The sequence below is a fragment of the Lissotriton vulgaris genome, chromosome 1_1 (genome assembly GCF_964263255.1).
Source record: "Lissotriton vulgaris chromosome 1_1, aLisVul1.2, whole genome shotgun sequence".
Lineage (NCBI taxonomy): Eukaryota > Metazoa > Chordata > Amphibia > Caudata > Salamandridae > Lissotriton > Lissotriton vulgaris.
The window spans coordinates 2,048,024,606-2,048,096,694 of NC_141685.1; positions in this window are offsets into that span (position 1 = coordinate 2,048,024,606).

Genomic DNA, 72,089 nt, shown 5'->3' on the forward strand with positions numbered 1-72,089 from the left:
AGGCTGACAGAGCATAGCTGGCGGGTGGGGGTGTAGAACGTGAGGCGGTTGTTGAGGTATTCGGGGCCATTGTCGTGGAGTGCTTTGTGTGCGTGGGTGAGGAGCCTGAACGTGATCCTCTTGTTGACGGGGAGCCAGTGAAGGTTTCTCAGGTGACCGGATATGTGGCTGTGGCGGGGGATGTTGAGGATGAGTCATGCAGAGGCATTCTGTATGCGCTGGAGTCGTTTCTGAAGTTTGGCTGTGGTTCCTGCTTATAGGGCGTTTCCGTAGTCCAGTCGGCTGGTGACGAGGGCATGGGTGACGGTTTTCCTGGTTTCGGTGGGGATCCACCGAAAGATCTTACGGAGCATGCGCGGGGTGTTGAAGCAAGATGTCGAGACGGCGTTGTCTTGCTTGGGCATCATGAGGGAGGAGTCCAGGATTAATCCCAGGTTGCGTGCGTGGTACGTGGGTTTTTGGTGCGGAGCCCCGCGCAGTGGGCCACCAGGAGTCGTCCCAGGCAGAAGGGGATTGTCCATGGATGAGGACCTCCGTCTTGTCTGAATTCAACTTCAGGTGACTGAGTTTCATCCATTCTGAGACATCTTTCATTCCTTCCTGGAGGTTGGTTTTGGCAGTGGCTGGGTCTTTGGTGAGGGAGAGTATCAGTTGGGTGTCGTCAGCGTAGGAGATGATGTTGATGTTGTGTTTGCGTGCGATGGCGGCGAGGGGGCTCATGTAGATATTGAAGAGGGTTGGGCTGAGCGAGGAGCCTTGGGGTACGCCGCAGATGATCTCAGTGGCCGCTGAGAGGAAAGGAGGTAGGCGGACTCTCTGGTTTCTGTCGGACAGGAACAAGGTGATCCAGTCCAGGGCCTTTCCTTGGATCCCTGTGTTGAAGATGCCGGATATCAGGGTTCGGTGGCATACAGTGTTGTAGGCGGCCGAGAGGTCTAGGAGGATGAGAGCGGTTGTTTCTCCGTTGTCCATCAGGGTTCTGATGTCGTCGGTGACTGTGATGAGGGCGGTCTCGGTGCTGTGGTTGGCTCGAAATCCAGACTGGGACTGGTCGAGTGAGTTGTTTGCTTCGAGAAAAGCAGTCAGCTGTTTATTGATGGTCTTCTCAATGACTTTAGCTGGGAAGGGAAGAAGAGAGATGGGGCGGAAGTTCTTGAGGTCTTCGGGGTCCGCTGTGGGTTTCTTCAGAAGGGCGTTGATTTCTGCGTGCTTCCAGCTCTCAGGGAAGGTGGCTGACTTGAAAGAGTTGTTGAAGATGTGGTGGGGGCAGGGGTCAGAGGGGGAGACCGAGTGGATGGTGTTCATGACATGGGTGGTGTCTTCAATGCTGATGGGGGTCCAGGCGCTGAGGATGGTGGTGGGGGTCAGTGGTTCAGTGTCTGGCGGCAGAGTCTGGGGTCCGAAGCTGTCGTGTTGTCTGTGATTTTGCGGTGGAAGAACGTGGCAAAGGAGTTGCAGAGGTCTTGTGATGATGTGATGTTGTTGTTGCTGGCACTGGGTTTGGAGAGTTCTTTGACGATGCTGAAGAGTTCCTTGCTGTTGTGGGTGTTGCTGTCTAGCAGCTCTTTGAACGATGCCCTTTTGGTGGTACGGATCAGCTGGTGGTGTTCGCGAGTGGCGTTCTTGAGGGCAGTCATGTTTTCGGTGGTCTTATCGTGGCGCCAGGTTTTTTCGAGGGTTTGGCAGGATTTCTTTGAGTTTTTGTGGGCGTCGGTGAACCATGAGGTTTTCCTGTTGCGGGACTCGCCTGGGGTTTCTTCAGTGGAGCGAGGTTGTCAGTGCAGTTGGTGATCCACTGAGTGAGGTTGCGGGCCGCGTTGTTGGTGTCTGCAGTGTCGACTGGCGGGTTCTGGCTCAGTGATGACAGGAGCTGGTCTGTGGTGATTTTGCTCCAGCATCTGCATGGAATTTGTTGCGTTCGGAGGTGGGATGTAGTCTTTTTGAAGGTGAAGTGGATGCATCTGTGGTCGGTCCAGTGTAGCCCAGTGGAGTGGCTGAAGGAGACGTGGTTGCTGGCGGAGAAGATGGGGTCGAGCGTGTGGCCAGCTAGGTGGGTGCGGGTGTTCACCAGTTGCTTGAGTCTGAGGTTGGCGAGGTTGTCGAGCAGGGTGGTTGTGTTGCTGTCGTTGTTTTTTCTCCAGGTGGAAGTTCAGGTCTCCTAGGAAGATGTATTCTGGTGAGGCTAGGGCGTGCGGGCTGAAGAAGTCGGCGATGGTTTTGCTGAATTGTGTGTGCGGGCACCATCGTCTAAACTGGGGTTGTGTGGAGTGCAAAAAAACAATGGATTTAGGCCCAGATCTCTGTACTGGGGTGAATGTACGACATTGTTGTGCATTCTGTCCATCAACTGTTGTTTTTGCATTCGTCACCCCGAGTGGGACAGGTATGCTCAGACATGAGTCCTTTGCTCTCCACGCCATTGGAGTCAAGCTATCCTGGCTGAAGACGGCTGATACCCAGAAACCGGTCCTAGGATGCTTGATTCCGGTCCAGGGAAGACATGGCTTGGCAGTTTAAGCTGGACTGTTCCCATGAGGCACAGGGTCATGGCTGATTTGCATATGGCCATGTCTGAACTGGGGTGGTGTGGAGTGCAAGAAAATGATGGATTTAGGCCCAGATCTCTGTACTGGGGTGAATGTATGACATTGTTCTGCATTCTGTCCATCAACTATTGTTTTTGCATTTGTCACCCCGAGTGGGACGGGTATGTTCAAACGTGAGTCCTGTGCTCTCCACGCCACTGGAGTCAAGCTATCCTGGCTGAAGACGGCTGATAGCCAGAAACCAGTCCTAGGATGCTGGATTCTGGTCCAGGGAAGACATGGCTTGGCAGTTTGGGCTGGACTGTTCCCATGAGGCACAGGGTCAAGGCTGATTTGCATATGGCCATGTCTTAATTGGGGTGGTGTGGAGTGCAAAGAAACGATGGATTTAGGCCCAGATCTCTGTACTGGGGTGAATGTATGACCTTGTTTTGCATTCTGTCCATCAACTGTTGTTTTTGCATTTGTCACCCAGAGTGGGACGGGTATGCTCAGACGTGAGTCCCGTGCTCTCCACTCCACTGGAGTCAAGCTATCCTGGCTGATAGCCAGAAACCGGTCCTAGGAAGCATGATTCCGGTCGAGGGTAGACATTGTTTGTCAGTTCAGGTTGGACTGTTCCCATGAGGCACAGGGTAAAGGCTGATTTGCATATGGCCATGTCTGAACTGGGGTGGTGTGTAGTGCAAAAAACGATGGATTTAGGCCCAGATCTCTGTACTGGGGTGAATGTATGACATTGTTCTGCATTCTGTCCATCAACTGTTGTTTTTGCATTTGTCACCCCGAGTGGGACGGGTATGCTCAGACGTGAGTCCCGTGCTCTCCACGCCACTGGAGTCAAGCTATCCTGGCTGAAGAATGCTGATAGCCAGAAATCGGTCCTAGGATGCTTGATTCCGGTCCAGGGAAGACATGGCTTGGCACTTCGGGCTGGACTGTTCCCATGAAGCACAGGGTCAAGGCTGATTTGCATATGGCCTTGTCTGAACTGGGGTGGTGGGACTGCAAAAAATGATGGATTTCAGCCCAGATCTCTGTACTGGGGTGAATGTATGACATTGTTCTGCATTCTGTCCCTCAACTGTTGTTTTTGCATTTGTCACCCCAAGTGGGACGGGTATGCTCAGACGTGAGTCCCGTGCTCGCCACGCCACTGGAGTCAAGCTATCCTGGCTGAAGACGGCTGATAGCCAGAAACCGGTCCTAGGATGCTTGATTCCAGTCGAGAGAAGACATGGCTTGGCAGTTCGGGCAGGACTGTTCCCATGAGGCACAGGGTCAAGGCTGATTTGCATATGGCCATGTCTGAACTGGGGTGGTGTGGAGTGCAAAACAACGATGGATTTAGGCCCAGATCTCTGTACTGGGGTGAATTTATGACATTGTTCTGCATTCTGTCCATCAACTGTTGTTTTTGCATTTGTCACCCCGAGTGGGACGGGTATGCTCAGACGTGAGTCCCGTGCTCTCCACGCCACTGGAGTCAAGCTATCCTGGCTGAAAACGGCTGATAGCCAGAAACTGGTCCTAGGATGCTTGATTCCGTCCAGGGAAGACATGGCTTGGCAGTTTGGGCTGGACTGTTCCCATGAGGCACAGGGTCAAGGCTGATTTGCATATGGCCATGTCTGAACTGGGGTGGTGTGGAGTGCAAAAAAACGATGGATTTAGGATCAGATCTCTGTACTGGGGTGAATTTATGACATTGTTCTGCATTCTGTCCCTCAACTGTTGTTTTTGCATTTGTCACCCCAAGTGGGACGGGTATGCTCAGACGTGAGTCCCGTGCTCTCCACGCCACTGGAGTCAAGCTATCCTGGCTGAAAATGGCTAATAGCCAGAAACCGTTGCTAGGATGCTTGATTCCAGTCCAGGGAAGACATGGCTTGGCAGTTCGGGCTGGACTGTCCCCATGAGGCACAGGGTCAAGGCTGATTTGCATATGGCCATGTCTGAACTGGGGTGATGTGGAGTGCAAAACAATGATGGATTTAGGCCCAGACCTTTGTACTGGGGTGAATTTATGACATTGTTCTGCATTCTGTCTATCAACTGTTGTTTTTGCATTTGTCACCCCGAGTGGGACAGGTATGCTCAGATGTGAGTCCCGTGCTCTCCAAGCCACTGGAGTCAAGCTATCCTGGCTGAAGATGGCTGATAGCCAGAAACCAGTCCTAGGATGCTTGATTCTGATCCAGGGAAGACATGGTTTGGCAGTCCAGGCAGGACTGTTCCCATGAGGCACAGGGTCAAGGCTGATTTTCATATGGCCATGTCTGAACTGGGGTGGTGGGAGTGCAAAACAACTATGGATTTAGGCCAGGATCTCTGTACTGGAGTGAATGTATGACATTGTTTTGCATTCTGTTCATCAACTGTTGTTTTTGCATTTGTCACCCCAAGTGGGACGGGTATGCTCAGACGAGAGTCCCGTGCTCTCCACGCCACTGGAGTCAAGCTATCCTGGCTGAAGACGGCTGATAGCCAGAAACCGGTGCTAGGATGCTTGATTCCGGTCCAGGGAAGACATGGCTTGGCAGTTCGGGCTCGACTGTTCATATGAGGCACAGGGTCAAGGCTAATTTGCATATGGCCATGTCTGAACTGGGGTGGTGTGGAGTGCAAAACAATGATGGATTTAGGCCCAGATCTCTGTACTGGGGTGAATGTATGACATTGTTCTGCATTCTGTCCATCAACTGTTGTTTTTGCATTTGTCACCCCGAGTGGTACGGGTATGCTCAGACGTGAGTTCTGTGCTCTCCACGCCACTGGAATCAAGCTATCCTGGCTGAAGATGGCTGATAGCCAGAAACCGGTCCTAGGATGCTTGATTCCGGTTCAGGGAAGACATGGCTTGGCAGTTTGGGCTGGACTGTTCCCATGAGGCACAGGGACAAGGCTGATTTGCATATGGCCATGTCTGAACTGGGGTGGTGTGAAGTGCAAAAAAACTATGGATTTAGGCCCAGATCTCTGTACTGGGGTGAATGTATGACATTGTTCTGCATTATGTCCATCAACTGTTGTTTTTGCATTTGTCACCCAGAGTGGGATGGGTATGCTCAGACGTGAGTCCCGTACTCTCCACGCCACAGGAGTCAAGCTGTCCTGGCTGAAGACGGCTGATAGCCAGAAACCTATCCTAGGATGCTTGATTCCGGTCCAGGGAAGACGTGGCTTGGCAGTTCGGCGGAATGTTCCCATGAGGCACAGGGTCAAGACTGATTTGCATATGGCCATGTCTGAACTGGGGTGGTGTGGAGTGCAAAAAAACGATGGATTGAGGCCCAGATCTTTGTACTGGGGTGAATGGATGACATTGTTCTGCATTCTGTCCATCAACTGTTGTTTTTGCATTTGTCACCCAGAGTGGGACGGGTATGCTCAGACGTGAGTCCCGTACTCTCCACGCCACAGGAGTCAAGCTGTCCTGGCTGAAGACGGCTGATAGCCAGAAACCTATCCTAGGATGCTTGATTCCGGTCCAGGGAAGACGTGGCTTGGCAGTTCGGCGGAATGTTCCCATGAGGCACAGGGTCAAGACTGATTTGCATATGGCCATGTCTGAACTGGGGTGGTGTGGAGTGCAAAAAAACGATGGATTGAGGCCCAGATCTTTGTACTGGGGTGAATGGATGACATTGTTCTGCATTCTGTCCATCAACTGTTGTTTTTGGAATATATTCTGTCCCTGAAGTTCTGATCAGGAAGTCATCAAACTAGCCCTTGGAGTCTTGTTCAAGCAGAGAAGCAGGTCTCTAGCAACAGGGTAGTTCTATGAGGGCCCAGGGCAGACTCCAGCCAGCAGTACAGTACTCTTGGTGCAGCAGGGCAGTTCCGTAAAGTGAAAAGCAGGACACTGGCAGGCCCATTCTCCAAGAGTCCTCCACAGGTTCAGAAGTGATCTGAAGAGTTGGCCTGAGGGTCCTAATAATATACCTGGTACCAGCTTGGAGGTGGAATAAATGTCTGGGGTTTCTCTTCCTCCACCCTTAGAAGTGACTTGAATCTCCTCTCTCCCTACTCTGGTCCCAGGCTATCTTCAGGCACAATAGGCAGTGTGAAGTTAACATGTGTGAGCTGAGGGAGTACATTTCAAGTGCAAGTGGGTTGCAGTGGTGAAAAAGGAATGTGAGAGTTTTTCACTCCCAGGACATGTAAAACCTAAAAGGACATGTCCCACTTTTTAGGTACACAGTACCCACCCTATGTGCTGTTTTGGTCATACCTTTGAGGTGACCCATATGCATTAAAAGGGGGGGTTTAGGCCTGGCAAGGAGTTTATTTTGCCAGTTCCAATTGCCAGTTTAAAACTGCAGATAGTCTGCAATTGCAAGCCTGGGCCCTGTTATAAGGAGCTACCTAAGTGGGTGTTGCAATAAGTGCTGCAGTCCCACTAGCAGCAATTATTGTACCAGCCCTGGCTATATTGTATACCACCTTACAAAGAACTTGCTAGTACATTAAATATGGCAAGACGTAAAAGCCAATTTTACCATGTTTTCGGAGCTTAGCAGAAGTACTTTAGTACTAGTTAGCAGTGTTAAAGGGCACAGAGTCCTAAGGCCAACAAACACGTGTTCAGAAAACATGAGGGAAAAATGCATACATTTTGGGGGTGATGCTCCAGAGGGGGACCAGTCCAACAGCAACCATTTGCCACACAATCATGAAAGTACAAATGTAAACACAGTTACAGTTGGCAGAGCATAATAATATCTTTTCTAAGAGAACCTAATAAGGATAATTTTTTTTTCTTTGTCCTTAATCACCTTAGAAGGTTCCTATGTCCAGTTTTATCAGCCCTTTAACTGCGAGAGATACTGACTACTGTTGGGCTTACTACGATGGGCATATTCCTTCAAGCGGCTATATCTCTCACTCGGCGTAAGGGCATACACCGGCGCTCCTTTAGGATTCGGTATATCGAGGAAGTAGATCTTTAGCAGACCAGAGTAGAAATGCCGGTGTAATCATTGGACATAACTATGTTCTTGATCCACCATACCCTTCAAATTCTATACCGTCCTATCTGGGGACTCCATCCATGCCAACAACAATTCTTAGTTTTGTTTCGTAATAGATCCATTCTGGGCACAAGGGATTCCAACCATTCAGAGTCCTGCGGGGATATATTGCTTACGCATTTACGACAGATCTATCTTCTTGCAAGTAGCATAGCATAAAACAGCAGATTTCTTGAGTTGCCCGTAAAAGCATCCCCTACTCCAAATATAGCCAAGGACAGGCTTACCTTTCTTTGCTGGTTCAAAATACCTGACGATGATGACTCCACTTTGTCCCAAAAACCTCTGATCTCAGGACATTGATAGAACATGTGCACGTCCGTTGCTTTTTCCAAACCACATTTACCAGAACATGTTCGACTCCCGTTCCCCATCTTTGATAGTTTTTCAGGTGATATATAAGCCCTGTGGAGCGAAAAAAGGTGGTCCCTTCTTAAAAAGGCAGGTTTAACAGTGAGGTAAAGTGTGCACATAGATACTTGCTAAATATTCTGCAGTTGCTCTTTCGACAAGTATGTTCCCCACAATTCCTTAGCCAGCCTGAACTCTCCGTCCATGTTCTCCATAAGGTGCCAGTGCTACCTCCTTGATTCAAATGGGTTTTGTTACCAGTTGCTCCTCTAATATGTTGCTGACGCCGAGTGCCTGTTTTCTACTTTGCTGCCAGCTTCTTAATTAAAGATATTTAAACTTTGAGAGAGTGTTTTTCGTCAGCCCATTGAGATCTTGCCAGGGCAGCAAGTCCCCTTCCCTGGCCAGGTCCCCCCAAACATTAAGGTTGGTGTTTTTGATGGGTACCACCAGTATATCATCTAGGCACTCAGGAGTCCCTGGTGATTCCCAAACTGGAGCAAAGTAAGAGTAGTAATTTAGTTTTGAAAGGTGTCTTATGTGATACCACATTTTAGCCATCGATTGAAGCACCTTTAGTTTGATTTTTTTTAAGAATTTGGGGTCGCCAAATTTAAAAAGGAATTCTACTGTATATACTCTAGATAGTTTCAACATTGCTAAAAACATTGATCCTATTATAGAACCATCTGGTGTCTTTGCTAACATTCTTGAATTTTTCAGCTGGAAGGCCCATGCATAGTATTGTATGTCTGGTAATGTTAAGCCTCCCTTCTCCCTCCTCCTCCGCAAATATTTCCAGGAAATCCTTATCCCTTTGTTCGCGCAAATAAATGTATTTATCGCCTGCTGAATTTTATGTATGGTCATTTTATTGGAGTGTAATGGTATGGAGTTAAACAAAAAGGTTATCTTTGGCAATATGGTCATTTTAACCAGACTGACTCATCCTAGGATCGTTAACGGAAGATGTACCCAGCTCTTCATTCAATTCAATTCAATAGAAAGCTTTATTCGATTTTGTTTTTTTTAAATCATAAAAGCGTACAAAAAATGACAGTCATTAAAAATAAATATGTGCATTCAAGAATAACATAACTTCAATTTAAAAAAAAACATAACCTCAACCTCAGAGTTCAGTGGTGTGACATGTTATTCAAGGGGTTTATCCCTATCTGGAGCAAGATACACGGGTTTGTCCTTTAAGGTGAGTAGACTCAAAAATTACGACAGATGTACAATGGATCAAATCTGTTAGAAACACAGAAACTAATACCACTGGGTACCTGGACTTCCCCACCCAACGGGTGGTGGTAGGCTATTGTTGGTCCTAACCGGGGGATATTTGGCATACAGGGATAAAAGTCAAGTAGATCCCAAATATGTATTGGGCCATCCCCTTCTCGGGGTGGACAAGATCTTAAGTATGGTGCGATGTTCCGGTTCCTGAATCTAACCAGTACCAAGTCCCCTGAAATGTTTTTTGGTAGTGGGCCCAACCAGCCCACCCTTCTCACACTCAGGATTCCGCCGTCTTTGTCCGGTGGTAGGGGTCTATTTCTTACCATCCAGAATATAACTTTGTTCAATAGGTCCTGCTGTCTTTCAGCTTTTCCCATCGCAAGTGCTGGAACTCCTGAGAGGACGGACACATATGGCGCGGCTTCTGGCGGGAGGTGTATGTATGGTGCTTTGCGTACTGTCTTGCCTCTGAGGGCCTTGATATAACAGATTTGAAAGGAGCTTTGGAAGTAGTTGAATCTGGGATTGTGGGGGATTGTAGGGTGACTTGCATGCTTTTGTGGATGGCAGTTCGCTTAGCTGTTGGGACAGTGGTAGTTGGCTGGGGTCGGTTCGATGTTACTGGATTATCGATGGGTTTCAGGATAGCCGTGATTTTGTTCTCTAGACCCGAGAGCCTTTCCCCTATAGCGTTGATTTTTTTCTGTTAGTGGGGAAATGATGGTTTTAACAAGTTGTTCAATATGAGTCAGAAGAGAGATCTGGGAATAAGATATTGATTCATCCAGTTTGACATCAGTCTCCATGGTGGTAGGGAGATTATGAACAGACAATGCAGGGCTTACAGATGGTTTATGGGATTTGGATTGAGTCCTTTCGGCATGGTCGCCATCATGCTTTCTATTGACGGGTAATAACCATGAGAGTACAGAGGCTTGTGTGTTGACTTTGTTCAATAAAAAGGGGGGATTCCTGTGTACTGCCTTTAGTATTTGTAGTACAGGTGCCTTTGGCGAGAGAGGGTGCATCCACACTAACATACTTTGTTTTGCATAGACTGTTTAGTTCATCCCACTGGGACAGGTTATGCATTCTTGGGGAGTTTAGTGGAGGAGATAGCGTACTAGATGGAGAGTAACAAGGACAGTTTATGTCTGTCACATGAACAGTAGGCAGGGAGCTTGTGGTAATCGTTTGCTGCATTTGCACCACTTGACCTGGACACCCCTGCACAGATGAGCTTGTTCCCCTCTTACAGGGCATGATCAAAGTGTAAATAGTGATGTTACAGAAAAAAGTTAAAAGTAATGTGTGTACACTATACCTCCTTTAGCAGAAGTTACAAGGGGAGTGGCCCGTCCCGTCCTAATCGGTCCACTGAGGGCCACAGAGGGCCCGCCCTTTGCCCGGGCTTAGCTCGGCGTCCCGCGAAGCGGGGCAGAGCGCCGTTTATGGCGCCTCCTGGCGCTACGGTGCGTCACTCAAGCTGCGCCGCCGCTGTGGCAGCCGGGAGTTGTGGTCCCGGGGCGGCGGCGCTGATCCCAGCAGCTGGTGACTCGTGGCGGTGGCGGCTTCGTTGCAGGGCTTCCTCTCCCTGCCCCCGGTGAGTGCTTGGCTGTCCCAGCTCTTCATTAATTGCATGATCTCTTTAAAGACCCTCCTCAAATTAGTTTCCGCAATTTCATTAATATCCTGAACTATCCTTAGCCCAAGATATCGCATTTCCCTTTTAACCTGGGGGTTGGTGCTTATTTGGTTCCATACCATGATTTCTGTTTTATGCTCATTGACTGAGTACCCAGACACTTCTCCAAAATCTTGCGCTATTTTTAGAATAGTGGGTAGGGTAGTGCTCAGATCTGATGTGTACACAATTAAATCGTCGGCGTAAAGTGCAACCTTTCTAGACCAATCTCCTTGTTGGAATGGAGGGATGTCAGATGCACTTCTCTGTCTGAATGCAAAAGGTTCCATATAATAGTTAAAAAGTAGCGGTGAGAGGGGGCAGACCTGTCTTGTGCCCCTAAGTATCTTAAAAGGTGAGGATAACATCCCATTTAGCAACACCTTTGCTACAGGCTCCTGATATATTAACTGCATAGCTCTACAAAATGTATCGCCAAGTTTATATCTTTCTAATACAGCTAATAAGTAAGACCATCTCACCTTGTCAAAAGCTTTTTGAGGCATCTAATGTTGTTATTGCTAGGGGAGTATTGAAAGATGTTGCAGTATCAATAGCTCCGATTAATTCATAAGTGAGTTCGTGCAAGTGCCTCCACTTCACAAACCCACTCTGATCTTCATTTATTGTGCCGCCTGACAGTTTGGCTAGTCTGCTATCCAATATTTTTCAAAAGATTTTGTAGCCTGAATTCAAAAGTTATATCGGTCTGTACGACTCACAAACCTTCAGGTCTTTATCTGTTTGCGGGATCAGAGTAACTGTAGCCTCATTCCAAGATTTTGGTAACTGCATGCCTTTTTCTAGTACTTCACCCATAACTATTGTCAATATAGGTGATAGTACTTCTGCTAGCGTTTTATAGAGCTCCATGGGAATGCCATTGGGCCCGGCTGCTTTACCCTCCTTACTTAAGTGAATAGCCCTGCTTACTTCCTCCTGAGCAATCGCTTGGTTTAAATGATATTGTTGGTTCAGATCTATTGGGTGGATTGAGTCCGCTAGCCAGCCCTCTATCTCGACATCCGATGATCCTTCTTTCTCTTCCATGTATAGGGTACGATAAAACTCTTTAAAGGATTCCCAAATGTCCGTACCTCTGTTTAGAACAATAGAACAATATTAAATTGGTCTTTTTTAATCTCCCCAATCCTATTCCTATTCAGATCTGTCTTGACCTTCCAGGCAAGAAGTTTGCTTGCTCCCTCTCCATATTCAAAGTGGGCTAATTTACTAGCTTTCCACCTATTTTTAACCCTTGTTTGGAGAACCTCTGATAGTTGGTTTTTCAGTGCTAGCTGCTTCTTCTCTAGATATGCATTTTGCTCCCCTGAGACTATACCTTTAAACTCTATATTCAAAAGCTCAATTTTTTCCTCTAGCCCTGTGATTTCCCTTTTGTACTGTTTATTTCTATAGCAGGTTGCACTGGAGATCTGTCCTCTAATGAATGCTTTTAAGGTGTCCCAGACTATTGCATTTGCAGCTGACCACTATTAATTGCGATAAACTCCCGAACCTCCTTTTTCAATGTACCCATTATCTCAGTGTCGGTCAATATTGTGCGATCTACGGTCCACCTCTTTCCCTGACAGCTGGTATTATTTTCTAATGTTAATAAAACTGCTGAATGGTCTGAAAGGTGTGCTGGCTTATACTCAATATATGGGATATCTTCCCTAAGGCTCCAGTCTACTAAAAAGTAGTCTATTCTGGACATACTACGATATTTTTTATTATAAAGATACGCCCTGTTGGTTGCTTACCCTTTACCTCCAAAGATCACAGAGGTTGTGCTCGGCCATCATGGTTTTTAAGAATGCACGCATATTAGGTGTCGGTGTTGTTCTTGTCCTACTTGACTTATCTATTTTAAGTCTAAAACCACATTAAAATCTCCTCCCAGTATAATTGAGGCAGGGAATTCTAACAAATTAGTACAGAGAATTTTTAAAGGTTCAAAGTCATCCTGGTTTGGACTATAGTAGCCTACTAGCCTTAATGGGTTATCCTTGATTTTTACTTCTACTATAACCCACCTACCTACTTTATCCACCCTTGATTTAGTCACACATAATTTTGTTCAACACATTCCTTCATTATTAAGTGTGTCTCCTGTAAGATAAGGATTTGAGCAGAGGAGTCTCTAAGATACTGTAGTATCCTATCCCTAGGGCCCTTTACGCGCAGCCCATTGACATTCCAGGTCAAAATTTGAATGGAAATGCATTTACTGTATTTGAACTCTTTTCTCCATCCATGGTGTTGGAGGACTTTATTTTTCCCATATGCTCCCCACCCCGTGCTGACCTGCTTCCCAACCCTCCCACCCAGTGCCCTGGAGTACCCACCCCTGCTTCTTCTTCTTGGACCTGATCTTAGTTCAAATTCTTTTCTTTGCTCTGCTGTTCCCAATAGACTAAAAAACATATTGTGTGTCTATCAATAAATGCACACCAATGTGTTTCAATGTGTTTCTAACACTAACTTCCTCCTTTGCCACTCCCACTCCCTCCAGCACCAACACCCTTAATGTGTTCTAACATCTCATCTGCCTCCCTTATGCTCCTTATCATGTGCATTCTATTGTTATACATTATTCGAAGCGAGGCCAGGAATGTAAGTTTTTACTGTTGCCCCTAATTTCCGAAAATCATCCATACGCTTACCCAGCTCCCACTGCCTGTCTAAGGTTGCTCGTGATAGGTCTGATCTTATTTCAAATGTATAATCTGGGCCTTTCAATGATTTTAACTTTAATGCGGATGTGAGGATTGTTTCTTTCAATGCATATGTCTGAAAGTTGATATGGATCTTTCTTGGCTTCACTCTACCTGGCGTTTTTTGAAATCGGTCTCTGTGTATTCTTTGTATGTCTTTTAGGATATCGTCCTCGCTCTCATCTAGCTGAACTGCAGCCTTGATAAGAGACGCCACATGAAGTTTTAAATCATCCCTCTCACTTCCTTCCGGGATATTTAGAATCCTCAAATTGTTCCGTCTCGAGTTATTCTCCAATTCTTCCAGTTTTTCCTGGAGACCCTGCTCCTCTCTACGCAGAGCTTGGAGCTCCATTTTATTAGTTGCAAGATCCTTTTTTAATTCCTCCACAGTGTTCGAGTACTTCAGTTCTCTCTGTTAAGGAATCCAACTTTTTATCCAGTGTCTCACAGAACCTACGTATTTCATGTTGATTAGCTTCTGAAACAGAGAACCCCTTTTTGATATCTAGCGGTAATGATCCTACCAATGCTTCCAAAGCGCTATACTGTACCTCACTCGGGGTTCTACTATCCAAATTTATATTTCTATATGTATTTTGGGCAGCTGTGAGGCCTTCATGACCGATGGAGTCATTAGTGAGGGAGTATACCAGAGACTCCACTCCGTTCTTACTCAAAGTTCTATCTAACTTTGTAGCCATACTACTCTCTTGAATTTTGTCCTGAACACCTACACCAGTAGCATTAAAAAAGGGGGTAATGAGTGTGTTTAGCACCAATTCTTGATGTCCTTAGGCTGAATCCTTGTTCATATAGTCAGAGTCAGAAGTCCATATTGTGTAGAAAAATTGATCTTTATTAATTTAGATAAAAACATGAACAGCCGACACGTGTTTCGCCCCTTTGGAACGCAAAAGCAGAAGGAACACCCAGCAGGCTGCCGACGACGCATATTAGGGATTCTACCCTCACAAATTCACTTTTTGAAAAAACGGATTCTGTTTTGGAAACTAGCACAAATTATGAAGAAATGTAAAGAACAAACTATATTGTAAATAGCCTTGAAAAAGCCCTGGCGCAAATCGCCACAGGGGCGAAACACGTGTCGGCTGTTCATGTTTTTATCTAAATTAATAAAGAGCAATTTTTCTACACAATATGGACTTCTGACTCTGACTATATGAACAAGGATTCAGCCTAAGGACATCAAGAATTGGTGCTAAACACACTCATTACCCCCTTTTTTAACTTTACTGTTCAAAAACTCAAGAGGTCCAGAGTTTTTTTGAGTGTGTTTTCATTACAAAAACTATGTGAAAATTGATATGGACTTGGACTTTCCTGTGGACCACTTTCTCTCTCTAGAAACCTACACCAGTAGCTCCGCTGGTAACTCTTATATCTATATTCGCTGATTCAACTTGAGGGCTCAGGACCTATTTATGCAATGGTCTCTTTAGTGCTAAAAATGCCGGTTGCACTTTAAAGAAAGTGCGTAGAGAAGGTGTAATTTTCGATTTGGTGCCCGGTAGTGTTTTTTTGTGTTTCTGTTTTTTGCCCCTTTTTTTACTTTTCTCTTAGACTCCTTCCTAGATTTTTGTAAAGGGGAACTTTTTTGGTCTTTTTGAGTGCTTGTTGTGGGAATGGGAATGGGAGTGGGAGAGGGAGATGCAGGATTCGCTGGAAGCACTAGATCCTGCCTCTGTGGCAAGCTATGATTATCTGACGCCCCTCCAGCAGCCTCTGCAACTCTCTGCCCTTCTAAAACACCACAAAAGACCCTGCACTGACCCTCATACCTCTTGCGTCTTGGACCTCACTTCTGTCAATGGCGTTGGTAGGCAGCTCCTCTATGCCGGCTCCTTGTGTTGTAGGCCGGGCTGGTGCAGTGCTTGTGCTGACACTGCCACTGCCCGATCTAAGGAAACCTCATGCGGCACCCCTGCGGTTCTTCCTTAACTCCAGGGCGTCCAAAAAAAAACGCGAACCGGCGTCCGATACTGAGGGTGAAAGCAGCGGCTCCGAAGCAGACTCAGAGGTAAGACACATTAGTTGACGTTTTTCCCTTTCTTCTAATTGAAAATACAGCGGTCGGAGTCTATCTCCTTTAATTACCAGACACACCGCACTACGCACAGGGAACAGCAGAGCTTGCGACCTGCTTACTACTCGGCCGCCATGTTCTCCGTCCATAATAAGGATTATTGTAGTGCATATCTTCTATCCCCACAGTTTGGTTGGGTAGATCACCAACACCAAAACCCTTGCCTACTACAATAATCTGTGAAATTCCATGTAACAAAGTACCTGCCTACAGGCTTTGGCACAGTGTAATATCAAAATACTTTAAAGCCAACTGTAGTTTATGCATAGTTTTTACAATAAGTAGGTCAAGCCTAATGGCTCTGCCATAACATTTCATGATTAACAGACCAAACCAATGAAATTTGGCATGTTTTTCAAAATTAATTGATGAAGCCTTTACCCTTCAACATAGACTTTACACTTTACCCAAAACCGGCCTTTTTAAGCACACACAAACTGGCGAACATCATGTATACAGTTATAAAATTACAAATATGTAGCAAAATACAGCATAGAAACAGTATACAAATCCCCCTAACAGGGCTTAACAAGAATCATCACAATGAAACCCTTGGGTTTGTCTGAGGCACTGGCCATCATTAAAACCCCTACCATAGTAACCTGTGAGATTTCATGCAACAAAATACCTATCTGTATGCTATAATATAGAGCAATTACAATGCACACCTAAATGCCTATTGACTCTAACATATGCACTTCACAATTAAAATGCCAGGCCTAGTGCCGCTTTCATAATATTTTGTATTAAACAATCCAGACCTATAGACATGATCACAGGTTTGCCACTGTAACCAACCCAGTCCTGCTGCACCAAGTATAAACGTTGTCACAAGCCAAATAGTGCAATATTTGTAGTCTATTAGAGGAAGCACAAAATATGGTCTAATCAAATCCTGTACTCAATGGGACAAAGTATATTGGGTGGAGCCTAGGCCCCACTCTCAACATAAATCAGAAAGCACATTTGTGTTGATCACATCAGGTCAGGAGACAGTTGCATTTTCAAACCAGACCTACAAATCGTTGTGCTGCTGCCACAGAAAAACACAGTAAATTATCTAGGTATCTAGGACACTTTAAATCATTACGTTGTCATGTGTGTGACCCTAAACGTTCAAGCTCTGAATAAATAAAGAATAAATAAAGAATATAATTACAGGTGGGAAAACACGTCTTCTGCCCCAATCAAAACTTGTACTTTGACTCTGAACATGTGGGCGGAGCCAAAGCTCTTCTCCTTGTGATTCTCACATAGTTGTTGGCGACAAGTGCGCTGTCAATCCAGACCATAAAAACGATTTCCTGAGTCTACGTATCTCCTTAACTTAGGAACAAGCAGACATTCTGGACAGAAGCCGACCAAAGTGTTGTTAAGCCAAGTCAAGAAAAATAACTTTAGGAGGCTTCTTACCATTACAATATTCACATATTCTGAAAATGGTAGTCTATTTAGATTTTTTTTTCATTCCGATACATCTGTCAAACTCAATATAAGGTCATACAACATTCAACTTTTAATGCTTACTGTCCTTACTCAACCGAAGTGTAACATAATTAACACATTTATGTAATTTTGTCTGGGTTCCATATTTTAAACTTCCAGTCAGTGTGGATTTGTATTGTGATCTTCCAATCTCTCCTGCAAAAGGCTTAAACTAGAGCTACAAAACCAGAAATGTTAGGTAAGTTTGAAAATACCCATTTTCTTTTATCTGGTGTATTTTACTCTGTTTTGCATCTCAATTCTGATTTGTGGTGCAGTAAATGCCAGATACGGAGGAGAGTGGTAACGCAGCAACCACAAAAAAAATCAAATTTGCAGCCTGCTCTTTGTCTTTCCTCATCTCATTTGGGTAATGAGAAAAGAAAGTGTTGCTGAAGCGGGATCCACCGCGGACTTTGCCACGTGTAAAACATTGGCTACACAACAAAGACATTAATTGACAAAGCCAATGGATCTCGGCTTTAGAAGACCAAGCTGATAGTTTTGCCAATGTTTTTTCAATTTCCAATTGCAGGTTACACATGCAGCATAACACATGTACACACACAGCCAGCAGTCTTGCAATGTTTTTTTGGAAGTTGGCCACCGGAGTGAATTTATGGATCACAATGAATTTGTGAGCATGTGTTACGATGCACTCCTGCGCATGCAGTTACATGTTCAATGTACCCTGAAGATATATATGGCATTACAATATGTATATATAAAGTTTTTGAAAGTAAACCTATACTCACTCATATATACTTAGCTTCACAATATTTTCATACTCGATATTCAGACCTTGATATTTTGGCCACATGAACTTTTGTGGTTGTTTTTTTAGCAGAATACCACACATGCATCACAACGGATGGATAATGTCATCATTGCAGATGGCCAATTTAGAATGGTAAATTAAAAGTGAAATAGTGAAAAACACAGTGTACACCAGTGGTAAACAAGGACGCAGTGGTGCAGTAGCTTTTTGCAGCTGCCGGACCCTCTATAAAAACACAAAGAGAGCATTGTTGAGGAATGGAACAATTGGGGGAAAGCTCCATGAAACACAGGCACTCCCATGGAGTACTAAATGATAAAGATGCTAGCATTGGAAGGATACAACACTGTGGGACAAAAATGCTCCTAGGTAGGACAAATGCAAGAATTGGAAGGGAAAGACATTGAATCAAGATCAGACACCTACAGTAGTCATCAAAGCCATCCACTCTTGAGCAAGGACCTGACCTAAAGTCCACTTTAAATATGTGTTACGTTTTGGAACGATAGGTACGTTTTGGAACAATAGGTCTGCCTGCAGACAGTTAAGGATGCCTGGAACCAAGACATAAACATTACTCTGACTAGCCATCCAATTTATAGTGGTTCATTCATTGGCATTTTGCTGGTGTCCCTTCTGATTAGGCTGCTATGAAAACCATGTCAGCCTTGTAAAGAAGCATATGAAAAAGTGCCTGTTATTCTGGTTCAGTCACAAAATTTTTAACAAACATTAGTTGGCAGTAGAAGGCAGTAGATCAAGTGGGGGGCGTGGAGGGTAGTAGGTCTAGGTTCAGGGAGAGCTGCATGCTAGAGCGTGGTCTGGGGTCAGAGTAACAGGAACAAGCATTAGTAAATGCATCAGGCTTCATCTATGTGATTATAAGGAAGCTCTTTTGTTAGCTTGCCAAGTCGTTGTTCAATATAAGTCACAGAAAGTATGTTAAAGTGTTATGACTTGTTTATCAATCAATCAATCATAGCATTTGTATAGCGCACTACTCACCCGGAGGGTCTCAAGGCGCTTTGGGAGGGGGGGTCCGCTACTGCTCGAACAGCCAGGTCTTGAGCTGCTTCCTGAAGGCGAGGTGGTTTTGGGTCAGGCGGAGGTGGGTCAGGAGGGAGTTCCAGGTCTTGGCGGCCAGGTAGGAGAAGGACCTTCCACCTGTTGTGGCTCTTCGGATGCGGGGGACGGTGGCGAGGGCGTGGCTGGTCGATCGGAGCTGGCGTGTGGGAGCGTAGAAGTTGAGGCGGCTGTTGAGGTATCTCAGGCCTTGGTTGTGTAGGGCTTTGTGTGCGTGGGTGAGGAGCTGGAAGGTGATTCTCTTGTTGACCGGGAGCCAGTGCAGGTCTCTCAGGTGTCCAGAGATGTGGCTGTGTCGGGGGATGTCGAGGATGAGTCTCGCTGAGGCGTTCTGGATTTGCTGGAGTCTCTTCTGGAGCTTGGCGGTGGTTCCGGCATTGAGGGCGTTGCGGTAGTCCAGTCGGCTGGTGACGAGGGCCTGGGTGACCGTCTTCCTGGTCTCGGTGGGGATCCACCGGAAGATCTTACGTTTTATGTACAAAAGGCAAACTATTGTGCATTTTCTAGTGGCATTATAAAGTGGAGAGATAAGGTAAATGGTGTAGGACAAAGATTAACAAACATGTACCGGATAGGCTTGAATGTGGTGCAACAATGAGTAGAATAGGTAAAGGGTAGATGAAAAACCATACACTTACAGCGTAAGAGCTGTTTTTGCAAATCCCACAAACAAGATTACCAAAACTAGATGAAAGGTACAGCACCTTTTCATCTAGTGCTGTTTGGCTACTGTCCTTTATTAGGATAAAAACTAACTTAAAGGTTTTCAACACAGCATTTGAGCAGTTGTGCAATATAAGTGAAAGTGATATTATTGGTTTATTGAGATGGGTACGTTTTTTTTTACTACGGATTTCTCTTACAAAGTTTTTTTTTGCACTGCAATTTTTAAAAAAAATTGTCAAAAAGGTTACACATGGACATAAACTCTGAAACAGTAATGAGCACATACTAAATATTTGCACTTGCATTGTCATTGGCATTGTGTTAATTATGGTCTACAATTTTTCTTTATTTTAAACAGTGCATTTTAAATTATTGTTCTATATGAAGTTTGTATGTTGTAACACACACTGTATTTTTTTCAAAGCATTTGTTATAATACGTTCCGGTGCCACTGCACCTCCTACACCATTAAAATCATGGTTCTAGTGCCTGCTAGATAACTGCACTTTGACTGTTTTAAGAATGTGCAGTTTGTGCAGTTGATGTTCTTTATAATATATTAAAAATAAAGTACAAGAGGCTGTTTAAATTCCTTTGGAGAACTCAAACCCTTTTTAGCAAACTATTAAGCTAAAATTACTTTGGAGAACTCAAGCTCTTTTTAGCAAATTATTAAGCTACAATACCACGTTTTAAAAGTATGCAAATAAATATGAAAGCTTTTTTACATCCATGAATGGCAAAATCCTTACTATTAGGAAATAACTCCTGCTTTAGAGTACAGAGTTTTGCTCAATTATCACGTTGCTTATTCATATGGGCAACGGAAAATACAGCAAACGTTGCAAATGTTTTTTGGTGCTAGAACAATACAATCTGCACAGTAAATACCAGTCCGTAAAAAGGCAGGCTTACCCATCTACCTGCTTACTAAGCCGAACTAAGGGGCATATTACCAAGCAATAGCGATAATTATCGCTATTGCTTGGTATTATTGGTTAGAGACAAAAATGTATCGCCGACCTGCGGCGATTTTTATCGCAGATAAACCTTGTTATTACCAAGGTTTATTGCAATTGCGATAAAAATCGGCCGCAATGCATGAATATCGCTGAAAAGTCAGCGATATTCAGGCATTACCGAGCTAATGCTCTTAGCCATGTTATTCACTTCCCATTGGATAACATGGCTAAGAACTGCTCAGGGCAGGTTTTAGCTTTTGGAGATATTCGCGCTTAGCACGAATAGCTCCAAAAGTTGGTAATAGGAGATAGCGATGTTAGCAACTGTTTCCAGTCGCTAACATCTTGGCACGCCCACTTTGCATGCCATTAGTGATACATTTCTCTGACATGCAAAGTGGGGCCCAAGATGGTAGCTATCTCCTACTAGCTGTCGCTAACTTGTGTTAGCGACAGCTAGGTAATAGGGAGATAATATTATCTCCCCTTTCTTGGCTTTTAAAGCCAAAAAAGTGGAGATAAACCCCCTTGATAAAATGCCCAGCAGCTAGAATTTTCAAATGCATTGCACCTGACACAATACAGCATCCCATCCCGGCTGGTAGACGTAACAGGCCGCAACTACAAAACTCGAGTAATACTTTTAGAACAGGCACATGACCGTGTATAAAATCCAAGACTCTGCAGCAGGTGTCTGACGCTGTAATGTAATACTGAAACTGCCCAAATGGATAATGGTGGTTAAAGCATCCCTTCAGCGCACAACAGAGCATGCTTATGTAAAGCACTGACATCACTTTGTTTGGGTTTAGGCTACACAATGCGTCAACAAAAAAAACACAACACAGAAAAAAGTAAATTTTATTAGCAACAAGCACACGACACAGAACAAAAAAATGCAATTTATTAGTGGACAATATCTTAAATAATTTGAAAATTAGATAAAAGTTCCATCCATGAAAGCAGAGTTAAACAAGCATGTTTTAAATTCATTCAGCCAGGGAAAGATAAGTATTGGTAAACAGCATACGCCTTGTAGCCTTAATGTACAAAAAACTGTTCCACAACTTTTGTGCCCAGCGCCACTGCACCATTCAAATCATGACCCCAGTGTCTGCTAGATAACTGCACTTATGACTGCCTGCTTAGTAGTACAACATAGCAATGTTTGGTGTTTAGAGGAGTTATAATAACTTTTGGCCTCGGTGGCACTGCACCTGCTTCACCATTCAAATCATAACCCTATAACCTGCAAGGTAACTGCACTTGTGACTGCCTGTTTAGTATTAAAATACAGCAATATTCGGTGTTAAGTGGTGTGCCTAGTGCTTTTGGCCCCAGTGTTCACTGCATCTGCTGCACCATTGTAATCATGATCCTAGTGCCTGCTAGATAACTGCATGTGTGGCTGTCTGTTTAGTGGAAACATTTAGCAATAATCTGTGTTTAGTGGGGTCCCTAAAGCATTTTGTCCCAGTGCCACTGCTCTTACTGCACCATTTAAATCAAGCCCCTTTTAACTACATGATAACTGCAACTGTGATTGCCTGTTCAGTAGTAAATTATAGCAAAATGAGGTGTTTAGAGGGAAAGATAACAAAATGTAAATAGTAACGGGTATTCACTATTAACCACAAAAAAAGTTAGGTCACAGCAAACTGATAAGAGAAACGCAGAAAGGAGAACAGGCTACAACCAATAGAAACGGAGCTAAGTAAATTGGCAAGCATACAGATCAATAAACACTGTAAGCGTCTTTTAAGATATATTAAAAACAATAGATTTCCCCGCTCTGTGGGTGAAACCTAAAAATGGAGACATGACATGATGGGGACTTTAAAACAAGCGTGCAAGACATGGGGCAAGTCCCTTCAGGTGCCACAGTTAATTGATCTAATGTCAACTCATGTCGAACCAAGTAAAAAAAAAACAGCTTGATTGTGGGTGACGAAGGCCAAATTTAACAGGTGTGTGGGAGGTGTAAACCCTGGCACACCACCATGACATTTGTAGCATGAAAACCAAAATCAGGCCTTCAAAGTCCTATGTTTTTGCTAGCGCAAGAAAAAAATCATACATAATCACTATTGTAAACATAGCAGATTAACATATTAGCTGCTTTTAAATGGCAACACTTAAAAGTATTTTTTTCATATTGTATTGTGATTTTAACTGACGAGTTTGTTCATATTATTTGTTAATATTATTAATATGTGATGGAAATCACATATTAATAAACATCAACAGTTTATCGAATGAACAACAGTGACCGATACTGCAGGGGACAACAATTGAATTCATATCATTTTTTACACAAATTAGAGCGTTCTCAAACTGCGAGATGTTAAAAGTGAAATTTCCGGATGTACGTTGTTACAACGCATGCTTTTACCACGCATGCCTTTACAACACATGTTTTTCAACGCAAGTCTTTGGGGGGTGCTGGATAGTGAATAGTTTAATTTATTATTCCAACTCCAGTCCCCGTGGATAGTAGGGAAGGTGTTGGATAGTAAATTAAACTATTACCTATCCTACAGCGCCCCCAGCGCAATTCGTTGTAATGACTTGCGTTGAAAAACCTGCGTTGTAAAGGCACTGCGTGGTAAAGTTGTGTCGTAAAGTATTTTTCCCGAAATTTCCTAAACCAAGCTGTGCTTCAGCTTCTGTAAAAGTCGTATCTCTGCAACATTGTAAAATAACCCGAGAAACATATTTGTCTTCTTGCGGCACTAAAACATAATTTTACACATTCTTGGCACGTGCTGATCTTGTATTCGGAGGAACAAAACCCAGCTGAGTTTAGAAAATATTTCAAGAGCAGAAGTGAGTAAGGGCTGACAGTTGCCTGAACACACTTATAAAAGGGGAATGCAAGCTGTTTTTTCCCTTTCACAGATGACCAAGAGACACCACTACAGAGATCATGCTGCTTCCTGTTTCTGAGGTACAGAAACTGTTGATGTGATGTAATCACCAAGGGCCTCATTTATGAGAAGTGATGCATCGCTACGTGAAAGCAGTGATGCGTCACTTCTCAGTATGCACTCCTTGCGACAGTCCTGATGCGTCATATTTATAGTATGACGCATCATGTCGCAAGGAGTTACAGATACGTCAGCATTTCTGACGTATCTGTATGGCGCAAAAGTGAGGCATTGCTGGAGTGTGTCACAAAAGTGATGCAACTCCAGCAATGCGTCCTTTCACATGGGGCAGGCCCCATGTGAAAGGGCCTGCGTCAGTCTTACGCCTGCCTCACAGCATTTGCGTCCTAGAAGTGACGCAGTGATATCTCATAGATTTCACTGCGTCCCTTTCTTGTCCTCAATATGCCCCCCTTGCATACGTTATACCTGGCGCAGGTATAATGTGACGCAAGGGTTTGCAAAGTGAAGCATCTACCTAGATGCGTCACTTTGTAAATATGGCGCAACAAGGCACATTTTTTACGCCACTGGTGCGTCAGAAAAAAGTGACGCACCTGCGGCGTAAAAGTGACGCACAGCCTCATAAATGAGGCTTTAAGTTTTCCGTGTGTCACTCCTTACAATGGCGAGCGCTTGGTTCTTTAATTCTCTCTTGTTTATGCCTTCCTGATGAAAATGCTTTAAAAGCTATTTCTTTTTAAATTAAAGTTGCATTCGATTTTCATACAAGTAGTAGAAAGTGCAGCAAAATTCTATGCAAAAGTGTAAAACTTCAATAGCAAGATAATGTATTGCTAAAATCAATCAATCAATCAAGGTGTGTAAGCGCAACTACTCACCCGTAAGGGTCTCAAGGTTCTGGGGGCCGGGGGGGGCGGTGGGGGGTGTGGTGAGGATTGCAAGTTCCAGTCTGTCAAGGAGGGGGTCTGTTGAAGAGCCAGGTTTTGAGGTTTTTAGCGAAGATGGGGAGTGATGTCTGTCTGAGGTGGAGCGGAAGGTCGTTCCAGGCTCTGGCCGCGAGGAAGGAGCGGGAGCGGCTTCCCGAGCTGGTCTTTCTGGTGCGGGGGACGGCAGCGAAAGAGAGTTGGGCTGTTTTTTGTACCACTTGGCTAGTTAATATTTCTGGCTACAGCACAGCCTCCAGTCTTTCTTCCCTTGAAGAGCGCATTTTGTTGCACAGCTTGATGAAAGCGCGGCACCCAACCCCTTGGTTGACTAGAAGGCCGAACTCAGTCTTATCTGTGCTGGGGATGAGCATTTTGGTAGACTCCATACTCGCTTGAAGATTCTTGTTGCTAACCTATTCGCCATGCAGGAGTCTTTCCCCAGCATAATCTCCTGGCGGTATTATAAATAATTGGAGGTCTTGGCTTTCATGACGGTTAGAGGAGAGGTCAGGCTTGGGCTGGATAACTGTCTTGCAAGCTTTGTTAATGCTACCTCCATTGGCAAAGTCTTTGCCCGTACTACTTCCTTCTGTTTAGAGAAGGTGTCCCTTGAGTCCATATAAACCCCCCAGATATGTATAAGAGGCAACACTTTCAATGCTTTTCTCATTGAATTGCCACCCTCCACTTAGCTGCTTCCTTTTCTCATAGGTAATTGTCTTTGTCTTTGATATGTTTAATTCTAGCTCATTGTAAATTGTGTAAGTGATCGAGAAGCCTCTGTAAGCCTCTGTAAGCCAACCCTTGTGTGGGTAAACAAGAAGCGATCGTCTGCATACCTCAAATTGCTTACGCGGGTACCGCCTAGTTTTGAAGGGTGGGAATTAACATCATCAATTAGCGTTGGTCCATCTGGGATAAAAAGGGTAAAAAGAAGGGGTGCCAGCACACACCCTTGTTTTACACCACACAACGTTCTATTTACCATGAAATATGGGATCAATCTTCCAATTATCCATGGATCCAGGTGTTAGAGTGAAGCTGAATTATGGCCTTTTGAAGAGCAAAAGAGATTCCCCATTTCTGCAGTTTCGAACCATAGAAGACCTCTAGGCAGTAGGCACATGATTGAAGGGCGCCTTGAAGTCAACAAAGCACCAATGGAGTAGCATTCCTAAGGCAGATGCTTTCTCCATCAGTACAGATAGTGCAAGCAGATTTGTTGTTCCGGAGTTTGCCATAAAGCCGGTCTGATTGAAGGGTAAGAGGTGATTGTTGCACGCCGACGATGGCAACTCTTTGATCAACAGACTAGCATAATTTTAGGAGTCATCAACCTGTAGTTTTTTGGGTCAGCTCTCCTACCCACTTTAAAAATTGGATGGATGATGGCTCCATGGCAGGACCAACAATAGCAGAATAAGAGTGCCTGATGTTTAGCCCGCAACTCGATGTCCAAGTTGTACAGGGCCTGAGGGAAGCGATTTGGCCGAGGGGGCCCCTTCTGACCGGCCTTTGCTTATAATTCGTGCTATTCTAGTTATCAGTACTTCAGGTGCCTTTGATGCCTGGAACAGAAGCTCATCTTGCTGGTGTGGAGATTTGGTAGTGTTTGCGACTTGAATCTAGGTAGCCGTATTGGATAGTTGCTCTGGCATTCCAGGGCGTATTATGTGAAAGAGGAACTGCAAATTGCTGCAGATGGGTGAAAGGGCAGGTGGTATAGGGTAAGCAGATCATCCCTCTTCATTTTTTGACACTTAGAAATGGTCTATTAAGAAGGATGCCCATTCCTTTTCACATTCATTAGCACTACTTTGCCCTCTACGGCCTTGTGTTTTCCTGTTCACAAGAGATCAGAATTAGGCTTTTTACTTGCATGAACTAGCTTTAGCCAAAACTGGTCTTTTTTTGTGTATCTCAAAATATTGCTCGCCCAAATCCATTTTGAGCTTGCTTGTAAATGATGAATAGCTGGGTGTCCCCTGGGTGCTTCCGGGCATGTCGAATAGCTTAATTGATGGGCTTTTTAGTTTTTTGGTCTCAGCAAAAATGAATAGTAGATTCCAGGTTGAGATTTTTCAAGAGGTGGACAGGAATTTATTGAGTAATTAAGTTGAAAAAGACTGGAGTGGGTGCCGTATTGACAGGGCTCCTTGCACCCAACAGGCCTCTGCAATTTCTCATTATAGAGTGTATGAAGGTGTATAACCATTTTAACCTTTTGAGTTTCTCTGTATAGATTACGCTAGTTGTAAAACTTGTTGAGCGTGCCGGGTGACACTGGAAGACCGAGTAATTACTTCGGGTGGTGGTCACTCTCTCCTCATGACACAATGGTCGAATTTTCTGTCAAAGGGAGCATTTTGCTGTTACATATAGTATAAACTAAGAATAATTGAGTATTTCAGTTTGTTCTTGTCCAGTTTGGGGGTATATCCAGGGGGAAACAGCTGTTCAGTGTTATGTAACCCAAACTGCTGAATTGTTGGACCATGTATTCTCCTACTTTACTGTATCTGCTGCCAATGGGCTTTGTTTGATCCATGATGTATTGATTACCCTCCGGATATATGTCGTCAAGTTCCTCTGGAGCTTTTTGGAAAAGGTTTATATTAAAGTCACCTGAAATTGGAAAGGGTGTGCTTCTGTATTCACTTATTAGGTCTCACATAATTCGGATCAGGTGTTCCAATTTGGCCTTTTTCTCTCTGTCATTTGGGGAGATGTATACATTGATCAGGAGCATTTGTTTGATGGAATTAAAGTTCCTGATCCTGATGCTGGTGATCTGGTCTTCTTCAAATTCAAGCTGGTTGATATTTATATTTAGCTTGCTGGCTACAGATAACGAAAGCCCACCCTTGGGTCTACCATGCTTGTGCAGTCTTAAGGCAGGGGACTGAAATTCCACATAAATCTTTAATGGAATACTTACCTCCAACCATGTTTCCTGGAGGAATATAATCTCATAGTTTTTTAAAAACATTATTGTACCAGGAGATTGGGATTTCACAATAAAACCGTTAATGTTCCAGGAACATACTGTGAGGCCAAAATGGGTGCTATTTTATTCATGAGAAACTCCAGACAATGCGGCTGGCAGCCAGGTCCAATTCACCATCATCGTGACTGAATTCTCTGGTTCTAATTGAACGTTTCCATTGTGAACTCTATTTTGGGCCGATTTTAGTTTTGAAAAAGGTGTACTGCCAGAGTTGAAGGGGATTTTGCAAGTACTGACGGGTACTGTGGTCCAATTGGGAGGTATATTTTAATGTCCCAGCTATTAAATTGATCAGCCATTGATAGAACTAGTTCAGTTGTTGCCTCTGATACTAATGTAAGTTGTCTTTTTTCAATTACTTAATTGCCTTCACTGGGTATGAATTCAATAGAGGTTATATCATTAAATTCCAGGTTACACAATTCTGGAATAAATATAAATAGTTTGAGGATATTCCCTCTGTTTAAAATGTTGTGCGGGCCTTGAGTGCCATACTCTGGAGTATTTAACAGTATAGGGGAGGCTTATTGCGGAGGGACATGTCCTGGAGTGATGAGAGTGCTTGGTTTACTGGTTCTGGTTTCTTTACCAATGTTATCCGAATTCTTTCCTTGGCTACTGAATTTGATTTGTCATTGCGTTGCTCTGTGAGTACCATTCGCTGTTTTAACCTAGTCTCGCTTACTGAAGTGGGGAAGAGCTGGAACTTCAAATACGATTGATAGGGGATTCGAATAAAAAACTGGCTTGTGGTCTATGTCCTGCTCCACTGGGCACTGAAGGTGTGGATTCTTTAATACAGCTTCCCAACCACGTCGGGTGATTGCCTGTGCTCATTATGAGAGGGTATTGCAGGTGGCATGTTGCTTATAGGCACAACTGCTTGTTTTGGAGATAATTGTTGTAGCAGAGACAGACTGCTGTTGGTACTAGTTGTACACGTTGAGCCTGATGGTCAGTTGCTTTTGTGTCTTGAAAAATAATTGCAAATTGTATTTTGAGTCTTGGCACTGCGCTTATTATGCTTTTTTTGTAATCTTTTTTTCTCTGTTTTGCTCAACTGTTCTATTTGTGGTGCGTTATTCATTGTACCATTGTCCGGTCTCGTGCACGCTGGACCTCCACTGACCAATGAGAGTGTGCTCTGCTGATCTATCCTGAGTACCATTTGGTGACCATTATCTGATTTTTCTTGATGGTTAGATCTACTCTTCGATATGGGAGCTTGATGATCGGGCAATGGATCGGCTGCTGTGGCGGCTGTTTGTGTAGCAGATCTAATCACATCAGAGTTTGTATTGCATGTGTTGCATCCTTGTTTTTTACATTATGCCCTTTGGTGACTGTCAGCACACCTGAAGCTGGTGAATAGAAATACTGTTGCTAAGGTTGGTCCGGTCTGGATGCTGATGAATTCATAATTTCTGGGAAAACTGTAGTGAGAAACTGAAGAAAAGAGGACAGACTGTCTATGGAAGAGTGGAAGAGGTGTGGCGCCGCGGCTAGGGTGACTGGGGATCACGGTTCAATCCCTGGCACCGGCGGCACATTAGCCCAGCACCATGTGACTCTGGGCAGTAGCTTGTTTAATCTTCCTGACGGCCCCCAGCGCCTAGAGACCCTTACGGGTGATTGTGCGCTTTACAAATGTGGATTATTAATAATATTATTATCTATTATTGGGGAGCAGCAATGTACTGCTTGTAGTAGCTTGGCATTAGATTGTGCTTTTGTAATCAGTTTGTTGAGGGCTTCCAGTTTGTGGTCAGTCCCTGCAGTGTACACAGCAAGTGTGTTTAAAAGGGCGACTTGGAGGTCTAGTTTATCCGAATGTTGATTTAGCACAGTTACAGTGGATTGAAGAGTTTGCAAAAGTTGAGGCAAGAGTGCATTAGGTTCGGTCACAGCAGAGTCACAACCTACATGTGGATGCGAATTCCTATTTGGATCATCCTGAAAGAAGGATAGATCCAGTGGGGAGTGGCCATTATGCTCACGGTGATGGATCAAGCCCTGATCTTTGGACTGGGTAAGAGTGGTCTGCTTAATTCAGACACTCTGTTCATCACCACCCCCTTTTCTGAATCGTTTTTGGCCACTATAGGTGTGGCAGGGTATACTCAGACATGAGTCCCTTTCTCACTGCACCATCAGGATTCAAGCAAGCCGGGCCGAAGACGGCTGAAATGCCAGAAACCGGTCCCCGGTAGCTTGTCTCCTTTCTGGTGAAGAATTGGCTTGGTAGTTTGGTCTGCCCTGTTCCCATGATGCACTGGGCCAGGGTCAGACTAATTTGCATATAGCCAAGTTCTGAGCTGGGATGGTGCAATGAGCTAAAAAACGGTGATGGATCAAGCCCTGATCTTTGGACTGGGTAAGAGTGGTCTGCTTAATTCAGACACTCTGTTCATCACCACCCCCTTTTCTGAATCATTTTTGTCCACCATAAGCGTGGAAGGGTATACTCAGATGTGAGTCCCTAGCTCATTGCACCATCAGGATTCAAGCAAGCCGGGCCGAAGACGGCTGAAATGCCAGAAACCGGTCCCCGGTAGCTTGTTTCCTTCCCAGTATAAGAATTGGCTTGGTAGTTTGGTCTGCCCTGTTCCCATGATGCACTGGGTCAGGGTCAGACTAATTTGCATATTGCCAAGTTCTGAGCTGGGATGGTGCAGTGAGCTAAAAAACGGTGATGGATCAAGCCCTGATCTTTGGACTGGGTAAGAGTGGTCTGCTTAATTCAGACACTCTGTTCATCACCACCCCCTTTTCTGAATCATTTTTGTCCACCATAAGCGTGGAAGGGTATACTCAGATGTGAGTCCCTAGCTCATTGCACCATCAGGATTCAAGCAAGCCGGGCCGAAGACGGCTGAAATGCCAGAAACCGGTCCCCGGTAGCTTGTTTCCTTCCCAGTATAAGAATTGGCTTGGTAGTTTGGTCTGCCCTGTTCCCATGATGCACTGGGCCAGGGTCAGACTAATTTGCATATAGCCAAGTTCTGAGCTGGGATGGTGCAGTGAGCTAAAAAACGGTGATGGATCAAGCCCTGATCTATTTATTACAAGCCCAATTCACTGGTCAGATTTTTAACAAATAATAAGGAAGAAAAAGGTACTTTCAGATAGTTACATTTTCACTGTCTAAAGCCTATGGGGACAAATTTGTGTTAGACTTTAGCTGCAGCCCTCTGAGTGTTAAACCCTGAATAAGGTGTGAAAATCGCTACCAGAGCAGGGAGACAAAGGCCTGGATATGGGGAGATATTTCTGTTTCTCTGGTAGGAAGTCCTTTTGGGATGTGCCCAGGAACTTAATTATCTTCAAAGAGACCTCTCCTGTGACATGCATCTTCTTTGATCAGTCAGGCTCCAATCACAGTGGGGAGGGAGCCACAGAAGTGTTTTGAAGTGAGCATAGAGGAGGGGTTGCTCATTTCGCTGGCCTCACCTCTGAGGTGGGTACACAGGCTCCGCAGAAGAAGAGAAGGTGTTTCCCATCTTGGTTTTAGGTGGAAAGGGGCATTGTGGGATTGTGTGCAGTAAGGCACGCAAGAAAAGTTGCAAAGATGGTTAGGGAAACCCCTTTGAAATTTTACCCCATTTTTTAGGGAGACGTCAGGAGTCATTCAAAACCTACAGGCTAGTGGCAAGCATACATGTGGCACCCTCAGTACCCTCCTCCAAAACTGCTGGACCTGTGTAATATCAGAACAGTAATGAGCTTGCTATTTGAGACCTGAGAAGAGCCCTGAAGAACTAGAACTACTCTCCCTCTTGTACCCAAGAAGTGTACTCCAATGATCATAAGGCTGACCTCCTGTTCACAACAAGCTACAAAATGCATTTCCTATAACTGCCCAACTGACCAGTTCCTACTGAGCCTGTCCTCGACCCTGCTGTTGGCATCTGCTAGAGTGAGTATTGACTCCCAAGCAAGGCTGGCTGGCATACCAGGCATTTTTCTGGGAGGCTGCAAGGGTGGGGGCCGGTTTTGATATTGGAGGGGGCTTTTGTAGCAGTGAAGCAGTTTTGAAAGCACCCGCTGCAGAGTTCCTTGCATATTCAGTAGTTTTCAGGCAACATTAAAAGTTTCAAGATAATCCTGGTGACTAATGTACATGCTGGCGAGAGATTTGAGTTTTGTCTAGTGGCAGTTTTGACTCATCTAATCTAGCTCTGAGGGTTAATATGCCAGTTGTAAACCATGTGTGCAATGCAGATCATAGTATTTTAAGCGCGCGCCTCACCTGAATCACCGCACATGCGATTCTGCCAAACACTAGACCGCATCTCTACTGTGAACTTTAGCGGCCATCTTAGAATTCCAGTTATGATTCAAATTCTGCCACTTATTGTTCTGGGGGCATTTTCTCTGGTTCCAAACATTTGATCTGCTTCATATAATAGAGACCACTTGTCTTACTTGCCTAGGAGTTCTGACAGTACTCCCCAACAAAGAAGATTGTTCCATTCTTGGTTTGGTCGGAAATTTTCGATGGAAGGATTTTACCAGTCTGGGAGCGTGAACATCTAAACAGTTTTCCCAAGATCTTTCTTCTGGTCCATAACCTTTCCAATCCACCAAATAATACAATTGTCCTTTTATTCTTTTGGAGTCCAAAATTTATTTTACTTCATATTCAATTCCAGATTCAAAATGAATCGGTTTTGGGGGGGAACCCTTCTGTAAATCAGTTGCAGTCTTTTTTAGCAAGGAAATATGAAAGACAGGATGAATTCTATAATTACTAGGTAGTTTTAATTGATAAGTTACTGGGTTAGTCTGTTTCTCAATCAGATAGCGACCTACGAACCTAGGTAAAAACTTCCTGTTGCCTTTTAACCTTAGATTCCTTGTGCTTAGCCAAAAACTATCTCCAATTTGAAAATTAGGACCTTCTCTTCTCTTTTTATCTGCATAACTCTTGTACTTTTGTTTAGCCTGTTCTAAATTTTGTGTTGCAGACTGATGCACCTCTTTCAAATGTGTTACAAGATCTTTTACTGCTAGGACAGAGATTTCTGCATTTGTTATGGTAGAATTAGGATGCCTGCCATAATTCAAGTAGAATGAAGAATAGCCTGTCGAAACGTTCTTAGCATTATTGTGAGCAAATTCAGCTGCCCAAAGAAAGTCCGACCACTCCCCATCCTGTTTCAAAAGGAACAACCTCAAATATTGCTCCAGTTCTTGGTTCACCCTTTCTGTCTGTCCGTCTGTCTCAGGACAGTAAGTGGTGGAGTATCGAGCCTCAATTCCCAATCCCACTAAAAAGGCCTTCCAGAAATGGGACAAGAACTGTGAACCTCTATCCAAAATGATTACCTTGGGAATTCCGGGAATTCTGACTATGTGTGTACTAAAATAACTAGCAAGTTGTTTAGCAGTTGGAACCCCTTTTAAGGCCAAAAAATGGGTCATTTTGGAAAATGAACTACTACCACTAGAATTGTATTATACCCATGACTAGAAGGCAAATCCACTACTAAGTCTAATGTGATTGTATGCCAAGGACCAGGAGGGGTAGGGGTAGGTAGCGGTTGCAACAACCCTTTCGGAGCCAAACGTTCCATTTTCCCTGAACGCAGATTTTGCATGTTTTGACATAATTTTCAATGTCCATAGTCATTCGAGGCCACCAGTAAAGTCTTTTGACTAGCTCCTTATTTTTTGCTTCTCCTTTATGACCTGCTAGAAGGTTGTCATGACATTAATACATCACTTGACGCTGTAGTTCTTGGGTGGGTAAGTACAGAGCTCCTTTGTGATATGGACGCTGGCACCGAATCTCCCTGTCAGGTTCTTCTTCTACCCAATCTTGCATTTCCTTTAAACTCATGGCTTGGACTATTTGTTCATTCAAGGTAGCAGGTACAGTTGAACAAATTATTTTTGAAATGGGTATTATGGCTTGATCTTTCTCTAAGGGCTTTTGACTTTCAGTTCCTAACCGAGACAGGGCATCTGCTTTTCCATTCCGAGTTCCTGGTCTGTAGGTGATGACAAAATCATATTCTGCAAAATATAATGACCACTTAAGTTGTCTGGGTGTTAAGGTTTTAGCAGAACCGTCACTTGATGTATCGCTCCCATGAGATAATGACCCCATTCCTTGAACGCGTCTTTTATCGCCAGCAGCTCTTTTCCGGTTATAGTGTAATTCATCTCTGCTGGAGTCAGTTTCCTAGATCTATAAGCCACTGGATGAAGTTGTCCGGTTTTCTTATGTCTTTGGGATAACACTCCTCCAATAGCTTGATATGAGGCATCTGTTTCTACATAAAATGGTTCTGACGTATCCGGATGCAACAATACAGGGGCGGAAGTAAAACTTTTCTTCAGTAATCTAAAAGCCTCTTCAGTTTCCTCTGTCCATTCGAAACAAACTCCTTTTCTTAACAACTTAATAAGTGGTAGAATCTTCTGTGAAAATTCACTGATCAACCTCCTGTAAAAATTCGCAAATCCAATAAATCTCTGTACCTCTTTTACACTAGTTGGGTATTTCCAATCTACCACTGCCTGGATTTTACGCTGATCCATATTCATTCTAGCAGGTGATAAAATGAATCCCAAAATTTCTACTTCAGTGACGCCGAATGCACATTTCTCTAGTTTCACAAAAAGTCTATTCTCTCGGAGCCTTTGTAAAATTCCTCTAACTTACTCTGGGTGCTTACTCAAGTCATCAGAATAAATGAGAATATCGTCAATATAAACTATTGCACATTGGTCTATGTAACCTCGGAGGATGTCATTTATAAAATGCTGAAACGTTGCCGGAGCATTGTACAGACCGTACGGCATATCTTGGTATTCGAACAATCAAAATTTTGTTCTAAAAGCCGTCTTCCACTCGTCACCCTCCCAAATTCTGACTAAATGATAAGCACCTCTTAAATCCAACTTGGTGTATATTTGCGCTCCTTTGACTTGATCCAAGAGGACAGAAATGAGAGGGAGTGGGTAACGATTTTTCTGGGTGATCTTATTTATTGCACGATAATCTATACAGATTCTCAAATCTCCTTCCTTCTTCGGTATGAAAAACAGAGGTTATGACACAGGAGATTGTGACGGCCGTATGAAACCATTCGCCAAATACTTATCTAAGTATTCTCTCAGATGTTGGTGTTCCTTCTCAGTTAATGCATATACTCTGCTGCATGGCAAATTAGCACCAGCTTCCAAGTTGATTTTACAGTCACATACACGGTGGGGGGTCAATTGTTCAGCTTCCTTCTCTTCAAAAACATCAGCAAAATCTTGGTATTCCAGAGGAATTTCTTGTGAGTTGATAACACATACTGATGCATCTGCCATACATAAAGAATGAGCAGGGTTGGTCTTGCAATTCTGGTCAGTTTCTTTAAAGCAATTCTGTTTACAATACATAGAATTCATAGTTATAGTTTGTGTACTCCAATCGATAGTTGGGTTATGCTCTTTTAGCCAAGGCAATCCCAATATCAGCTGAAACTGCGGTGCATCAATCAGATTCAACTGAATTATCTCTTGATGCCCATCATGGAATATCATCTGCATCAGCTCTGTGTGACTCACAATTGGCCCAGATGAAAGGTTAGTGCCATCCACAGCCCGCACCGGTTCACTCTTGATCTTCTGTATAGCCTTCAAGCCTATTCTAGCTGCTAATTTCAAATCACAAAAGTTCCCTGTTGCGCCAGAGACTACCATCACAGAAACCTCAGCCAGAGTTATTTGTCAAAACTTAATTGTCATTGACAAAATCAAATGAGGGGATGAGGACTGCAAGGTATTTGCCAACTGGTGTTCTTTCGGAGTTGAATATAATTTAGCACCCACTTGTCCAACTCCTCCTACAAGAGCTGCTGCGAGTTTTCCTTTGGCTTATAGGTTGATTTCGGTTTCTTGGTACATTTCCTTACAAAGTGACCGTTGGAGCCACAATACATACACACACTTCCTGCTCTCCTTTTCTCTTTCGCCTCCTTTGTTAGTGGTCCCCTGATGGTTCCAATCCGCATGGGCTCAGTGCTGGCTGGTATTTTAATTTCCCATCCTGAATAAAAATTTGGAAACCTGCCTAAAGCCGATATTCTTTTGCCCTTTTCCAGGGATAATTCAAACAGTAAATGTGAAAAAAACACATTAAAATATGCTCTACACCTGCTTTCATGAGATTAGACTGATAATAAAGTAAATAAAAGAAATCCCATGTTCAAAATCAATACAGACGATCTCATGTGGAGTTCTACTTAAGAATCATGTCCAAACCCCTGCAAAATCTTAAAACATTGAACTAATGGCTGATATTTTGCTCTGTGACTCGACCCATTTGCATGGAGGTAGAGACAAATAATAATGTGGAAAGAGGGCACATTAGGCCTTAGACTGGTAAAAATGTAATGCAACAACTGTAGCAGCCAACAGTGGTAGTGTCCGCTTGTTTTGTGAAACCTGCTGAGGACTCTGTAAAGCCATCAGCATCTTGGAAAAATCAGTCAGGCAAGGATATTTTGTAGAATTACCTTTCCGTGATCTCAATCAGTGACTTGCATGTATGTTAAGTTGTATGTATGTCAATGGTATTTCGATAGTGCAAACCTAGCTAAAAGGCAGCTGAGCACTGTAGATGGTCATATCTGTAAGTTTTCTGACCTACAAATGCAACTGGGCCAGTGCAGATCCCTCTCAGTCTCATTGTTTTTGTTTATGTTTGAAAAGCTTTATTTAACAATCAATAAAAATATAACATACCAGCAATACAAAGATTGGATGTAAGAGTAGAAATATTACAAAAGAATTGGCTAGTACATTGAAAAGAAGAATATAAGCAATTTTTGGAATTTTTATATAAGGTAGGGAAAGAGAGGAAGGGAAGGAGGAGGGGGAATTCTAACACTCCGGTATAACAAGAAAATTATACATTACATTGCATATTGTATATAGATAAGAATGAGTTATTGATTAATTAGATCCATATATCAAGTCAACATGGGCAAGAAATAGAGAACAATAATAATAACATTGAAGGGGGTTTGAAATATTTAGAGGTTAGAGCCTAATTATTTTTTTAAACAATCCGGTTTAAATAGGTAGTAAGGGGCAACCAGAAGAGATCTCTAGTGATCATTGGTTCACAGGAGGAGGCGAAAGCAGCTTTCAGTCTATGAAAATGACAAAGTCTATTCCACCAGGGTTGAATGTAGAGTTTTGTGAGTGTTTTCCAATTAAAAGAGATATGTTGGAAGGCTAGAGCAAGCATGAGATCAAAAAGACCATGACTATGTGAGGGGAGATCTAACGAATCAGAGAGGCTGCCAGAGAAGAGGAGGGGTAAAGAATAAGAAATGGAAATCTTAAACAGTCTGGAGACATATGACCAAACCTTCCCCCAAAAGTCGGAAACCAAAGGACAGAGAAAGAACAGATGAATGAGATCCGCATTAGAGGAACCACAAGTCCTACAGTTAGGGTCAGTAGAAGAGAAAAAACGGGCTACAGAGGCAGGGGTAAGATAAAGTCTGCGATAAAGAAAGAACATACATTGGGTAAGGGAGGCAGAACAAGAGATTTTTAAAGATCTGGACCATTGTTTATCCCAGAAGATGTTAGACCATTCGCATCCCAGATCCGATTTCCAAGAGAGTTCCAATTTAGATTTAGTTTGGTCTGGATTGGGGCTGAGAAGTATTTGTATATAAGGGAGGCTTTGGGTGGAGAGAGGAGTATTTTAAGAAGAGGATTTTGGACGCCAGTTGGGGTTGAAGAGGGAAGGGAACAGTAAAGGTCAAGAATGATCACCATAAGAGTAGTAAACGTCTATAAAAAGGAACAGGGACAATCAAATAAAGCCTGAAATTGAGGAAGGAACATGGTAAAAGTCCATTAAAAAGATGCTTAACCCAAATAATACCTTTTAATCTCCACGCTTTCCAAAAAATGGGTCTGTTATTAAGGAGAATAAGTGAGTAATGCCAAATTGAGGAATCTAAGAAGGATTCACGAGAGACAGAATTGAGTTGGACTAAGGGTTTCAAAAGGGAACAGGTGTGTCTAAATCAGGGAAGGAAGGTATGAGAAGTTTTGGCAGAAAAAGATATAATTTCCTTGAAAGAAAAGGGTAATAATAAAATGTGTTCAATTGAGAGCCAAAGGGGGGTAAAGGGGGAGGGATCAGATATGAGCCATTTGGAGGCATGACGAAGGGAAAATCATTTGTAGTAGAGACGAAAATCTGGGAAGTTCACGCCGCCATTAGACTTTGGCTTGCGAAGAAAAGATAAAGCGATTCTTGGTTTTTTATTTTTCCAGAGAAATTTAGAGAGGCATGAATCAATCTGTTTTAAATAAAGGACGGGAATATGAATGGGGAGCATGGGGAGTGTATACATTAAAATTGGAGCAATCATCATTTTAATTGAATCTAATCGACTACACCAAGAAAGAAAAAAAGAGGTTCCAGGAAGAGAGTATTTTTCAATTTGGGATAAAACTGCAGACATATTCCATTTTATTGAAGAGGCAATGGAATTGGAAAACAATATGCCTAGATATTTAATTTTTGAACTAATCCAGGCAAACTCAGTGGAGGAAAAGTAATGGGGAAGACAAAATTTTGTGAGAGGGAGAATTTTGTTCTTATCTGAATTAATTTTGTAGCCAGAGACCTGCAAAAAAAATCTAATTTAAGTAAAAAGGGGAATAGAGGTTTCAGGACCAGAAATAAATAAAAGAATATCTTGTGCATAAGCAGAAAGTTTCAGTTGATGGTCACCGTAAGAAAAACCGAAGATGGAATCGTTATTACGAATAGATGCCAAAAAGGGTTCAAGAGCTAGAACGAAAAGAAGAGGGGATAAAAGGCAACCTTGACGAATGCCTCATTGAAAAGGAAAATAAGATGATCCTCGACCATTGACTAATGCCGAAGCTTTGGGAGCAGAGTATAGTAAGATCAATTTAGGACCAAAACTGTGCCATTGCAATGAGGCAAATAGAAAGCACCAATCTACTCCATCAAAAGCTTTCTCTGCATCGACAGAGATAGCCGCCAGGGAAGTGGAAAGGGAGTGAACTTTATTAAAGACATTGAGGAAAAGACGGGAATTGTCGAAGGTAAGTCTCCCTTTGACAAAACAGCATTGCTCCTTACCTATAAGATGAGGCATGAGGGGATCTAAATGTAGAGCAAGAGATTTAGCAAATCATTTATAATCAACATTAACCAGGGAGATCGGGCGATAATTCGTACAAAAAAAAGGTGCCTTCTGTCTTACCAGTCAAGTAAAATGAATGGAAAAGGGTTAAGAGTTTCAGGAGTAATAACTCAGAAAAATGTAAATAAAATTCAACAGAAAATCCATCTGGGCCAGTGGTTTTCCCTTTAATGAGAGTATTTAAAGCAGTAAAAAAGCTCATTAAGGGATAGATCAGTTCCAAGATCAAAAAGATTAAGATGGGGGTTAGAAGACGCAGAGATTTTATCAAGGTAGGCCTTAATGAGAAAAGAGGAGGGAGGAGACTCTGGAGTATAAAGATTTTGATAAAAAAGTTCAAATTCATTGAGTATTTCTTGATCTTTATGCAAAAGGGAATTATTAGAGGAGTAAATAGAGTCTATGAGGGTGCGATCTTTGTGTGTTTTGAGGTAATTTGCGAAAGGTTTTCCTGTTTTATTACGGCCACCATAGTAACAGGCACTACTATGAAGGAGTAGAGAGAACACATTTTCAGTGGTGGCTTTGTTTATAGCGAGTTTAGCTCCTATCAACTCTGGTGATATGGAGTCTATCGAAGAAGTATAAAATTCATGTTCTAGAAGCTTAATATGCGCTAAAGTATCTATTTGTTCTTGAAGAAAACGTTTCTTTTATTAGATGAAGTCTATGATAAAACCTCTTGCAGTAGCCTTAAAAGAGTCCCAAATGATATGGGGGGAGGAATTGGGGTCACAGTTAAGTTCAAAGAATTCAGTAGCCACGGAACGAAAGGAGAAAGAGAAAAGGCGGTCTGAGAGAAGAGACTTATTAAAACGCCATCAAGAGGATTTGGGATGCGGAGGGAGTAAATCAAGATCTGTTATAATTGGGGCATGATCCGAAATAACTATAGGTTCAATAGAGGAAGATAGTACATTTTGAGACAATGATTGGGAAAGAAAGATATAGTCTAGGCGAGAAAGAGAAGCATGAGGAGGAGAGAAAAAGGAGAAATCCAAAGTGTCAGGGTGAGAAAGTCTGCAAGAGTCAATGAGATGTGTCTGAGAGATAGTATCAAGAAAGTGTTTGTGTGTCTTATGTGGGACAAAGCGGACCTTAGATTGATGGTCCAGTAATGGATCTACAACTTGATTGCAGTCACCTCCTAGTATGAAGAAATCATCTTGAAATTGGATACATTTTTGCGTAATCAGAGGCCAAAAAGAACAGTCAGGATGTGTAGGACCATAAACATTAAAAACAGTTAAAGGAGCAGTATTAATTACCAATTTAGCTAGTATCCATCTACCTTTTGTATCAATTTCTTGTGATAATACTTTACAATTCAACTTCTTATGACATAAAATTATAACACCATTTTTTTTATTAGCAGATGGAGAGAATAAAACCATACCCACCCAGTTTCATTTTAATTTTAGTGCCTCAATTTCTGTAAGATGGGTCTCTTGCAAAAGAACCAGATCAGGGTTATAAGAGGCAAGGTGGGAACAGATTCTCTGTCTTTTAATAGGATTCATAAAGTCTTTTACATTCCAGGAAATAACTCTGGATGTAAAAACATTAAAGGTTCAAACAAACAAAATATGCAGTGATAGAAAAATGAAAAAAGATACCAATAGATAACGGGAAAAAAGAGGTAAAAAAAGGAAGAGGGAAAGAGAGAAGGAGAAGGAAAAATATAAGGAGAGACAGTACATATCCAAAGAGGAAGACTGAAAAAACGTACCAGAGGGGGAAAAGGACAAAATAGGACTAGGGTAGTGGCGACGCGCGGAAGATGAACTATCCGATCCAGGAAGTCCAGACCACACCAGAACAAATAGAAGTTTGTAGATGGACCAACTATATTTAAAAATGAAAGGGGCATACGAAACCGGAGAAGTATAAAAAAGGGAATTAGAGAGTTTAGAAAAGGAAAAAAATAAGAACATTTAGAAGATACACATTTGACAGAATAAGAACAAAAAAACAGATATGAATTGAAGGGATAACAATCTAAAACAGATAGAGGGAGATATATAACAATTAATGTTGATAATAACTATATTGTAGTTGAGAGAAAGTGAGAGTAAATGTTTCTTATTCAGTAAATACAAAATAGCTAGAGAGGATAAAAAACAGGAGTAGAGATAAACATATTCAAATCATACATTAACAGTATGAAGACTATAGGCAAAATACAAGGATGAATACAACATGTCAACCATTAGGAGGACCAGCAGTATCCATGTTGGTTGAAGAGTGAGAGTGTATAAACTTCCTAAGTTTCTCAGGATCTTCAAATGATAGGGTACGATTTTGGAAAATGCAGGGATGAAAGAGTCTGTAGCGGGCTCCCAATGTCCGGAGCGGTAGTCAAAGGCTATTGAACTCTTTGCGTCTGGCTGCTGTAACGTTGGAGACATCTTGAGATAGAAAAACCCTCTGACCAATCCAAGAAAGTTTCCATTTTGCCCTGGCTGCAGAAAGGACTGAGAGTAAGTCAGTAAATTCCAAGAAGAGGATAATGACTCCTCTGGGTCTAACCAAAGTTGAAGACAGTGAAGGACGAGGACCAAGCATATGGGCCCTTTGAATATTGAGAGAGGTTGAGGTAGGCATATCCAGTAGTTTTGGTAGAAAGGAAGTGAAAAAAGCAACAGAATCTTCAACTTCCAAAGCTTCAGGTAGTCCATAAATTTGTAGGTTGTTACTCCTGTTGCGATTTTCCAAATCTTCAGTGTGTTGTGGGAGTTTACGAACCTCATTCTCCAGAGAGGAAAGTCTTTGAGAATCAGCCTGAACAGTCGAGAGTTGTTGCTCCATTGTAGAGACTCTACCCTCAATTGAAGACAACTTTTCTTCCGAAAATTGCATTTTATTGTTCTCCTCCTCCACAAACGGGCATAAAGCGCGTATTTCCTCTAGTAGCAACTCCAAGGAGATGTCTTATCTGGAGATGGAGGGTCCTGTTTCAGTCATTTAGGTGTTGAAGTAGGCGGAGAAGATTTATGCAGAGTTGATTGTGATGACTGGCTACAAGCAGAAGTCACTCCAGCAATGTCTGTAGTGAGTGATGAGGTACTATGTGTATATAATACAGGAGGCGTAGGTGTCGCAATGGAGGAAGTTTTAGAGACAAAGACAAATTGGGGTTTGCGTATTCTGCCCATATACAAGTATCAATCCCGTAAAACAATGTAGAATGTAATACAGGAGAAAAGGCAGCTGTGGGAGTAATGTTCCTTCAAAAGTTGGAGAACGTAGAAATAAGAAAAATATCCTAGAGACCACAAAACAATTATGCAGTTTTAAGCAGATGAATGGCCTATATAAAGAAGCAAAATCCCCGAAAAAATAGTCCAAAGGTGTGAGTTAAGTAGAGGAGTAGCTTAGTTACTAGAATTGATACGTAGGTTTCATGAAGAAAATCACCATAGAAATATGTCAGCATGAGAATATTGTTAAAATGATGAAAAAGGATAATTTTATGTAGAAAAACACATAGGCAAGCCATAAAGTACTCTTCCAGGTTCAAAAATAGTAATGAAGTTCAGCGGCCAGTAGCAGAAAGCATATTCAGCAGCTGCTATGAGGAGAAAGTATGAGGCATCTGGAAGCAAAATACTGGCCGCTCTGAGGCGCGATTAATTTCGTCAAAAAGTTTATGGAAGCACAACGTGCATCAAAACAAAAAACGGCTCACCATGTTCTTGAGGTGTTCTGCCGTTGTTTTCGTGAAGGTCTGTATGGCGAAGGTGTGCAGAGCTAGAGGATTATAGCACGGCATTCAAGATGACGGGCGTGCTGAGGAGATTGCAATGATGGCAGGAATGACGACAAGCGCGATACGCTTTGTATTTAAAAACCCCTCACCAGGCTCACGGCTTCTTCCGGTTCACAAAAAGATGGAGTCCGCTTGTGAGGGATGCGAAATAACACACCTGCGGCTCATTGTATATCCCGGTGTGGGAGGGCCTCAGCTCAGGTGGCCATCTTGCGTGGCGCTGAGACCACGCCCATCTCTTTCAGTTTCATTGTATCTTTTTATGAGATGGCATACACCAGTTGAGAAGATAGCACAGGGAAAATGCCACTGGCTCAAAGAGAGAGTGGCTCAGGAGCATTGGTTTTCACGATCTTCAAGTCTTGAATTATCAGATCCCATTTGGGTTTGAGTGCATCTATGATATTTTGAACTTTTATAAGCTTTAGGATAATATAGGGAATCAAATCTCAAATGAGCCATGCGTTCTGTTACATACACAGACTTAAAAGATGCATACACTATGAGACACTATTTTTACATGGGCAGACCAACAGTTCCGAAATATACCTTCAAATGCTTGCTTGTTCAAACTGTGCTGGAGGTCAATGCATGGAGCATACCCTTTGGTAATAGTTACTATAGTCATTACCTCATACAAGCACATATTAGCTTGTGCAAGGCAAAGAAGAGTCTTTTTTTGCGTGGTCCAGGGAGTGTGGTGGATCAGTATAAATCCCACCTTTGTGACTGAAGTACCTATGTCCGATGTAAAGGAGAATTTGAAAACCTTAACCCACCTTTCATCATTAATAATTACAGTTAGGTTTAAATCTTTTGTACCGTTTTCTTTTGATTATGTTGGTGAGGGTTAGATGTGGCTTGCTTTTGAGTTTGAAAATAAATGTGAGGATGCATGACCTTTGTTATTAGGAAGGATTAGAGGGCTCAGAAGGACTGGCAATGGGTATAGGAGTCTCATCTTTGGCCAAGGCAATGTTTTCATTTGGAAAAGCTGTAGAGTTCAGTTTAAAGGAAACTGTGTTTTATTTAAACACTGGAAAACTACATTGGCTGGCGAGATTCAAAGAGGTCTTCCATTTAATTTTATTCACATTGCATTTAGTTTTGTTCAGTAATCTCAATGCTATAGTGGTCATTTTTTCTTCTACAAGTCTTTATTGGTTATTGCAGAACAAAACAGTAAAACAACTACAAAGAGGAATTATTCTATGTAACAGGCTGAAGAAATGATATCAACAATCATGTAGATCATTAAACAAGTAGAACCATTGTCGATGTGCATGAAATGTGGCATTTCATTACAACTCATGCTCTTTATAAAATGGGAAATGCAAAGGCGTGAGTTTTGGACTCCGTATGTGTATATTTGGTGGACTAAAAGCACCACTAGGAAATTTTAGATAGAGGGTATTTTCATTGTATCAGTGATGCAGTAGAGCAGATTGGTGTTGTGGGACGTCTTTGTTCATGGTGTTTTCAAAGCGTCACTGTTGGCATCAAGTAATTGCCTAATCAATATGCACGTTGTGTTTCAAATGGAGTGTGATATTTGCACCTCTCAGACATGAAAGCCGTTTATTCCGTGCTTATAGTAATCCTTTCAATTAGTAAGGATGATTTTGCATCCTGATGAGAGTATAAGATCTAATAGATAAAACAGTGTATGAATTCAGCCAATGCTTTCAAGGTTAACTTTTACATCCCTCATGAAGGTCCTTTCTGCTAACGAATCTTATCCCCTTCGTGTATAAGAGTTCAGTCAGCGTGGATGCCTCGGACGGTGTACTCATGTGTTAGGCTGTAAACAGATAAGAAGCAAATGTAACAAGCGTTTTTAAGTGCTTACGACCGCCACTGCGGTTTCCTACTGTACAACTAGAGCATAAGTCTTACCCATTTTCTTAATGGCGTTTCAACTCGACAATAAATCTGTGGTCGATTTGCCCGCCAAACCATTTCCGGACAATAATATCGATATTAGCTAAAGGATTAAAAAGGACAAGCCTCCGTGAGTATAATTGCCTACAACGCAAATGTTGAAAAGTGCTTGAAAGGAGCCCGTTTCGTCACGTACCTCACCACCCCGTGTGTGTGTCCAGTGTGCTCCGACTTCCGCCGCAATACTGCTTCCGGCGTAAACATCCGTTCCGTTCCGCGGCCTTGTTTTAAATGCAGTGAATTCAATAAACTTTATTTACAAAAGCGGTTTGCCCGTGTCCTGAGCATCCTGTCAAATGTGGAGATACCCCAATTTAATGATGCCCACTGTTTGATTCTGAGATTAGGGTTAAAGTGTGTAAGGAAGCTAAAAGATGTTTTTAAATTTGAAAAACAAAACGAGAGGGAAAGCAGCAACAATACAAAAGAAACTCCATATGTGCGAATCCTTTACAATCACAGGAGAAGTGTGGCTCACTGGTCAGAGGAGGCATACCCTGAAGCAGAGGTCATACCCAGGACCAGGGTTCAATTCCCGACGCGGCAGGGTCTTGAGCCCAATTGTCCACGGACTCGATAATTCTTGCTTCGGTGCCCACTCTAATCATGGGTTCACACTCTGCAACTCTGGGCACTAGCTTGTTTAATCTGCACAACGGCCCCCGTGGCGGGATGCTCAGTACGGGTTGTCTCACAGGGAAAAGCCAGGATGGGTTCCCAAGGCAAGCGCCGAGATGCCCTAGGGTAAGTCGAGCGCTATATAAGAACACACTTACATACATACATACATACATGCGTATATTCAACTTTGATGTATGAAAATATCTGCTTTTAACTGCTATAGTCATGAATGAAACTCAATACACGATAGTCATTTCTGTGCCATTCAAGGAATGCTTGTGTGTCAGTTTTTAGAACAAATGACTTTGGGGTGTTTCAATCTCCAATTACAGAAAACAAAGAAGCTCATATTGATCATTGAGGCCACCAGGGATCATGGTGCCGAGAAACTTTATCCAAAATGTTTCTCTCCGAGAGAGTTGTGTTTGATGGTCTTTACCACTGATAGGATCTACTTTTTCTAAAACAGTAAATCTCACTTGGGGGATATTATGTGAAGCTTTTAGCAATGTGTTGCTAAACTAGATGACATGTGGCGATTGTGTATTATGCTTTTGTGTTCTATGGTTCGCCATTTCCTTCGTAAGCGGTCTCCCTCTGGGGCCGTTAAGTGTGTTTCCTGTAAAAAGGCTAATTGCGCGTTCTGACTTTTGATATATGAATAAACAGCATATCTTTTGCGCGCTGTGTGCATGTCGCGGTGATGTAGTAGTTTCAGCAAGAATGGTCTGGGCCGGGTGCCTGGGGGCGTTCTGAGGGCCGGGACGTGACGCGCCCTATCCACTGAGCCGAATTGGGTCAGATCCATTAAGTGGGTTCCGTGCTCACTAAGACACTGAAGGCAAGCTATCCTGGCTGAAGACGGCTGATAGCCAGAAACCGGTCCTAGGATGCTTGATTCCAGTCCAGGGAAGGCACAGCTTTGCAGTTTGGGTTGGACTGTTCCCATGAGACTGATTTGCATATGGTGAGACAGTGACATAGCGTGAACTCACTAGAATACGGGTACAGGTATGCCCGCACAGGGCTCTGTTCTGGTAAATACTTAAGATATGCTGCGGTTTTTATACTAGGTTCTATATAGTAGAACTATGAATTTATGCCAACGGTAAATGTTGTGTTGTTTCACTATTGTGTTCCCATAGGATTCATAAAACGAGAATTGGAGTGGAGCAGGGTGGAACAATAACCCACGCCATGAGGAAATTGCAGTGAGTTGATTCCTGGGCAATAAAACATGTCAGCTTTTTAAGAGGGCAGACACACAGCACTGAATAAAGTAGTGAAGCTAGTGTGTCATAGCCCGGTTTTAATAGTGGGGTTATTTTAGTAAGTTCTTACACCTGAGCACCAGCTTTCACCTTTACAATTCATTTTTGCTGTATGGGTTTTTGCACTACAAATTTTCATTTAGGTTGGAGGTTGCTGATGATGAGAACCTGAGGTGGTAGACGAGTACCTTCCTACTTACCCCCATGATGTTACTTCTGTGAGGCACCTCCTTCCAATTTCACACTTTTTACTTCTTCCTTTTCTCTTCCTTTCTCCTTTTAAGGAAGCTTTCCGACACATTAGCCCCACCTTTGGGGAGGGAGAGCTGGGATAACACATATTTAGGAAACAACACAACTAAGTACAAAATATCAGTAAATAATTTTTAAAGAGGTGACCCAGATGTGGTAAATATAGACGGTACTGATTGAAACTGCTGTCCCTAGGAGCATTCCGATATGGGGTTCAGATCTTCGGATGAAGTTCACTATGTGAGCAGGTTCTGTTGTTGTGTATAAGACTTTGAGAGGGGATGACCTGCTCACTACCCCAATAGCTCCTTTGTGTAGAAGGTTATGAGAATGGCAGCCTAGCCGTGAGAGCTTTAAGATTGACAAAAACTGTCTATCCGCATAAACACTGTAGAGCACACAGAGTTCAACTTAGCAGTTGGCATAGTTTTTAAATAGTTTTTAAGGCGTAGGTCCCTCGGGCCACAATCCACAACTGTCTTAAGTATTAGAGCATGGACAAATTCTGTCGAGCCTTTACTGATAACCATATAGCTTCCATCTTGTCGGGCCCTTCCTTCTTACCCAATGCCCCACTAAGTGGGATGTCAACAGCACGGGATGAATGGGAATGATTATCTAACTCTAGGAAGAAACAGGTCAGAATAGCGCTCCATGGAGCACTTACGACCGAGTATGTATGAGCAGGAGCAGCACCCGCCAGTCTCTTGGTCCGTATTGAGCCAAAAAATGTTCTTGAGGACAGGAAGTTCTGGGTGGATTGGAGCTACATCGCCAACAAGTGCACCCAGGACTGGCTAGTCCTCATTATAAGCACGGCCAAGCGACTTAGCGAGGAACCCCTAAAGGAGATCTTAGAAATAGAGGAAACAATTAAAGCAGATACCACAATAGTGGATACTAAAGAACAATTAGCGAGGTTCCAGAGTAAACTAGGAGAGTACCAGGCATATATGGTCAATCAAAAAATTAAAAGGCTCAGAAGAAATTTGGACAGGTTTAGTCACAAGTGGGCTTTCCCATATACGGAAGATCATTATTACCAACAAGCCCCGGAACAGGTATTACCCCCGCAGGGCCAGAGAGGAGGGCGAAGACAAGGGAGAAGGACTCCTAATAATTGGGTGTTTGAGAACACTGGCAGTGAGGATGAGGAATACACTGCCCAACAACCAACATCTAATCAGAGGGTTAAGTTCAACCACCAAAAAAGATCGAACAAGGATTCGGGGGCCCTGTTTAGTTTTTTTTTAGGACAACAGCCCCCGCATCCACCAGATCAAAGAGGGGCCAGTCTCAGAGGCAGAGGGCGAGGACGTGCACGCCAGAATTTAAGCACAACATGGCAACAGTACTCCCTCCGAATAACACACAGTCGAGGCAGGGCCCCCCTGTAGGTGGTATTGATAACAACATCGTAGTCAATCTCTCCGAACATATACTGATGGAAGACGAACTGAGAGTCCTCAATAAGGGCCTGGGATATTTCCCCACTCCAAGACATGATGGTTTTAAATTACAAGGGGAAATCTTTGGCCTTATGAGGAAAATAAAACGTAAACATTTTTTTGAAGGGAAGGAACTCGATACTTTGCCCAACCAACTTGAGATGCCCATCCACCTTTTGTCCCCTACTAATGCCGTAGGCCCAGAGATTCTAGTTTTTGACCAGAAAGTATTACAAAAGGACGCCACATACCAACATGAGTCACAGAGACTGGAAAGCCTTAAAAGACCTACACACGAACTTGCCCATCACCATCAAACTGGCCGACAAGGGCGGGGAGGTGGTGGTGATGGACACTGCAAATTATGAGGCCAAAGTAACTAGACTTTTACAGAATCGCCAGAATTATAGACCACTGACTAGGGACCCCACAAATGAATTGCAGACCACCACAATCAACCTGGTCACACAAGCTAAGGAGAACAAATGGGTGACATATAAGGAAGCAGAATTTTTAATCAACCTCAAACCGCGGATGCCGGCATTCTACATAGTGACCAAAATCACTACAGCCCAATGACCTCCGCCTGGGCGGCCTATAGTTGCTGGCATCCTATCATTATCGGAACCACTCTCACAATTCTCTGATTATTTTCTGAGAGAGTGTGTAGTGACCCAACCATCCTATGTGCAAGATACCACCGATGTACTGCAAATATTGGACAAAGTGACCTATGATGAGCAAAACCAATTCTTGGTCACTATAGACATTGAGTCCCTTTACACAAGCATCCCCCAGGAAGCCACGCTGGCGGCAGCAGCGCGCGCCCTGGGGGAATGCGAGTGGTTCTAGGACACTCCACAAACATTTGTATTACAATGTATAGAACTAGCATGACGCAGAATTTTTTCGGTTTTAAGGATCAGATGTATCTACAGGTATCTGGGACCTCGATGGGGGTAACATTTGCTCCTAGTCTGGCCTGCATTTATGTAGGCCAGTTTGAGGCTCATTACATCAACCATGACACTAATCTCTTCCAGAGGAACATTGGCCTCTGGAAGAGGTATATTGATGATGTGCTCTGCATATGGTCCGGCACCAAATCCCGTTTACAAGAGTTCTTGGAATGGTTGAACAATTTGGACCAATGTTTCAAATTCACATGGACGATTAGTAGAACCACGGCCACGTACTTAGAGCTTGACATTCGAGTGGTCAATAATAAATTAGAGACAAGCGTACACCAAAAACCAACAGATAAAAATTTGCTCCTCTATTACCGGTCCTATCACACGAGGGCCCTCCGGGACAATTTGCTGGTAGGTCAATTGTTTAGATACCGCCGCAATTGTACATCCGTCCATGAATTCACGGAACAGGCTCAGGAGCTTTCCATGAAATTGGAAGCCCGAGCTTACCTGAGAAAGGTGATCAAACAGGCCAGAAAGCGGGTACTTAACACCCCACAGGCGGCCCTACTTGAAAGAACATCTAAGACTCAGAGTTACTGTATCCCAGTGGTCACTACCTTCGGACCTCTGTCGACCAAAATAAGGCAGATTATTAGAAGGCATTGGCATCTGTTGAGTACAAAGCACATGAAGATGCTGCAACCTCGTTTCGCTTTCAAGCGGTCTGCCAATTTACGAGACAGTTTCGTCCATTCACGACCAAAGCTGGAAGTACGAGAGACCAACTTGCCACACGGACATTTTCCGTGTGGCAACTGCTCGGTGTGTGAGCTAACAGAAACAACTAAAAGTGTGACCCTTGTAGGGAACAAGGTGTGGCGTCTAAACAAATTCAGTAATTGCAACACCACCAACGTTATTTATAGACTAACGTGCCCATGTCAGTTGCATTACATAGGCCTTACCACTCGCAAAGTAAAAACTAGAATTCAGGAACATCTGAGCACTATTCGCACTGGCAGATTGACAATGAAACTGGTACAACACTTCCTAGAGATCAAACACCAAACCCCGCAACATCCATTGGGTAGTGCTTGGAAAGGTACTAGGTGCTAAATTCAACACGGACAGCAGACTTAGTACAAGGGAGGCACGCTAGATCTATCAAGAGAGAGTGGACCAGGAAGGGCTGAACGACCTCATCGAATGGGGACGAGTTGCTCTATGAACTCAGCGTGCATGCCATGGAATCCCCATCACTCCGATCTGTAGAAAGTAGTCCTACAGTTATTGTGAGATAGCGCCACCGCATATGAAATTGCCACATAATTTTTGTAGATAAAGATGTAGCACTATTACCCATTTGGCCCCTATGGTAGGGTAGTACCCATCATACACTTTTTGTTCCCTCTTTGGTACTTGCCACGTCCCGTTAAGGAAATTAATATCATATACACAGGATGGTGTCTATACTTGATTCAATAAAGTTCTAACGCCAACACATCACTTACTGTGAGACGTTCCAGGGGGGTGGGAGATTGAATATCCTGCCCCTATTGACTCTATGCATTATTCAATATGCAGTTAGGATCTCGGCGATAGGACTGTGTTCACATATGACTCAATAAAGTTGTGTGAATACACTTTCCACCGCTGAAGTTACCCCGTGTGTATAGATACCTATGCGTGCACCGAGCCGAGTCTATATCCCATACAGCATGCTGGATGTAGGGTTTTAACATCAATGAGAAAAATTCACTCGTGTTTGTATATTTGTGGATCCGTGTAACAACAACAGGAACGTTATAGCCTTAATGTCTAAATATTTTTTAAAAAAATCGAAATCTGTTTAAATTTTTTTTTGCTCCAGGTTTAGCTACTTGTTTATCAGGGCAAGAAAAGTTTTGAGTATGTGTGTAGAGAAATTAACTCCACGCCAAGATGGCGCTCCGCTTTAACTTCCTGACATCAATAGAAGGCGGGCCTCTCTACTGACGCCGTCACGTAGGAGAGTATAACTGCGCCCTTTTTTGCCGGCCCTCTGTACGGGCTGAGTCACTACGAGGTGCCGGCGGTACCACGGTAAGCGTGCTATTTTCACACAAACAGTCAGAAGCGAGGCGTGTAGATTACTTGATTGTAATTCAGGTTACTCATTGGGATACTCCTATGGGCAAAGGGGCTCGAAACTCGGGGGGGGGGGGCAGCTGCTTGACGAATAGAGGCTTCTTTACCGAGTAGAGGCACGGGCTGCATAAACAAGCAGGCAGCATCATCCGTGCAAATTTACTGACTCATAAAACATGGTCATTTACAAATACGTGTCTGCACTTAATCACAAGGATAATTTATTAAGACTCGGGATATATACAGACATGGGCTAGTCATCCGTATCAGTACTCAACATCCCTGTAACGGAGGAACCAGGGAAGGGGGAGTTGACTGTATATGATTGAAGGATGTGACAGTCGTTCACAGAGGAGATGTAAATTAATGATCAAGTCTATCTAGGTAGAAATGGGCTCACCTATAGGTTACTAAATAGTTCCCAATAGAGTTTTTTTTACCAGTTCTAAATGTGCCACGAACCGCACTTTTTGTAAAAAACCAGGTGGTTGTGATCCAAAATATGTTCTCTAACCAGTGAACTATTACATTTTCTTCCAGACTGACGGTGGCAGTTGATGCGATTTTTAGTGAGACAGTGACATAGCGTGAACTCACTAGAATACGGGTACAGGTATGCCCGCACAGGGCTCCGTTCTGGTAAATACGTAAGATATGCGGCGGTTTTTATACTAGGTTCTATATAGTATAACTATGAATGTATGCCAACCGTAAATGTTGTATTTTTTCACTATTGTGTTCCCATAGGATTCACAAAACGAGAATTGGAATGGTGCAGGGTGGAAAAATAACCCACGCCCTAATGAAATTGCCGTGAGTTGATTCCTGGGCAATGAAACATGTCAGCTTTTTAAGAGGGCAGACACACAGCACTGAATAAAGTAGTGAAGCTAGGGTGTCATAGCCCAGTTTTAATAGTGGGGTTATATTAGTAATTTCTTACACCTGAGCACCAGCGTTCACCTTTACATTTCATTTTTGCTGTATGGGTTTTTGCACTACACATTTTCATTTAGGTTGGAGGTTGCTGACGATGAGAACCTGAGGTAGTAGGCGAGTACCTTCCTACTTACCCCCATGTTGTTACTTCCGTGAGGCACCTCCTTCCATTTTCACACTTTTTACTTCTTCCTTTTCTCTTCCTTTCTCCTTTTTAGGAAGCTTTCTGACACTTTAGCCCCATCTTTAGGGAGGGAGAGCTGGGATAACACATATTTAGGTAACAACACAACTAAGTACAAAATATCAGTAAATAATGTTTAAAGAGGTGACCCAGATCTGGTAAATATAGACGGTATTCAATTCAATTCAATCTTTATTATGTTTTGGAACTCCGTGGAGGTCCACATAAAAGAAACATACAATACAAAATTCCATTCATTACCAAAAAGAAAAAAAGACAATTTACAACAGTTACTGCAATACAAAACAATTCATAGATACATACTTCATAAGCAAGCCTTCAATAAATAGCTAAAAAGCATTTAAAAAAGCTAAAGATGTTAAAACAGAATCTCTCATTCGGAGGGTTATAAAGGGCAGACATAAAAGAATTAGCATTTAAAATACCCATTTGTAAACATATTTGCCTTAACCATTTACGGCGAAAGGGACGCAGTACTGGACATATAAAAAGTACATGCATTCGGTCTTGGGTAGACAAATGACAAAGGTCACAGATTGCGGGGACTCCATACCATTTAAACAAGAGGTTATTTAGAGGAAGCAAATCCTGCCTCAAGAGCAACCAGAATCTCCGAACACTATGGGGCAAATTCCAAGTGACATAGGGTTGCACAAATTTTCTTGCAAAAGAGTCAGTAAGGGGATTAACACCTTTTTTAGCAAGAATCGAGGCACAATCCAATCTATAGCTAAGGTCCCAGGAGGCCTCTTTTAAGACAGACTTTAGCTGGGGTGCGGATAAGGAAAAGAGGATATCCTCCTCCAGCTGCAGAAGCGATACAGCCTTTCTAAAGTTTTTAACAATTAAGGAATATTCTCTTAAACTTCCCAATAATTCCGCCTTTAGGAGAATTCTCATAGTCCCCGCTTCCCCTCTGGCTAAGCTTGCAACCCAACGTATTACCGCTGCCAGGCCCTGCACCCAACTGCTGCGCAAGCCGAACTCAAGTCTGCAAGTGGCCACAGAACAAGCGGAATTAGTGGAGGTTACGCTTCTTAATAATTTCCCTTCGACCACATTTAAAAAATCCCAATGCCTTAGGTCGACTAATTCCAATCCATATAGGAGGGTAGAAGGAATTTTTGCCCTGAAGACCTCCAATAGATAAGAAAAATGCCTTCTTCCCATTGCCGAATACAGTGCACTTAAGCTTTTCCCTTGGGATAGGGCCTTCCGGGTATTGTTATCAATATGGGGTTTATCACTTAAAGAGTCTGAAATTATTTTTCCTAAGAACACATAACTCTTTACTACCTCAAGTTTGTCGCCTCCCACGGACCAGACAAAGTTCTCAAACTTATGTTTTTTTCGGCCTGAAATACACATTATTTTACTCTTTGCTGCATTGATTTTTAGATAGTGGGTTTCTGCATACAAATGTAAAGCGTGGAGGCGTTTAGCAAGACCTTTAGGCATGAGATCCATTATTAAAATATCATCCGCATATAGCAGACATGAGATGTGTTTTCCACCCAAGACTGGAGCTATGCCGTCGCAAGAGGAGAGTGAGGCAGGTAGGTCTGCAATATACAGAGAGAAGAGCAGTGGAGCAAGGAGGCAACCCTGCTTAAGGCCATTAATTGAGGGAATAATCTTAGACAATCCTCTATCTCCTCCTTGGAGAACTTGACACCATGTGTCTGTATGCAGCGCTTGGATCATATCTAACAATTGAGGGGGCATACCCAGAACAAATAGCTTTCTCCACAGCAGAGGGCGATCAACCTTATCAAATGCTGTGGAGAAGTCTATGAAAGCCACATACACTCTTCCGCCGCGTACCCTTATGTATTTGTCAGTAATAATCTGAAGGGCGGAGAGATTATCCAGGGTTCCATGCCCCTTGCGAAAACCTGTTTGTTCTAGTGGCAAAATTTGATTTAGAGTCACCCACTCATTAATTAAGGACAATAAGCATTTAGAAAAAACCTTCCCGATAGCATCTAGAAGGGCTATTTGTCGATAATTATTGGGAAGATTTCTATCGCCCTTTTTAAACATGGGCACCAAGATGCTCCCCTTCCAAGAGGAAGGTATAATTTTTTTAATGAAGCAGATCCTGAATAAAGGGAATAAAATTTTGCTCCAAGATACTGGATCTTGTTTTAGAACAGATATCGGGAGTTCGTCCGGTCCCATAGCTCCTGATGGTCGCATATCCTTAATGGCCAATTCTATGGATAGTTCAGAAGGGGACTCAATTGTGGAAATGATGTCTTCACCAATTCTCCTAAGTTCCACTCGCCGGTCATTTCTGGCATATAAATTTGAAATGTAATCTACCCAGCATTGTTCCGAGATAGGAATTGGGAGGGGACGCACTCTTGTACCGCAACCCTCCCCAATGAGAGTCCAAAACTGTCTAGATTTTCCTTGGACAGCAGCCTCCCGCAAGCCAATCCATAAGGAGTCCTCCTTTTCTTTTTTAATTTTTTTCTTTACCCTGATTCTCCTTCTTTTGAGGAGAGATATTTTCTTAAGCCTCTCTGCTGATCTACAGACATATTGCTCCCTTACCAACTTATTTATTTCCTTGTTAAGGGTAACAACTGCTTTAGGGAAGGAAATCTTTCTTATGATTGAATTAGATTTAATTACTGTAGAGATAATCTCCTTCATAAAAGCCTCAAAAGAGGGAAGTTCCAACCCCTGCCAGTTAGCTAAGTTATTTAAAGTTTTTTCAAGGATTGGCTCCAAACCCTTCATGGCTTTAAAATCCCAGAAGCATCTGCCTGTTTTTTTTTGAAAGGAGACCACATCACCATTGAGCGACCAAGGATCGGAGTTAGGAGGATCCACTGACAGTGTTAATATAATAACATTATGATCGCTGTGATTTGATTCTATAACAACCAAATCCTTTAAGAGAGAGAAAATACAGTGGTCAACAATTACATAGTCCAAAATTGATTTGCTTTGAGAGGAACTATGTGTATAATTAGCGGGGACATCAGACGGTAACCTACCATTAGCTATGAACCCCTCAGTAATGTACAATTCTTCTAGGAGTAGTTTCCCCCGTTTGTTTGTTTTTATATTCCCTGGAAAAAGGGCTTGGGGGATCTGCAGGGCCTCCTCTTTTGCTTTATTTCTAAAAAGCTCTAGGCTAAGGTTGGAAACTTTACAATTTAAATCTCCTACTAACAAAAAGTTAGGAGAAGGAACTGTCTCCTTAATTTGTCTAATAAAAACAAAAACTTGTTTTAATAAAGTATTAAAATAGGCGTCTGGCGGTATATAGGCGTTTATTATCACGAAGGGATGCTTTTCTCCCGTACTATCTAAATTAAAAAGAGTCACGGCCTGAAAAAGATTACTGGGATCTACGTAGTGGGAGAAATTCCACTTTATTTTATTAGTCAGTAGGCACGCAATTCCCCCCTTTGCATGTCCTCTATTTGAAGGGGTGGCTGCCACCTCCAACACAAAGTAGTCACTCCCTGCATCTAATTTGTCAACACACCATGTTTCCTGGATGCAAATTACACTGGCATTCAAAGCGATAAGATATTGTAGTTTTTCAGGGTTGTTGTTAATGCCAGCGGCATTCCAGGAAAGGACAGTGAAAAAGCTGCTAAAGGTGCGAAAACAATTTTGGGTTGTCCGTCACCTTAGTCGACAGGGCACCGGGTAACCAGTTCCATTGCTGTTCATTCTCAGTTATACCCCTATTTATTATCATTGGAACGGGGATAACATGTGTAACAAGCCTTTTCGTTTTTAAGACGCAAATCTTTAAATCTTCGAAAGGCTGGGAAGAACCGGCTTGACCCAGGACCCGTTGATAGCCGTTGTCATGGTGGTTATTAACACTTGTAGCTAAAAAGGGCACCACATCAATCCCTTGACTCTGAAAGATTTCTGCTTGATTTAATATTAGATTCACTATCAACTTGGAATGGAACCTTACCCTAATAAATGACATGGCCCTAGTTCCTAATATCGTTACTAAGTCAATATCACTTGATTGAAGCAGTTTCAGACACTCTATATCCTTAAAACATTTCAGCAATAAAGATCTATTCAATACCAAATCAAGATCAAATAGTGGGAGAAAATCCAAAATCAATGAATCTGTATGGGTTTCCACCATATTATTATAAGAGTTTTGAACAGGAACTACCCCTTCTGGCAATGTATGGAAAGAGGGGGCAGTAGGGTTAAGAATGGTTGATACCACGGGAACAAATTTTCTCATTTCCACTACAGGAGAGTGGACCATAGCCCTTTCGTATTCTACGTCCAAATCTCCAGAAATTGTATTAGAACAATTAGTAGCAATTTCATTGATTTTAGCAGGAGGGGCCACAGTATTGAATAATGAAATATTTGAATCATGCCTCAAGATCCCATTGTCGATCTCAACCTTTACAGGGGGAGAGTTTTGGCAAACTTGGGAATCCTCAAACATTATTCGTCTCTGCCTCCTCTTTTTAAATCTACGGAGAGGCTTCCTCTTTTTTCCTTTACTCTTTTTTTGATTTCCCGCTTTCTCCTCAACCTCCATCCCCTTAAATTCTGCATCAAAGATGGGAAAAAGTGCCTTTTCTGCATTGGTGTCTGACAATACAACGCTTTTCTCATCTATAATGATGCCTGGTTCTAAATCTTTTATACAGTTATAAGCAGCCGTTTTGGAAACTGGGTATAATTCCTTTATAGCTGAGGCCACAGGAACATTCTCGGAAGATAAACACGATGCTTTAGCTGGTGTTTTTTCAGGGAGTGGAGTAGTACAAGGAACCAGGCAGGATTTCTTTTCTGGAGTTTTTAATAATAAAACCTTTAGGATTTGAGTGACAGATTCTAATACACAATCTGAACTACCCACACATTTCCTCAATAACGTTAAAATTGAGGATAATAAATGTTCCAAGGAAATCAGAGATTCTGATATAGGTTTCTCAGGTGGATTTGTACTAGGAGCATCATTGGCCTCAATCCCCGTTATATTGAGCATCGGACTCTTTGACATATTAGTCTGAAAAGATAAATCTTGGGATTTGAGGGATGGAGTGCTACTGTAAAGAAGTAAACCAGAGGGGGTAGCACCAGTTGGAGTCTTTATAACCTCTAGTAGTTTCCTTGACTCATCTACCAAGTAGCGACCACACAACTCTAAGTCAATATCCAACGGCTGAGAGTCCCCATGAATGACCTCTCGTGATTTGGAATGTCCTAACGAAACATTAGGAGTAAAATGTTCAGATATTAATAAATCCTTGGATAGATGTAAAGTGTCCAGGTTGGGGGCTGAACCCTTATCATTCCCAGAAAGAATTGGAGGAGGTGGTAATACACCCAAAGTGGAATGTAAGCTTAAATTTAAATTTTCCAATTCCGTCCCCTTCTTCACCTGATCAGATACTGAGCTATTCAAGGGAGTTGAACAGGTGCCCTTATTATAAGCAGGCATTTCTGAGGGTACCTTGTCCACCGTTTTCTCCCACAACAGAAATATCTGGCTTTGCCCCTTCAATTGGTGAGTAGGATCATCCTTGTTTCGCAGGGGGTTGGATCTTGTCTTTGCACAGGATTTTCCCCCCAACAATCTCCCAGATCGAAGCTTTTTTGCAGTCATGTTTCAAACTATGCTTAGAGCACTAGTAGTACAATACACAATGCCAAAAGACGCTTTTAAGAGTACTCAACGTTTTAAAAACGGCAAAGCAAAAGAAGCATATCTATCAAATTGCAATTGTTGAGGCAAATGTCGAAGTCTATAAAGGCTTGAATGGATACAAGATAAAATAAAAGTAAATATTAATATGTAGGCCCTGCCCAGCCTACTTCGGCCGCTGAGGGCCGATGTGATGTCGGTGTTTGAAGGCGCCTCCTGGCGCGTGCCTGACGTTACTGCCGCTCTGCCTGCTGGGAGAGGTAGTCCCCCACTCGGCGGCCGCTTGGTTGTGATAGTGGCGGCGGGGGGACTACAGGGCAGGAGCAGCGGTGAATAGGCAGGGTTTTAACTCTCCTGAGTTTGCAGGCAACAAAGGTCAGTTTTCAGCGGAGCGCCCTGCTCCAACGCTGTGATAAGGGCAGAATAGCGTGATACCCGCTCCACCGGCGATGTCGGTGTTTGAAGGCGCCTCCTAGCGCGTGCCTGACGTCACTGCTGCTCTGCCTGCTGGAAGAGGTAGTCCCCCACTCGGCGGCCGCTTGGTTGTGATAGTGGCGGCGGGGGGACTACAGGGCAAGAGCAGCGGTGACTAGGCAGAGTTTTAACTCTCCTGAGTTTGCAGGCAACAAAGGTCAGTTTCAGCGGAGCGCCCTGCTCCAACGCTGTGATAAGGGCAGAACAGCGTGATCCTTGTCACCTTCTCCCTTGCAAATAGTGGTCAAATGCTGCACTCCTCGTCATGCACCTCCTTGGTTTCAGGCTCTGGTCACCAACACCAAACCCACCAAGCCGGTGTTGCAGCCGTTATTTCACCACGCTAGGGCCCCTGGTGCAGTGCAGTGCAGATGCAGTGAAGATGCTAGACGCTCAACACAGGCGTTCACCGCTTGCCGCTGCTGTAGTCGATACAGCTGGAACGGCTGCCACAAGCGCGGGGTATGCAGGTGCGGGTAATGCAGGAGCGGCCCCTGTGCTCGACCCCCGCTGCACGCCGTTTACAGCCGGCGTTCCCACCGCCGTTTTCCTGCTGCTGCCTTCTCTGCCCCTCGGCGCTGCGGGACTGCGGCCGCGGCTACAGCTATGGCTACGGGTTTGGGTAAACGTGCCGCTCCGCTCCGCTCTCTATCCCCGCTCTCAAGCCTTGCTCAGCTGCTTCGCTCTCGCGTCGCTCCTCCTCTTCCACTTCCGAGCTTCACGAGGAAACTCTGGTAATAAAGTTAAAATTGAAACCATAAAGGTTTGAAATGTCGACGCGTTTCGGGGATCCTGCTCTCGCACCACCTTCCTCAGGACAATTAAAACCAAAGAAATCCGTTTATAAGTAGTGTGGTTTCATATTCCTAAAATATTTGGTATTTGTACACAGTTCCTGCGTGGTGTTGGATTCACCTTCCTTACAACAATGTTGGAGTTAATCAATTATCCCAAAGTTGATTGTTCTCGTGCAGCCGTGTTTGCGCTGTTCCTGACGCTCGAATCACCGGATAAAATAAAATATAGACGGTACAGATTGCAACCGATGTCCCTAGGAAAATTCCGATATGCGGCTCTGATCTTTGAAGGAAGTTCACTATGTGAGCAGGTTCTGTTGTGTATAAGACTTTAAGAGGGGGATGACCTTCTCGCTACCCCTATTGCTCCTTTGTGTGGATGCTTTCTCTGAGCCCCTTGCCTAACTTAGCAGTTGATAATATTTGAATTTTGATAAACTGCCCTCCGTAATTTCCACTTGGTACTCCCAGGATATCACGTGGGAATCTTCTAAGAGTTGGCCCCATTTATTTACTCCCCTTTCAATCAAGGGGGAGGCAAGTTTATCCAGGAGACAGGGTGGTGTACTAAAGAAATGCCTAATCGTGTCAGAACTACAATAATAAGGAACCCGAGTAGCCATCTAGTTTGGTACCAATGCTAACAGGCATCGTCAAGGATCTTGAGTCTCACTTTCTTAAAAAACTTTGTATGACCAAAATTAAAATGACAGATGTTCACATTCATCGCCAAATCAGCAGTCAAAGCACTAAAAAACGGGGGAAAAGTGGAACTGTCCGAAAGCAATCATCTTTTATTCTTTAAATGGAAGGTGCCCTAATATAGGAGAATATCTGGGTTTCCTATGCCACCATGTTCCTTCTTCCTACGACGCTTCCTTCAAGCAGTTCTCACCCCTTTAGCCCTCCATATAAAGCTGTTTAAGTGTCCCTGCAGCTTCTTGTGCCAGGGCATCAACGCTTTGTGGCAAGCATCTATGTCTTTTTTGTGGCTATCTATCAGTTCACAAGGCTTATTGGACGCCAAGGAAAATGTCAAAGCTGGGAACCTGTGAGGCAAGGAAGTGTCCTAAATGTGACAAAGTAAAAGCTATTGATGCCTACATGTTCTTCCAATGCCCCTACATTGTGATCTTTTGAAAAGAAGTGTGCAAGGTCCTTGCAGAAATAATGGCCGAAGAGATTAAATTAAGCCTGTCTTTGGTTATTTTTGCCGTGGTTAATGAGGGGGCTATCCACTGAATCTGTTGAAGTCACGAAAATTGCTTATCTTCGTGCTGATAATATTGACACAAAGAGAGATCTGTTTAAAGTGGATTTTTCCCTTCCCACACTCCCCCTCTTTCTGGAATGGACGGCTACTGTACGAAGAATCTACAAACTAGATCAAATTGGCCCCCCTTCTAGAAGTATAGAGTTTTGGGATATCAGGGAAGAATGGTTTAGAGCTGGCCCTAGATTTACTATCAGCCAGTTCATTAACGTTACACGTCCCATGATTATAACATCTACTCAGTGGTGGTCAAAGGGGAACCAGATTTTGTAGATGCCATTAGAATTCCCCAACTTTTGACCCTATTTGAGGTTATAGTCCAGGCTTTGTGTTTAGTTAATCAAGCGCCTGTAATTCCTTTCAAGCCCCGGGGGGTGGGGGGGCAGGCATTTTTACAGAGTCTTAGAGCTTCTTTGGCCTTTCCAGATGAATAATGAGGACAAAAATTGTTTTATTGTTTAAAAAAAAGTTGAGTTTAGTGATTCTATTTTTAAAGTTTCTCTGTTCCAGTCCTCACACCACATCTTTATTAGGACTGAGAGTCATGAACAGTGTCAGAAGTAGAGCTATTATTTTAAAGATTGTTAAAGTTAAGGACACTCAAATGCAAAATCAAGTTGGATATTTGAAATAAAACACAGGAAGTGAAAGCTATTTTTGTTCCATTTTTAGCTTTCACCCTTGTGAAAACCAGATGTTCATCCAAATTCGGAAGGCTTGTATTATAATTCCTAAAATAACTTAAAATTTGTTGTCAGAACAACTCTATGATTTTAGTTGAATGTTCATACATTGAGAATTCCTTAAGACTGCTTATTTCTGCATCTTTATATTTTTACATAGTGAGTCAAAACAATGCTTAAAGGGGCTAATTACTATACAATTGTCTCAACATAGCTGACCTCTAATTTTTCCTCTTGTACATCCTCAAATCAGGTACGAAGGTTTCTCACTATTTGGCACTGTCGGTTTGCCTTGTCAGTGGAATCTGGTGAATTTTCTAACTGGTGCAAGGTGTCTTGTTTTGCTATACAGCACCGACCGAGATAGTAAAGCGATTAGTTCAATCTCCTTCCATGGAATTAAAGTGATCGGATTTTCACTTCAAAGCAAATGAGGAAACAATTGTTAGACCTGAAGCCTTAGGGTGGTCTTCCTCCCAACGTTATATCTTCTTCTTCCACTTTTCTTTGACCTTGTTTTTGAAGGTATTAGAACTCTGCGCAAGTTACCACTGCTAACCAGTGCTAACGTGTTTGTGCTCTCTCCTCTAAACATGGTAATATTGGTTCATTTCCACTTGGCATATTTAATGTACCTATAGGATCTTAGTATATTACAGTGCATATGCCCAGGGACTGTAAGTTAAATACTACTCTAGGGCCTGCAGTACTTAATGTGCCACTCACTTAAGTTGTCCTCTAACCATGCCTCATGCCAGTCATTGCAGAGCATGTGTGTGCATTTTACACTGCCAGTTCGACCAAGCAAAGTAAACTTTTGTCAGGTCCAAACCATCCCTTTTTATACATATAAGTTATCCCTAAGGTAGGGCCTTGCCAACCCAGAGGGCGCAATGCAACATCTTTAAAAGGCAGGACATGTGTCTTTAAGTATTATATGTTCTGGTAGTGACAAACTCCCAAAGTCCACTTTCACTACAGTCAGTCCTTTGTCTTGCATGGAATAACATTGGGATTACCTTATTCCATTTTATAAGGGTAATTCCAAATTGTGAAGAAACAGACTTTTCAAGTTTGGTGTCTCTGAAATCACAATTTTAATTCCAAACTTCTGTGAAGTTGGATTTTAAATTGCAATCCTGAAAATGCCACTTTTAGAAAGTTGACAAAGTATCTAGTTGTCATACATACAACATGCATTGCAAATAGAAAGCACAACACAAGTGGTGGATTTGTACACTGAGCAAACACCATTTGGATGAATTACAAGCATGTGAAATCAACGTGCCTCTAACAAATGGATTTCATTTCCTAGGCATACTGTCGAACAAGGTAGGCTCAAAGGAGTAAGAATAACGTTCTCTGAATCAAAAGGTGAGTGCAATAGAAACACTGGTAATGGTCAAAGAAATGCCACATACTTGATGTTGTTATTATGTACAAGAATATGTTGGTTTGGCATTATATGTTGTTTGGCAATTGATGTATATACATATGTGGTTTAATGTATGCTTGTACTTTGTATTTCACAAACTAAGTGTTGCCCTTGAAAAAGACATGCCTTAATGTAAAAAACATTATTCTCGGAAAAAAAACGTCAAATAAACCACAAGGGCTGATGAAATCAGAACATTGGTACCTGTATTTTTGAGCAGCAAAAAGAAAAGATCGCAACTAGATACTTTGTCAGTTTATACAATAGAAGTGGTCCAATGTAGTTTGCGCAAGTACCCAAGCCTCCCTTTAGCAACAACTATCATAAAGTTACTTTAGTTATTTAGTGCCTGCAACATGTTTCTGATAACATGTCTGGGTTGGGTCACAGTTGGGCTTTGTTTATTCCCCTAGATTACCATATACAATGGGGGCTTAGGTTTTACTTGATGAGCCATTGTGGCAGGATTGGTGGGAGGAGCTGGATCTAGCCTCACCAATACTTCAATAGGCTGTGTCATAACCCCTTGTAGTGAGCCTGGAGGCAGGGCAGAAAGGGAAGACCTCTTTGCACTTCAAAGGCTTGTCATTGAAGTCCCCCCCACTATAAATGGACAACTGGGTATAAGTACCAGACCTCAGACACCACCACTTCAGTACACTACTTCTGCACCTGTGAAAGCTCTGCCAGGAAGAAGGACTACTGTGCTGCTGAAGGAACTAAAACTCTGCTGGACTGCTGCTTTGCTGTGCTGACCTTATGCCCTACTGCCCTCCTGCCTTCCTGCCTGGTTGAGAAGGACTGGGCCTGCATCACTTAAACCCAGAGTGACTCCAAGGGCTAGCTAGCTGGCCTCTTCATCTGAAGTCACAGGGACATAAAAGACTTCCAACTAACCTGGTTTTGCACCTAGACTCTGCCATCTGTGAATTTCCCTCGGTCCTGGACCCTTTTTTAAGCTGGCTTAAGTTCTATCTCCAACGGAACTGATGTATCCTTTATTGACCAATGCATCTCAGAGCAGAAGCGATGCATCTCCTCGGTTGCGCAGTGCATCTTGGAGCAGAAGCAATGCATCATGGCTTTTCAGTGGATTGGGCCCATGGCAAAAGACTTGCATTGCAGCAGCCTTCCGCATCTGGTACCCACACATTACCTTTGGAACTGCCGCTACTCGCCACTTTATCTTGCGCAGGTGCCTCGTATCCCTTGTCAACTGCAGTTTCAACGTCGACGCCAGACCTCAGCAGCAAATATTGACCACTCAGCGAAACCAATACATCGCCTCAGCTATCCCTCACATTCTCAACACTGGCCTTCGCTTAGCAAGCTCTGTAGACAGGATCTTTGGCATAGACACATCGTGGCCTTGTACCACAGCCTCAGTGCATCGCAGAACCAAAAGTTCTGCCTCAGCTGCACAACGCAACTTCGACGCGGATCCAAGTGTGCTCCACAACCAGGATTACCGTTCTTTGGTTCGGCAATCTTAACTGGACTTCTGCAGCCGGTCAACGCTCCATCATGCTCGCCTTGAACTTTTGACTATGCCCCAGTCTGGCATGACCAGATATCTCAAATTACAATTTTTGCTTGCTGGTGCTATTTTTCTTAAAAACTTTTACATTCAATATCTCCAGTTCTACTTATTGAATTTTTGTCGTTTTGGTCTTATTTTAGTTTATTAAATGAAGCTCTATTTTTCACACCTAGGGCCCCATTATGATAGCGGGCGGGCTTTGCCCGCCCGCCATCCTATCGGAAATTGGGACCGCCCGCCCTAAGGGCGGGGGTCCCGCACGCACCATTAGGATGTGCCCGCCACAGTGGCGGGCACATCCTGTATTTATAGTATTGTGGCGGGTGGAGCTCTGTGCTCCACCCGCCACAATACTAAAAATGCTTTGCAGCATTTACATAATCAAAGCGGCAGGCACCGCGCGGTGCCTACCGCTTTGATTATGTAAATGCAGGGGGGTACCAACGGTAGCCCCCCCGTGTGCCACCCCCCTTTGACCTTCACTCCGGGGGCCCACAGTGGGCCCCCAGAGTGAACACCGCCTGCCTTGCCACCGCGGAAAGGCATTGCACTTGTGCCATTGTAATATGGCTGGCGGTGTCTCATAGACACTGCCACCTTATTAATCATTTTCCGCCCCGGCCGCAATACGACCGGGGCGGAAAAGTGGCGGGCGGTGTTTCCCTACGTTGCGGTCCCCCCCGCCATTGTAATGTGGCGGGGTAAAAGGATGGTGGGCGGTCATTTCTGTCGAGCGGATTGCCACCGCCACCATGGCGGTGGCTATCTGCCCGACATCCTAATGGAGCCCCTAGTTTGGAATCTTTTTCTGTGATTTTTTTTACGCTGTTTTACTGTTTGAAATTTTGCACAAATACTTTGCACATCTCTAAGTTAAGCCTGACGTCTCTGTGTCAAGCTACCAGATGGTAAGCACAGACTAATTTAGGGTTTACTTGCTTCTCACCCTGACTGGGATTGTGGTTGCTGCTTATCTAGGTTTCATAACCGAGTCAACCAAAAATTCAATTTCTAACAGATAATGTCAAATTATGCATTTTAGAGCACAATTTTCCAAATAAATAACAAGCAAGCTTGACCCTTCGCATTGAGTACTGGAGTGCCTGTACCTTCCCAAGCTTTGAAAACATTAAGCACACCGGGCTCGATTCACAGAATGAACTCATTTTGGTATTCACAGAAGGCACTTACTCAATTTGGTATTCACAGAAGTTAGGAGTCCTAACTTTAGGACTCCTAAATACCTTCTGTGAATACCGAAAGTCTTAAAGTTAGGATTTTTCTCAGTTTAGGAGTAGCAAAGTTAAGACTCCTAACTTTAGGACTCCTAAATGCCTTCTATGTATACTGAAAGCCTTAAAGTTAGGATGTTTCTCAGTTTAGGAGTAGTAAAGTTAGGACTCCTAACTTTAGGACTCCTAAATGCCTTCTGTGAATACCGAAAGTCTTAAAGTTAGGATTTTTCTCAGTTTAGGAGTAGTAAAGTTAGTACTCCTAACTTTACTATTCCTAAAATGAGAAAAATACTAACTTTAAGACTTTCGGTCTTCACAGAAGGAATTTAGGAGTGCTAAAGTTAAGACTCCTGACTTCTGTGAATACCGAAATGAGGAAGTGCCTTCTGTGAATAACAAAATGAGTAAGGGCCTTCTGTGAATACCAAAATGGTAGTAAGTTTAGGATTTTATCTTAAGTTTGTTCTGTGAATCGGGCCCACTGTGTACATCTCAGCGCAATTTTCTTAAAAATGGCTAAAATACAATGGGGCTCATTTATGAGCTCTTGCGTCACTTTTACGCCGCTGGTTCGTCACTTTTTGTGACGCACCAGCGGAGTAAAAAATGTGCCTTGTTTCACCATATTTGCAAAGTGACGCATCTAGGTAGATGCGTCACTTTTTAAACCCCTGCGCCACATTATACCTGCTCCAGGTATAATATGCACAAGGGGGCGTTTTAACGCAAGAAAGAGTCACAGAAGTGACGCAGTGAAATCTATAAGATTTCACTGCGCTATTTCTTGGATGCTAATGCGTCAAAATCTTACGCCTGCCTCATGGCAGGCGTAAGACTGACGCAGGCACTAACAACATGGGACTTGCCCATGTGAAAGTACACATTGCTGGATTTGCGTCACTTTTGTGACACACTCCAGCAATGCGTCACTTTTGCACCTACAGATATGTCAGAAATACTGACGTATCTGTAACTCCTTGCGACATGATGCTTCATACTGTAAATATGACGCATCGTTAGTGTGGCAGGGAGAGCGCAGTGAAAAGTGATGCATCGCTGTTTTCACGCAGCGATGCGTCACTTTTCATATAAATGAGGCCCAATATGTATTACGAGCAAAAGTACAAAATATAACTGGCACGAACCCGACACTCATATTGTAAAATATTATCTTGTCACTTCTGCTTCCTTTTATTTACTCTTTCTCCTTTACAATTAGCTTCTTTGTCACATTAATATGGTCGAGATTTTACTTGGAAGGGCTGGTTCAGGAAATTGTGCAGGTGTGAACAATTTAAGGTCATGCAGAGCAAAGCTTTAGACAAATGTTAAAAATCCCCTGGGTTGCTGCATAAGAGCAACCATTTATTACAGACGTCAGCCCTACATTTGTCTTGGGAACCGTCAATCTTACACTTATGTCTCAGATATAAGCACTATAGATAACTAAATAAACAATAGCGGACAAAATATCTTCATCTGACACAAATAAAAAATGCGACATTAGGAAGTACATGACCACTCAAATATGAGCTTCAACTATTTTACCCAAAAAATAAAAAACACTACGCATGTGCGAAATCGCAAATTTATTTTGCATGAAATTCCACAAAAATAATATGGAATTACACAACAGTATGCACATGGCATGAAATTATGTTAATTCGTAAGCTATAGCATGCTTCGCATATGAAAAACAAATAATGTGAGAAAAAGGCTGGAAAAAATAGCTCCTGGTGAGACATTTTCTGACAAACCAGTCTCATGCAAGCAAATATTGACCAAAAAAATTATGTAGCGTGAAATTCCATGAATTTTACATACAAAAGACAATGCCACATTCTGAGTTTTTAAAGTTCATTAACTCACATGGCCTATAAAAACGTAATTGTTTTTTCAAATATGCACATCCTCAATTGATACTTTTACATTTTTGTTAACTAATCCCTTTTTCCCCCTGAATAAATATAATTTTCTTAAGTATCAAGCACTAATGCGTTCGCAAACGCAGAAATAATGCGAATTTCGGCGTTTACGAACGCATTTTTGCTAAATGGTATGTAGCAACGAAATCTGCGTGCAAAAAAAGGAATCGCAAAATTTGCGATTCCTTATTTTGCGATTGCGTTTAAGAAATCGCAAATTTTGCGATTTCTTAAATGCAATGTAAGAAATGCAAATGCAAATTGACCTTAAGGAATCGCAAATTACCACCAACTTCACGTTGGTGGTAATTTGCGAATTCCTTGAAGAATTCACTTTTTCGCCTTTTTCAAAGTGCAATATGAAGCACATACATGCCCTTAGGGCATGTATGTGCGCCACATGCACACCCATGCTTCTTTCAGGGGTGCAACAGGATGTCCTTTGGACACCCCTGCACCCTTGAAATTGCATTTTCAATTAGCGATTCGCTAATTGCTAATTGCAAATTGAGAATGTCTTTCCATTTATTCCTATGGGCGAGGCCCATAGGAATGAATGGGGAGGTATTCCTTAATAAGGAATATGTAGGATTCTCAAAATTTATTGCAAATCCTACATACATAGCATTTTGCGATTCTCAAATAGCGATACACAAAAAATCGCCATTTGAGAATCGCAAAATGATTTATTGATACATATGGTCCCAAGTCCTTATCTAACAACTGTGTCCTCAAATATCATTATATTGTTTTGATTAGGTGCAAAAAATGTATTACTGACCCACAGACATAAACTCTGCCTCACCTGCCCCTGTGTGACTAGAAAGCCATCTTGTTGCAGATTTTCGCCAGTTTATTTTTGCTTTGGACATCTATTAATTGAATTTAATAGCCCATGATTGAGTGGCCTAATCTCAGACTAATTTACACCTATAAACAGAACTATACAAGATTGCCTTTATTCGCTGTTTCTCTTCCTGATCACTCTTAACCTCTTATCAGAGTTTTTCAACGTGAGAAACGATATAGGACTGCAATGAAAACAGTTTTCTGCAAAATGGTTACGGATGGTGTACCATCATTCGCGTATAGTTAATATCTAAAACTCTGTCAGTCCTAAAAGTTATAAAGTGGACCCCCTAATGTAATGGTATCAATTGTATTTATTTATTTACTTGTATGCTACATCCCATCGGTGGAGCCCAATCTAAGATGCTGGCCACAAGGGGCACTATGATTAAATGCGCTCCTTTGATCTCAAGATTTACTCTAGAAAGCAGGGTTCTCTTCTAAATCTGTGTTTGCCCTATAAAATAAATATATGACAGTAATCCTAATAGAAAGTCATCACATGAGTGCAACTTCGATATACTATATAACTGCATCCTTATCCTACATTTCGCCAAACCAAGATGGCAAATATATAATCATTCAGCCTCAGTGTCAGAGATGTCATCCAGATTCTTTATAACTCTAGAGGTTCAAAGTCAGGTACACTGCTAAGCTCGATCTTCCCTCTTTAGGGACAACTGATTCTAATCCAATCATTCCAGCGAAGTCCACTATTTTACTCTGATTCCTGCTGTTCAGATCCATGCTTATTTCTAACCATAGCAGACAAAGAAACTAAGGGTGATATGTACAAGGAAGTGGCTTAGCGTGTCATTAGCCTCTTTGGCTTAACGACAAGCTCCGCGACTTCTGAAAAGCAAGGCTGCACCATATTTACAAGAATGTGGTGCAGATTTGCGTTTCTCTTTGTGATGGCGCTAAGTTTTAAACTTAGCACCAACGCAAGCACCCTTCATCAGAGTGCAAGGGTGTCTGCGTGCATGGAAGTGTTGTTCATGTGTAGGAAGGTGTCCCTTCCTGCACATAAATATTCCTAAAATGCATTTCTGTCACTTTCATGTGTGCTGCTTCATGCAGCACACATGAAAGTGACAAAATGACATTATTTTTAAAGGTTTGTTTATGTACAGGAAGGGACACCTTCCTGTGAATATTTGATGTTACAACGCAATCATTTAGATCGTGGTACGTTACACTGCATTTATTACAACACAAATCGTAACAAAGACTTGCGCTAGAGGTGCTGGACTTAGGAATAGCATGATTTACCATTCCATCTCCAGTGTGTGTAACAGTAGGGAAGGTGTTGGAATAGTAAATTATAATATTCCTTAGTGTAAGCCCATCCAGCACAAGTCGTTGTAACGGCTTGTGTTGTAATGACCACGGTGTAAATGCATCTCAATGTAACAACGCATTGTAAAAGTCGTTCTCCCCTTCATGTACATAAACAAACCATGGCATTTTTCTTCTCTTCATTTTGGAGCTGCCTACTATGTACACCACCCTTGTACGTAGGGGGCAGCGTCAAATACAATGGGTGTTGCTGTGGAACGCCCACCACAACACCCACTGCAAGCCCCTTTTATGCTAACCATAGCGTGAAGCGGTGCCTTATATCCAAGGCAGCATGGCTTAATGCTCCACTGTACATAAGGCGCAGCCCTTATCGCCACCACAAAGTCCGTAAAAGTGACGTTGTGGTGGTGATAGGGGCTTGTAAATATGCCCCTAAGACTTGCCTCAAACACTTGAAGGCAGAACCTCCCAATCCTGCCTCTTCAGTCAAAGGGAAATCAGATATAACCAGCACAATAGATACAATTCTTTTAAAAGTATCTTAAGTGCTCTTGTTTGAAATGTTGCAGTACACTCTTTTCTCCTTCTTGTAGCAAGGCACAGTCCCTAGGGCTGTAGTAACAAATTGTGCTGCAGGGGCAATCATTCAGAGTGCAGGCCTTTGGGTAAAATTCTGATTCCATCAGGATATTCATGAGGCATGTCGCAATTTGAGACCCCATTGGGAATAGTCAGCACTCAGAGGGAGGGTGGCCTGATGGGATCAGCAGACCACCATGTTTATGAATGCTTTTCAAATAAATCATTTTTTGTAAAATGCAGCCCGTTGTCCCTTAAAGGAAAACGGGATGCATTTAAAAAAGAAAAATGAAACGTTTCTGTTTTATTTTGTAAGAGTAGGGACCACTGCCTCCTCTTAAAAAATATGTTTGCTGCCAGTCACAAAGAGGAAGGGGTCACCTGGAACCCCTACCAGATTGCGAGTGGCTTACCACCAATTTGAAGTAGGTGGTAAACTGCAAGTTTTTTGCGACTGCAGTTTCGGTCGCAAAACAATCGTACATAGAAGTGCAACTAGTTATTAGAAAGGGACGGCCTTCGAATGCTCCTTCCAAATAGCGAGTCGCAAACCATATTTTGCAAGTCGGTAATTGGTTACCGTCTCGCAAAATAGGGCTTATGTAGGGCACATACCTATTTGGGGTCGCAAACAAGGTGATTTCCCTTTTGGAATTCAGAAAATGGGTGCACATCTGGCCCTTGATGACAGTCATTGGTACAGAGATATTATATGCTTACCCGAGAAAAAGAAACATAATAGTGCCATTACATAAATTTCTTGAAAATCGAACTACATCCTCCTCTTCTGATCCATAGACAAAAAAATGAACATAGTCAATTGCCAAACTCCAAAAAGGCCATGATATAATATATAAGCCGATTGTCTATGGCCCAAACAAAAACGACACTGTGGTTTGGTCCGATATATCAAATAAAATTAAATCAATCCCTGACTATTCATTGATCTCAAGTGAGGGGATTTTAAACTCCCAATGGATTGCATTCTATCTAGACAGACAGTCAAACTGTAAGTGTTGCTCCCCATCAGCACACAATGAAATGAAAAAATATGCAAAACGTTCTGCTTAAATGACGCTTGGAGGCTACAACATCCGAACACCAAATTCTTTAACTTTTTCCCCCATCGCCACAATTCTTATGCTTAGGTTCAATTGTATCTTCATCTTCAATAATCCTACTCATTCCATAGACACATCTACAATTGATCCCCAACATCTGTCAGATCATGCCTGCATAATCCTATCTTTATTGGGTGCCTTAAATGCTCACCTTTAGAACTTGAAAACCGAGGGCCAGATATACGACTCACCAATTGGCGAGTCGCTAATTACATCACATTTGAAACTCGCAATTTGGAATGTTCAACAGTGACTGTTTGCAATTCCTAATGGGGTCTCAAATTGCATGCCTCATATGGATCAATGAAATAATATCGAGAGACAAAATATTGACCTGCAAGAATATCGTTGGGAAAATATCGACTGACAAAATATTGAGTTTCTATCTACAAACAGGTAAGTACAATAATATTGAGTTAAAAATATCGTTTACAAAAATATAGTTTTAAATAATATCGACTTTACTAAAAACAATGTAAAATTAAATTAATATTAAAAACTAAGTACCACAATATACTTAAAAATACTTAAATTAAATTATAATAATAAAATAATTAATGAAAGTAAAAATAAAAAATAAAATCATATTTCTTAAAACATATATATATATTAACAAAATATAATTAAGTAAAAGCCAATATTATTAACGTACAATAACAAAATAGTAAATATTTCTATTCGCACTCCAGTGGGTGCAACAGTAGGGAAAGCGGTGGATAGCGTAGGGGTTAAAATTACTATTCCCACTTCCAGTGGGTGCAACAGTAGGGAAAGCGTTGGATAGCGTAGGGGTTAAAATTACTATTCCCACTCCATAGAGTGCAACAGTAGGGAAAGCGTTGGATAGCGTAGGGGTTAAAATTACTATTCCCACTCCAGTGGGTGCAACAGTAGGGAAAGTGTTGGATAGCGTAGCGGTTAAAATTACTATTCCCACTCCAAATAGTGCAACAGTAGGGAAAGCGTTGGATAGCGTAGGGGTTAAAATTATTATTCCCACTCCAGTGGGTGCAAAAGTAGGAAAAGCGTTGGATAGTGT